Source organism: Hibiscus syriacus, unplaced genomic scaffold (assembly GCF_006381635.1).
Source record: "Hibiscus syriacus cultivar Baekdansim isolate YM2019G1 unplaced genomic scaffold, ASM638163v2 tig00110328_pilon, whole genome shotgun sequence".
Taxonomy (NCBI): Eukaryota; Viridiplantae; Streptophyta; class Magnoliopsida; order Malvales; family Malvaceae; genus Hibiscus; species Hibiscus syriacus.
In genome coordinates this window covers 4,176,008-4,248,096 of record NW_024062685.1, presented here as the reverse complement: position 1 = coordinate 4,248,096, position 72,089 = coordinate 4,176,008, and the positions used below count along the sequence as shown (strand labels likewise).

At 35.5% G+C, this 72,089-nt stretch overlaps 1 protein-coding gene and 1 long non-coding RNA gene across 4 annotated transcripts; both read right to left on the bottom strand.

The window, feature by feature from the left end:
- Positions 1 to 44,960: 44,960 nt before the first annotated feature.
- Positions 44,961 to 45,405, bottom strand: LOC120118776. Its single transcript, XR_005515784.1, has 2 exons — positions 45,310 to 45,405; positions 44,961 to 45,020 (listed from the first exon to the last, which is right to left on the bottom strand). It is a non-coding gene; the product is annotated as an uncharacterized LOC120118776 (long non-coding RNA).
- A 90-nt stretch (positions 45,406 to 45,495) lies between these two features.
- LOC120118509 (carboxypeptidase SOL1-like) lies at positions 45,496 to 70,639 on the bottom strand. Of its 3 annotated transcripts, none has more exons than XM_039138540.1 (13): positions 70,470 to 70,629; positions 70,158 to 70,227; positions 69,976 to 70,071; positions 69,758 to 69,788; positions 69,563 to 69,619; positions 68,700 to 68,795; positions 67,850 to 67,972; positions 66,699 to 66,803; positions 50,416 to 50,462; positions 49,677 to 49,802; positions 49,432 to 49,534; positions 46,147 to 46,209; positions 45,496 to 45,934 (listed from the first exon to the last, which is right to left on the bottom strand). In XM_039138540.1, exons 1-13 carry the CDS (start codon positions 70,561 to 70,563, stop codon positions 45,827 to 45,829), a joined length of 1,119 nt encoding a protein of 372 aa, XP_038994471.1. In that variant the 5' UTR covers positions 70,564 to 70,629; the 3' UTR covers positions 45,496 to 45,826. The 3 variants fall into 3 exon arrangements, with proteins under 3 accessions (XP_038994471.1, XP_038994470.1, XP_038994472.1); XM_039138539.1 differs by having other exon boundaries at positions 70,158 to 70,233; positions 70,470 to 70,624; XM_039138541.1 differs by lacking the exon at positions 49,677 to 49,802 and having other exon boundaries at positions 70,158 to 70,233; positions 70,470 to 70,639.
- Positions 70,640 to 72,089: the final 1,450 nt, after the last annotated feature.

Here is a 72,089-nt window from a genome sequence, read left to right as displayed (position 1 = left end):
ACCTTAGCTTAGTAACCCCAAACTTAAAACTCTTAATATCTCAGCTTGGAAAGAAGAAGAAAGAAATGAATTTTGGAAGAAAGAAGAGAAGTAATTGGTGAGGAGTTATGGGGGTGGTTCACTTATAAGATATAAAAAGGAATGGGTTTTCATCTTTTAGTTTTAACTATGGGCAAACTACATTATTAGTCCCCAACTTCTAAATCATAAAACTCTTATCACTTAACCACAAATTCCTTGGGCCTCAACTCAAGCCCACTAACACTAAACTTGGTCCAACTAATTCATAAAGTCTTTTGGGCTCAATTTTGGGTCTTGAGTTAACCCGAACTACTAACCCGAGATTTGGGGTGTTACATGGCTGACCATTAGTATACTCCATTTCGCAGATGAACAAATTTTCTATACTAACTTAAAGAGTGCAAGAGTTTTAGTCAAACAAAACAACTTTTGGATATGCAGATTGGAGAAATAGTTGCAAAGGCATGTTTAACTAACTATTTCAAGGGTAATTTTTTTATAGGAATAGGAGGTCTCATTAAAAACCCCTTTCATAATTGACCCTTACCAAAAGGAAAGGGACAACTAGTGGAAGGAGGAAAAGAGTACCTCATTTTATTGATAATTCAATAATACAACAGTAGACCTTTACAAGACATTAAAGAAGTCTGACCTCAAAAGATACAAGAATAACCTGAACAACAAAATACAATCAACCAATCCCCTCCTTAGCTAACTTATCAGCCTCTCAATTACAACCTCTAAAAATTAATTTCACTAACAATGCCTTAGATAGAACATAAGACTCAATCTCCTTAATTAAATTAGTAAAAAGCACAGGGGCGAGGTAAGGCAAATGGATCCAATCCACAGATGATTTATAATCACTTTCCAGAATCAACCTTCCCTTAGAAGGCCAGACTGATAAATAAAAAATTTGGGTAGCTTTTCTGATAGCCTTCAACTCTGCTAATGGGGGAGGACCAAGACCAACATTCTCTAAAAACGACGTAAGAATGGAGCCATATGAGTTTTTAAGAATGCCCTCTATACCACTTCCCAACCCATCTTTTCTTACAGCACCATCAAAGTTAAATTTGTAGAAATCAATAGGTGCAGGGAGCCATTTTTGTGCAACCCTATTCAAAACTTTGAGCAATTGATACCGTCCGCTAAAGAAGGATCATCCATTAACGAGTCCACCAAAATTGACGAATGAAGGTACTTGGCTAAAACCCAATTGGCTAATCTATATCTGACAATGAAGAAGAATGATGATCTGTCTAGTACCTTATTTTCAAAGACAATTGAATTCCTATGTTTCCATATTGACCAAAGGACCACACCTGGAATGAATTTACAAATCAAAGATTTCACAACCAAATCAGGCCAAGCACTAATGAGGGAAAGAATATCAAAAGGCAAAGCTATAGAAACATCCCAAATTCTGAGATCCCCCCAGCCACTGAGCAGAAGATAAACAAATGCTGGGCAGTTTCTTCACTCTGCTTGCACATCAGACAAAGCTCTCTATCTGATAAATTAACCTAGCTTTTGGTGAGTAGCTTGCCAAAGAAAAGTTTCAATTCTTGGAGGCATCAACCCCGACCACATACATCTCTTCCAAATAAGGTTCTTAACTTGATCAATACCTATAGTCTTTCTGCAGCTTTTGACTGAAAACAACCCATCGCCTTTCCCTGACCACGCAAAAAAATCATTCACTGTCTCTGTCAGCTGAATGCATTTCAATTTTATCATTAGTTCTAGCCATTGTTCCAATTCCCAATCAGACAAATTTCTTCTAGTTTTGAAGGTCCAAAACAAACCATTAGAGTCATGACAACCAAAGTCAACCACCTTACCAGATTGATTTGGAGACAATGCATAAATTCTAGGAAACTGATATTTTAAAGGGAGATTATCAAGCCAAACGTCATTCCAAAAGGAAATTGATTTGCCATTTCCCAATTGAAACCTAGAATGTGATCTTAACTTCTCACCGATCGAATCATTCTTCAAGAAGCTTTTAATTATTTCTTTCCAAATCCAAGAATCATGGGCATTATACACCCCATTAACTGACATTGACAGACAATCGATATTGTGTTTGCAGCAAATCAAATCCTTCCACAATGTGTTCTTTTCATTAGCAGATTTCCAAATCCATTTCCCTAGCAATGCCCAATTTATAAGATTTAAATCTGAAATCCCCAAACCTCCATTTCCAATCGGTTGGCACACCATTTTCCAATTCACCCAATGAATACAATTCTTCTCCGTACCATCCCCTCACAGGAATCTAGCCATCAACGAATTCAATTTCTGGCTAACTTTATTTGGCAATTTGAATATGGATAAAAAAATATCGGAAGAGATGACAATACTGATTTCAAAAACACCAATCTACCAGCCAAGGAAAGTATAGAGGCTTTCCAACCTGCCAATTTTTTTATTGAATCTCTGTATAATCGGATCCCACAGAACCTCTGAAATCTTCTTAGCTCCTAAAAGTAACCCTAAATATTTCATCAAGAGAGAACCCACAGAGCAACCTATGGATGAAGCCCAATCTTTCTGGATGTCTTATTCCATATTAATCCCATACAAATGACTTTTCTTAAGATTTAGATTGAGACCAGCCATCAAGCTGAAAATTCTCAAGACTCTTTTAACATTTCTGATTTGTCCCAAGGAAGCTCGAAAAAAGATTATTAGATCATCTGCGAGCTGAAGATGTGATAATTGGCAAGTATTTTTTGACCCTCCAATCTTGAAACCATAGCAAATGCCCATATTCACAGCTTTTTTCAGCATCAAATGAAGTAACTCCCTAACTAAATTCAACAAAATTGTGGAAATGCTGAATCCTTGTCTCAAACCTTTTGACATCAGAATCTCCTTTGTGGGTGTGCCATTCATAAGAACAGAAATAGATGCAGAGGATAAACAATAAGAAATCCACGAGTACCATCTCTCACCAAATCCCATCTCCTTCATTATTCTGAGAAGTATCGGTCATTCCACAGTGTCATAAGCTTTGCGAAAATATGCTTTAAAGATAACACCTTTTAGTACTTTTTTTCTCCAGTCATCAATACCCTCATTAGCAATAAAAGCTGTAACAGCCTCAATGCCGGGTTAGTGACTAAATTGTAAAACTTCAGAATTTGGTAATTAAAGCAGAATAATTGAATAGTATTGTAATTTGGTATAGGGTTAAATTGCAAGGAAGATGGAATTAAAGGATAGAATAGTCATTTGCATGGAAAAGAATTAAAGAAGAGATATTTATATATTAACTTCACGTGGAAGAGAAGAAAGAAAAACAAGGTTCCAGAGTTCACTTCTTATCTTCTTTCTCCACACGTGAAGAAGGAAAAACAAAGATTTAGAACGTAATCTCATTCTGGAACAATCGAAAGATTAGAATTGAGTCAAAGCAAGGCTAAGGTAAGTGCCCATACTGGATATAATTGTATGGAGATAAGACTTGCGATAAGTCTATCTCTTATAATTGAATTCCTGATTTCATATTCATGTACATGCATCCACATATATATATTGGATAAAATGATTTCATGTATAGTTCATTTATGCTTTACTATGATATTATATGAAAGAATGAAATTGTCAGAGGATCAATCCAGGTATGTGAAATAATGAAAGTGATCACATGTATGTATATGAAGTGAAATACATGTTTATATGAAAAGTGATGAGAATATATGAAAATGAGAAATGTATTCATATTTAAGCCCATGTGAGTTAATATGAGAGCTGTAGGTATAATTGGCATGCCAAGAGTCGAGGGTTCTACGTGGTCCTTCGGACATATATGTAATTCTGTGGAACATATATGTGGTACTTTGGTACACTTATTTAGTCCATTGTATTATGTATATGGTTCTTAAGGAGTGGTCTTTCGGGACATATACAGTGGTCCTTCGGGATATAGTGGTTCTTCGAAACAATCAGTGATCCTTCGGGACTTAGTGGTCCTTCGGGACAAATATTCAGTGCCCCTTAAGGGAATTATACGAGCTGTGGTGATAACATAGTGCACAACCTCACATACCTTTGTTCTCAATAATGTACATGAGCAATCCAAAGATAAATTAAAGAGAAATCAGCATAAAAATATATGTCTTATATGTGCATACTATCATCATATATGTTATAGTATAATAAATATATGCAAGTTAAGATGTCATGATCAATGGTAAGGATGCATGTTCATAAATTCATTGTTATACATGAGTATACATATATTTATGTTATGCCTCACTAAGTCTATGACTTAGCGTGTAAGTGATTTACACGTAGGTACCAAGAATCGAGCAGAACCGAAATAGGAGTGGCAATAACAGTAGCACTGCCAAAAGATCAGATCAGAAGTAACTGATAAAATATGCATTTTGTCGTGTATAGTATGTTGGCATGTAAGTAAAGTGTTAGTTATAAATGCTCTGATCGATTTTGGTTGTTTTGGTTATTTTATGTAAATAAATCGCTTTTATGTTAATGAAGGTTTTAAATTTTCCTTGAATTTTGTCAAGAGTCAAAGTTTTAAAAGTCAATGTGACACTTCAGACTCGTATTCGGGTCGGATACGGGTTGGGGGTGTTACATTTAATGGTATCAGAGCTACGGTTTAGTCGATTCTTGGCATAAACTGAAGTCTAAAGTGTCATATAAAGTATAAATGCCAACAAAATAGAGAAAACTTCTGATCTGATACAATAGTAAGTATGTTGTTTTGCTGATACAATGATATGTGTATGTTTTTATAGATGTCCGGACATGGTAGCTCTAGAAGTGAAGCGAAAGACGATAGGCCCGCTGAAAGCAGTAATTCACCTGCCCTGGCTAGGCAGAGTGAAGATCAGGCACCCTCTGGAGTGCCTGTAAGTGATCAAGATGTGTTCTTCAGAACACTGGACGCAGTATTGGCGCGTTTTCAACCTTCTGTTACTTCAACTCCGAGAATGAATGTTGCAAAAGAGTTGAAGGGTTTAGGACCACCAGAGTCTAGAGGTGAAGCCGAAGAAGGTCCTGTTGTTGCGAACCTTTGCTTAATGATGTAAAAATCATGCTTGAGGGACTTCATTGTTCCGATCTAGAGAAGCTGGATGGAATAGTCTCATTGCTCCGAGCGCAAGCAAGGATTTGGTGGACCAACGTTACCTTGAGAATGCCCAGTGATCAAGTAACTTGGTCTTTATTTTTAGAAGAATTTAAGCATAAATACATCGGAGATCAGTTCATTCGACAAATGAAGCAAGAGTTCATGAACCTGAAGCAATGGAATCGTACAGTGTATGAGTACAAATGTGAATTCAACAAGTTGAGCCGCTTCGCTACGGAATTAATTCCTACAGAGAATGATGTTTACGATTGGTTTGTTGAGGGATTTCGTCCTCGCCTGAAAGAGATGCTTATTGTGTTGAATTTGTCTTTGTTTCAAGAAGTGATAAACTGTGCTAAAGATCTTGAAAGAGCTCAAAATAAGAGGTTCAGAGATTCCCGAGTTCAGACTTCGAAAAGATCGGGCGCATCATCGAGTGCTACACAGTCAAAAAGGGGCAGAGATGTGAGTTCTCGACCCCAAGCGAGATCAGAGTCGATTACATATTCTGCAAGGAGATCAAATCAGTTGAGGGGTCGACAAACACAGTCAGTGGGATCTGGAGCTGGGAGATCTAACCCGAGCCAAGTCAGACAATGTCCACATTGTGGAAAGAATCACTCGGGGATATGCAGGATAATTTCTGGAGCCTGTTTTAAATGTTGGGACACCGGATATTTTATTCAGGATTGTCCCATGTTACCTGGTGAATATGCTCATCCAGAGAGGTCTGTTCGGCTACCCAGAGAGGAAGAAGTAGAGGCAGAGGAAGAAGTCAATTAGAGTTGTCAGCTCCGCAAGAAACACGTTCTACAACTCGTGTGTATAATCTCAGGACTAGCGAGGATAGAGATGACCCAGAGATAATAGCAGGTATCTTCCAATTATATTACAAGAATGTGTTTGTATTGATTGATTCGGGGGTCTACATGTTCTTATATTTACAGTAAGTTAGTGAAAGAATTGAATATTTCGTTAGAATCTACTAGCAGTGAGGTAATATTGACTAATCCGTTAGGACGCAGTGCTCGAGTCAATATGGTGTTTCGAAGGTGTCCCATACGAATTCAGGGAATTGAATTCCCTACTAATCTGATGGAATTACCTTTTGACGAATTCGAGGTGATACTGTAATTGACTGGTTATATCATTACTATGCTAATGTTGACTGTAGACTGAAAAGAGTAACGTTGAAAATTTCAGAAGGTATAGAAGTTATTGTATTTAGTGAAGGATGGAACCCGTTGGCTAATGTAATATCAGTGATATCTGCAAAAAAGTTATTGCTACAGGGATGTCAAGGGTTTATTGCAAGTGTGCTGGATGTGAGAGCAAAAGAGAGGGGAATTGAAGAAATTCCTATAGTCAGAGAGTTTTCTGACATTTTTCCTGCAGAGTTACCGAGTTTGCCTCCAGACAGATAAGTCGAATTTTATATTAAAGTCATGTCAGGGACTGTACCTATTGCCATGTCACCATACAGAATGGCCCAAAAGAATTATAAGAATTAAAGATTCAATTACAAGAATTATTGGACAAAGGGTTTATCAGACCGAGTGTTTTACCATGGGGAGCTCCAGTTTTGTTCGTAAAAAATAATGATGGATCCATACGTCTTTGCATTGATTATAGGCAACTCAATAAAGTGACCATCAAGAACAAGCATCCACTCTCCCGAATTGACGATTTATTTGATCAGTTAAAGGGAGCTTCAATGTTTTCAAAAATTGATTTACGTTCTGGTTATCATCAATTGAAGATTCAAGATAAAGATATTCTAAAGACGGCATTCAGAACGAGATATGGTCACTATGAGTTTATCGTAATGCTGTTTGGAGTTACGAATGCATTGGTTGCTTTCATGGATTTGATGAACCGAATATTCTAAGCCTATTTAGATCGATTCGTTGTGGTATTCATTGACGATATTTTAGTGTATTCGAAGTCGGAAGAAGAGCATAGTTCGTATTGGAAGATCGTTCTACAGACTTTGAGAGAAAAGAAGCTTTATGCCAAACTCTCTAAATGTGAATTTTGGTTGAAGGAAGTGACGTTCCTAGGACATGTGATTTCTGCGGAAGGAATTCGAGTGGATCCTCAAAAGATCAAAGTCATTTTAGAATGAAAAGTTCCAAAGAATGTATCAGAAGTCCGGAGTTTTCTAGGGTTAGCTGGCTATTACCGAAGGTTCGTTAAAAACTTTTCGATAATAGCATTACCCCTAACCAAGTTATTGAGGAAATAGGTAAAATTTGCTTGGACTCCAGAGTGCCATGAGAGTTTTGAAAAGCTAAAGAGGATTTTACAGAAGCTCCAATATTGATTCAACCCGAATCTGGAAAAAATTATGTAGTGTACAGTGATGCGTCTCATAACGGGTTGGGATGCGTGTTAATGTAAGAAGGCAAAGTGGTGGCATATGATTCGAGGCAACTAAAACCGTATGAGAAGAATTATCCAACGCATGATCTGGAGGTGGCTGCGGTAGTTTTCGCTCTTAAGATTTGGCGTCACTACTTGTATGGTGAACGATGTTATTTGTATACAAACCATAAGAGTTTGAAATACTTGATGACTCAAAAGAAGTTAAACTTAAGACATAGAAGATGGGTGGAATTCCTAAAAGATTATGATGTAGTGATTGATTTCCATCCGGGGAAAGTGAACGTGGTAGCGGATGCCTTAAGCCGAAAGACGTTTGCAGCCTTACGATCTTTGGATGCCAGACTATCGTTAAGAGGAGATGGTGCCATATGTGCAGAATTGACTCTCAAGCTATCATGGCTAGATCGAATTAAAGAATTGCAAGCTGGAGATGAAAAGTGTTTAAAGAAGTTACAACAGATAAGGAATGGAGAGGCCACGGATTATGTAATGAAAGCTGATGGGAACTTATATTATCAAGGGAGGTTGGTGATTCCAGATGATGATGAGTTAAAGAAAGACTTGTTAATGGAAGCTCATTGTAGTCCATTGACTATGCATCCGGGAGGAAATAAAATGTATATGGATCTCAAGAGTCGATATTGGTGGTCTGGAATAAAGAGAGACATTACGGAATTTGTATCCAAATGTCTGACGTATCAGCAAGTCAAAGCTGAACATCAGATTCCGTCAGAATTATTGCAACCAATGTATATTCCTTAGTGGAAATGAGAGAATGTGACAATGGATTTTGTAACGGGATTACCTTTGACACCAAATAAAAGAGATTCCATCTGGGTGATTGTAGATAGATTGACTAGGTCAGCTCATTTTATTCTGGTACGAGTTGATTTTACCATGGACAAGTATGCAGAGTTGTACATCAGGGAGATTATACGTCTACATGGAGTACCTGTTTCTATTGTTTTGGATCGAGATCCTAGATTTACTTCACGATTTTGGAAATCATTACATAATGCGTTGGGGACCAGGTTGAATTTCAGTACAACGTTTCATCCTCAAACCGATGGGAAATCGGAGAGAACAATCCAAATTTTTGAAGATATGTTGAGAGCTTGTGTTATAGAGTTTAAAGGATCATGGGAAAGGTAATTTCCTCTTGAGAAATTCGCGTACAACAATAGTTATCAATCAAGCATCAAAATGGCTCCCTATTAACCTCTTTATGGAAGAAAATTTCGTACGCCTTTAAATTAGTTCGAGCTTAGAGATAAAGTAATTCTTGGTCTGGAGTTGATCCAGTAAGTGGAAGAAAAAGTTCAAGTAATTCAAAGTAATCTCAAAGCAGCAGCTGATAAACAGAAATCATACGCGGATTTAAAGAGAAAAGAGATAGAATATCAAGTTGGAGATAAAGTGTTTCTCAAAGTATCTCTATGGAAGAAAGTTTTAAGGTTTAGACGTAAGGGAAAACTTAGTCCTAGATTCATTGGACAGTATAAGATCGTAAAGAGAGTTGGACCAGTGGTATATCAACTGGCGTTGCCACTTGATATGGAGAAAATTCACATTGTTTTTCATGTCTCAATGCTTCGGAAGTATCGATCTGATCCCTCCCACATCGTGACACCAGAAGAGGTTGAGGTTTAACCGGATTTGAAAAAGAATTAAAGAAGAGATTTATATATTAACTCCATGTGGAAGAGAAGAAAGAAAAACAAGGTTCCAAAGTTCTCTTCTTTCTCCACACGTGAAGAATGCAAAATAAAGATTTAGAACGTAATCGCATTCCGGAACAATCAAGAGATTAGAATTGAGTCAAAGCAAGGCTAAGGTGAGTGCCCATACTGGATAGAATTGTATGGAGATAAGACTTACGATAAGTCTATCTCTTATAGTTGAATTCCTGATTTCATATTCATATATGCATCCACATATATATATTGGATACAGTGATTTCATGTATAGTTCATTTATGCTTTACTATGATATTATATGAAAAAATGAAATTGTCAGAGGATCAATCCAGGTATGTGAAATAATAAAAGTGATCACATGTGTGTATATGAAGTGAAATACATGTTTATATGAAAAATGATGAGAAGAAATGAGAAATGTATTCATATTTAAGCCCATGTGAGTTAATATGAGAGCTGTAGGTATAATTGGCATGCCAAGAGTCGAGGGTTCTACGTGGTCCTTCGGGATATATATGTAATTTTATGGAACATATATGTTGTACTTTGGTACACTTATTTGGTCCATTGTATTATGTATATGGTTCTTAAGGAGTGGTCCTTCGGGACATATACAGTGGTCATTCGGGACATAGTGGTTCTTCGGAACAATCAGTGGTCTTTTGGGACAAATATTCAGTGCCCCTTGAGGGAATAATACGAGCTGTGGTGACAGTATAGTGCACAACCTCTATGTACTCACATACCTTTATTCTCAATAATGTACATGGGCAATCCAAAGATAAATTAAAGTGAAATCAGCATAAAAATATATGTCTTATATGTGCATACTATAATCATATATGTTATAGTATAATAAATATATGCAAGTTAAGATGTCATGATCAATGGAAATGATGCATGTTCATAAATTCATTGTTATACATGCGTATACATATATTTATATTATGCCTCACTAAGTATGACTTAGCGTGTAAGTGATTTACACGTAGGTACCAAGAATCGAGCAGAACCGAAATAAAAGTGGCAATAACAGCAGCACTGCCAGAAGATCAGATCAGAAGTAACTGATAAAGTATGTATTTTGTCGTGTATAGTATGTTGGCATGTAAGTAAAGTGTTAGTTATAAATGCTCTGATCGATTTTGGTTATTTTATGTAATTAAATCGCTTTTATGTTAATGAATGTTTTAAATTTTCCTTGAATTTTGTCAAGAGTCAAAGTTTGAAAAGTCAATGTGACACCTCAGACTCGTATTCGGGTTGGGGGTGTTACAAAAGCACAATCTAACAACTGTCTTCCTGGTATGAATGCGAACTGAGGTGAGCTAACAATATCATCAACACAGGAGATAAGTCTCTTTGACAAAAACTTAAGACAAAATTTTATACATATTTCCGACGATGTTGATGGGTCTGTAGTCATCCAAACACTCTGGATTTAACTTCTTTGGAATCAAAGTAATAAATGCATGATTGACTCTGTGCTTCTATTTCTTTTTCTGATAAAAATCATTAAAGAATTTCATCACCGACTCCTTCAGACTAGGCCATCATTTCTTGAAAAAACCCATAGTGAGTCTATCCGGACCAGGAGCCTTATTACTATCCGAGCTTGAGATTGAATCCCAAACTTCTTGTTCCGTAAACTTCACCTCGAGCCTCTCCTTTTGTTCATGTGATAGTTTGGAAAAACCAAGGTTCATATCCTCAACTTCCAGCGTTGCAACACTGTTAAATGCCTCCGTAAAAAAATATGCAACATGTTTCTTAATTTGATTAGGATCCGAGGTTGCCTTGCCTTCAATTTTTAGGGAGGTGATGGAATTAATTTTTTTCCTGCTCGATGCACAAAGGTAGAAGAACCTCATATTCTTATCTCCATCACTAATCCATTTTGCTCTTGATTTCTGGAACCAGATCCTCTCATCACTTATGTATAGCTTCCAAAGCTTAATTATGTACTGTGCCAACTGACTCCAATCTTGGGATGAAAGGCTACCATTTTGAAATTTTAATTCCATTTCAAGTATTTTGGCTTCTATCCCTGTATATTTGCTGCCAGACCATCTTTTAATCTCATTTTTACAAAATGTTTAATATGCCCCTGCGATTGTTCTCCCTCTTGAGGTTAGAAATGGTTGAACTAACCATGTCTTCAAATCCTTCTTCTTGTAACATATAATTGAAAAATCTGAATAGCTTAGGACCCCAATTCAATTGTTTTTCTTCTAAAAAAACTGGATTGTGATCCGAGAGAGACTTGGGAAGTAAAATTTGCACTACATTCGGAAAACAATTCAGAAATTCGCCATTAATTAAGAAACGGTCCAATCTGACCCAAGTTGGAGAATCCCTATTATTGTACTAAGTAAATCTGCCACCCACTAAAGGAAGGTCCATTAAATTTGTTTGTTGAACGAAATTCCTCATCATATCAATTGAGTGCCTATTATTTGAAGCGCCCATCTTCTCTTCCGGCTCTAAATGGGCATTGAAATCTCCCTCAATACACACTGGAATGCTAAGATGTATTATACAATCCAGTAACTCTTTGAAAAATACCTCTTTTTCTGCCTCTATAGATGAACCATACACATTTATTATTGCACACTCCAATCTCGACATTTTCAATGAACCAACAATTACAATAAATATGCTGTATATATGCTCTTGAGTAACTTGGAACAACTACTCATTCCACATACAAAGCAAGCCTCCTGTGGATCCCACAGCTGGAGAAAAAATTGAGCCTTTTAACCGAATCCCACCTATTTTTCTTCTTAACTCTTGCTGGAAATTTTCAAGCTTAGTCTCCTGTAACAACAAGAAAATTGGGCTACTCTTCTTCACAAGTCTGGCCACTTCTCTAACTTTTTCTTTCCGTCCTAAACCCCTAATGTTCCACGATAACAAACTAATAACTGACATATAATTTATCTGAAAATATTAAAACACCCAGCAGGAAAAAAAGAAAGTTAATTCTTCTTCGAAACCCTCATCTTCTCTAGTTTCTCAATTTCCTTCTTTATCAATCTTTGACCCCCTCTGAAAAAAAACCGCTTTTATGTTAATGGATGTTTTAAATTTTTCTTGAATTTTGTCAAGATTCAAAGTTTGAAAAGTCAATGTGACACCTCAGACTCGTATTCGGGTTGGGGGTGTTACAAAAGCACAATCTAACAACTGTCTTCCTGGTATGAATGCGAACTGAGGTGAGCTAACAATATCATCAACACAGGAGATAAGTCTCTTTGACAAAAACTTAAGACAAAATTTTATACATATTTCCGACGATGTTGATGGGTCTGTAGTCATCCAAACACTCTGGATTTAACTTCTTTGGAATCAAAGTAATAAATGCATGATTGACTCCGTGCTCCTATTTCTTTTTCTGATAAAAATCATTAAAGAATTTCATCACCGACTCCTTCAGACTAGGCCATCATTTCTTGAAAAAACCCATAGTGAGTCTATCCGGACCAGGAGCCTTATTACTATCCGAGCTTGAGATTGAATCCCAAACTTCTTGTTCCGTAAATTTCGCCTCGAGCCTCTCCCTTTGTTCATGTGATAGTTCGGAAAAACCAAGGTTCATATCCTCAACTTCCAGCGTTGCAACACTGTTAAATGCCTCCGTAAAAAAATATGCAACATGTTTCTTAATTTGATTAGGATCCGAGGTTGCCTTGCCTTCAATTTTCAGGGAGGTAATGGAATTAATTTTTTTCCTGATCGATGCACAAAGGTAGAAAAACCTCATATTCTTATCTCCATCACTAATCCAATTTACTCTTGATTTCTGGAACTAGATCCTCTCATCACTTCTGTATAGCTTCCAAAGCTTATTTATGTATTGTGCCAACTGACTCCAATCTTGGGATGAAAGGCTACCATTTTGAAATTTTAATTCCATTTCAAACATTTTGGCTTCTGTCTCCGAAATAGACTCAGAGATCCCTGTATATTTGCTGCCAGACCATCTTTTAATCTCATTTTTACAAAATGTTTAATATGCCCCTGTGATTGTTCTCCCTCTTGAGGTTAAAAATGGTTGAACTAACCATGTCTTCAAATACTTCTTCTTGTAACATATAATTGAAAAATCTGAATGGCTTAGGACCCCAACTCAATTATTTTTCTTCTAACAAAACTGGATTGTGATCCGAGAGAGACTTGGAAAGTAAAATTTGCACTACATTCGGAAAAAAATTCAGAAATTCACCATTAATTAGGAAACGGTCCAATCTGACCCAAGTTAGAGAATCCCTATTATTGTATTAAGTTAATCTGCCACCCACTAAAGGAAGGTCCATTAAATTTGTCTGTTGAACGAAATTCCTCATCAGTTCAATTGAGTGCCTATTATTTGAAGCGCCCATCTTCTCTTCTGGCTCTAAATGGGCATTGAAATCTCCCCCAATACATACTGGAATGTTAAGATGTATTATATAATCCAGTAACTCTTTGAAAAATACCTCTTTTTCTGCCTCTATAGATGAACCATACACATTTATTATTGCACACTCAAATCTTGACATTTTCAATGAACCAACAATTACAATAAATCTGCTGTATATATGCTCTTGAGTAACTTGGAACAACTACTCATTCCACATACAAAGCAAGCCTCCTGTGGATCCCACAGCTGGAGAAAAAATTGAGCCTTTTAACCGAATCCCACCTATTTTTCTTCTTAACTCTTGCTGGCAATTTTCAAGCTTAGTCTCCTGTAACAACAAGAAAATTGGGCTACTCTTCTTCACAAGTCTGGCCACTGCTCTAACTTTTTCTTTCCGTCCTAAACCCCTAATGTTACACGATAACAAACTGATAACTGACATATAATTTATCTGAAATTATTAAAACACCCAGCAGCAAAAAAAAAGAAAGTTAATTCTTCTTCGAAACCCTCATCTTCTCTAGTTTCTCAATTTCCTTCTTTATCAATCTTTGACCCCCTCTGAAAAAAACCGCTTTTATGTTAATGAATGTTTTAAATTTCCTTGAATTTTGTCAAGAGTCAAAGTTTGAAAAGTCAATGTGACACCTCAGACTCGTATTCGGGTTGGGGTGTTACAAAAGCACAATCTAACAACTGTCTTCCTGGTATGAATGCGAACTGAGATGAGCTAACAATATCAACACAGGAGATAAGTCTCTTTGACAAAACTTAAGACAAAATTTTATACATACTTCTGACGATGCTGATGGGTCTGTAGTCATCCAAACACTCTGGATTTAACTTCTTTGGAATCAAAGTAATAAATGCATGATTGACTCCGTGCTCCTATTTCTTTTTCTAATAAAAATCATTAAATAATTTCATCACCGACTCCTTCAGACTAGGCCAGCATTTCTTGAAAAACCCCATAGTGAGTCTATCCGGACCAGGAGCCTTATTACTATCTGAGCTTGAGATTGAATCCCAAACTTCTTGTTCCATAAATTTCACCTCAAGCCTCTCCCTTTGTTCATGTGATAGTTTGGAAAAACCAAGGTTCATATCCTCAACTTCCAGCGTTGCAACACTGTTAAATGCCTCTGTAAAAAAATCTGCAACATGTTTCTTAATTTGATTAGGATCCGAGGTTGCCTTGCCTTCAATTTTCAGGGAGGGATGGAATTAATTTTTTTCATGATCGATGCACAAAGGTAGAAGAACCTCATATTCTTATCTCCATCACTAATCCATTTTACTCTTGATTTCTGGAACCAGATCCTCTCATCACTTCTGTATAGCTTCCAAAGCTTATTTATGTATTGTGCCAACTGAATCCAATCTTGGGATGAAAGGCTACCATTTTGAAATTTTAATTCCATTTCAAGCATTTTGGCTTCTGTCTCCGAAATAGACTCAGAGATCCCTGTATATTTGCTGCCAGACCATCTTTTAATCTCATTTTTACAAAATGTTTAATATGCCCCTGTGATTGTTCTCCCTCTTGAGGTTAGAAATGGCTGAACTAACCATGTCTTCAATCCTTCTTCTTTTAACATATAATTGAAAAATCTGAATAGCTTAAGACCCTAATTCAATTATTTTTCTTCTAACAAAACTGGATTGTGATCCGAGAGAGACTTGGGAAGTAAAATTTGCACTACATTTGGAAAACAATCAGAAATTCGCCATTAATTAGGAAACGGTCCAATCTGACCCAAGTTGAAGAATCCTTATTATTAAACTAAGTAAATTTGCCACCCACTAAAGGAAGGTCCATTAAATTTATCTGTTGAACGAAATTCCTCATCAGTTCAATTGAGTGCCTATTATTTGAAGTGCCCATCTTCTCTTCTGGCTCTAAATGGGCATTGAAATCTCCCCCAATACACACTGGAATGTTAAGATGTATTATACAATCCAGTAACTCTCTGAAAAATACCTCTTTTTCTGCCTCTATAGATGAACCATACATATTTATTATTGCACACTCCAATCTCGACATTTTCAATGAACCAACAATTACAATAAATCTGTTGTATATATGCTCTTGAGTAACTTGGAACAACTACTCATTCCACATACAAAGCAAGCCTCCTGTGGATCCCACAGCTGGAGAAAAAATTGAGCCTTTTAACCGAATCCCACCTATTTTTCTTCTTAACTCTTACTGGCAATTTTCAAGCTTAGTCTCCTGTAACAACAAGAAAATTGGGCTACTCTTCTTCACAAGTCTGGCCAATGCTCTAACTTTTTCTTTCTGTCCTAAACCCCTAATATTCCACGATAACAAACTGATAACTGATATATAATTTATCTGAAATTATTAAAACACCCAGCAGCAAAAAAAAAGAAAGTTAATTCTTCTTCGAAACCCTCATCTTCTCTAGTTTCTCAATTTCCTTCTTTATCAATCTTTGACCCCCTCTGAAAAAAACCCGACCCCCTCTTAAAGAAACCCCCAATATATCACAGATCTCTCTAATAGCAACAACTTCCTCTATTGCATTTATGGAGGCAGTGGATGAACTGGTTGAATCACTAACTGTTGAGTTAATCGATTGACGGAATCGACCAAGAGGGGGTGAATTGGCAATTAAAAATTTGGTGGAAGCTTTTGTAGAAAATTGAAAGTAATTGCACAACGATTTAGAGTGGTTTGACTTTCTCAACCAAAGTCTACGTCCACTACGTTAGCTATCCACACTAAGGATTTTCCACAAATTCACTAATTTGTCTTTCTTTTAAGGATAAAGAGTAACCTTACAAACCCTCAAGAATTATACCCCAAATTCTTAAGAATACTCTCTCCCAAAGAGAACAATACAAATTTGCAAACTTACAAGGAAATCCTCACAAGGTAGATTGTTTGCACAATTATAGAACAAAGAAAAGAACACTCAAGAATGAATACAATTGAGTACAAGGAGTGTTCATGAAAACAAAATGAATATTGAATGAAAAATAGGCTTGAAATGCTTAAACTTGAGGTTTGATGCTTTCTCTTTGATTCTTTCTTGATTCTAGTTGCTTGTTGTTTCTTGTTTTTGATCAATGGCTTCTAAGCTTGTTTAAATACACCTTCAAATGATTCTGAACGTTGGGGATGATTAGTGGAGTCAATAGAGCCGTTTAAGTGTGAAAACAATTAATAAAATAAGTTGGGAGCGTCAGTGCATCGATGCATACCCTAGGTGCATCAGTGTAAAATTCAAATATTTTGACTGTTGGACTCTCAGTGCATCGGTGCACTAAGAGTGCATCGATGCATAAAATGCATTCGATGTTTTGAAATAGCTTGAGTGCATCGATGGATGGTCTTGTGCATTGATACATCAAATGCACTAAGTGCATCGATGCATGGTATGTGCATCGATGCATAAAATGCATTCGATGTTCAACTAATTCCATGGTGCATCGATGAATGGATTGGTGCATCAGTGCATCACTTTGAAAATTTGATTTTAGAATTGATTTTGGTTCAAAATACTTTGTAAAAATTGTTTCAAAAATAGTTTAAGTATAAAACAAAATTTTACAAATTTAGTAAGGTTTGAAATGATCTTGAAAGACTTGGAGTAATAATTTGATATTCGATTAATTGAATCGAATATATTTAGAAAATCATTTGTAAAATCTTAAAATTCATTTAAACTTAGTTTGTTATATCGAAATATCAAAATGCTTTCAACAATCTCCCCCTTTTTGATATAACAAAACTCTTGAGTAATTTTAAGATTTTCTTTGAAAAATAAGTTTTGAAATCAATTTTAAAATTACTCCCCCTTACTATAACACTTCTCCCCTTTAAAACTTTTAACACTTAACTCTTCTCCCCCTTTTTGTTAAATCAAAAAGACTAAAAAACTGAGTGAAAGAAGGCTTAAAAAATAGCCAATTGATTAAACATTTTAATTGAATATAGCTTAAGCTGCTAAGATCAAAGATCAAAAGAGATGTTAGCTATTAGTGTTCATAATCAATACTCAAATCAAATGTTAGCCAATTGGTCATAATGCAACTAAAATGTCAATAATGCAAAAATTAATAAACATGAAGCTCATAAAGATCAAACCAAATAAATAGAAAGTTCAAACATCCAACAATAGTTAAACAATTCAAAAACAACAAAATGTTTTAACAATCCAAGTTTTAAGTTTTAATCCCAAATACAATCAAAATAAAATAAGTCTAGTCATCCATAGAAGGATCGAGAGGCGGAGGAGGAAATCGGGCTTGTATCTCAAGAGAGAGAGCATCCATGCGTTCAAGCATCTCCCTTTGAAACTCCATCTGACGAGCTTCTAAAGTGTCTAAGCGTTGATTTAGTGCTTCGTGAGTAGTAGTCAAGTGGGATTCGATGGAAGCATACTGTAGATCAAATGTCTCCAAAAACGAACGAAAATATGGAGGCATTTGATCCTCTTGTGGAGCTAGTTCCGGTGCAGGCTCCTTATCGGGTATGTGATCATCGATGTCTTGCATAAGCTATTGAAATTCAGGATCATTGTCAGTAGCTGGAGCCAGAGGAGGAGGAGGAGCACGAGAAGAGTTAGGAGCAACTCGTGAGGAACTAGCTCCCAGAGTTTGCTTACCAGGTCTAAAACCCCATTGACCGGTTACCTCATCTTATTTTCAATATGTTTTCTTCAAGGATGTAAGATTGATTTGGTTTTGGAGTGGGATAGAATTGTCGAGATAGACATCTAGACCAAGTTTGATAAAGAGGTTACTAAGAAGACATCCATAAACTAATGTTTCGACATGTTTTGAAGGAACAATGTTTATGACATCAACTAGTTGACTGAAGATAATGTGGGGTAGATTGATTTTGATTTTATTCTTGAGACAGTGCATCCACCACAAATCCCTAATGCGAAGAGTGGAGTACCTACCTCCGGATGGTCTAAACCACCAAAAGATCATCAGATGAAGAAAACGATCGTGATGAGATCGTAGAGTACTAACACTAGCGTTTGGACCATAGGGATAATCTACAGTTTCATTCTCATTATATATCCCATCATCATCTAACCCAAAACGAAAAGCTATAGTCTCTGGGTCAATATTAATATATTGGCCTAAGAGATAAGATCTAATGGCTATAGTTCCACATTGAGTTTCGTTTTGAATACATACCGCATTGGAATAGAAAATGCGGACTAATTATTGATAGACGATAGGTTTGAGCTGAAACAATTTATCAAACTTCCAAGCTTTAAGAATCGGAAGGTATTCAAAGTTAATATCTATCATAGCTTGAAGAGAAGGAATACGCTCTTCCCGGATTCTATAAGTTTGAAAATAATTTCTGTACCTAGAGTACAATTAGTCTCTACGACACTCAGGCATGTTAAAACAAGATCCTAATAGAGATGTAGTAGAGGAGGAACGGGATTAGGAGGTTGGTTTGAACGAGAATGACTCGATGAAGTCCAAGGGCGTTTGGGATTAGACATGGTTTAGAGATCGAAAAAAGGAAAAAAATATATAACCTGCAAATTGAAAAACATGTATACACAATAATCAATCCCAAAACTCAATTGAGTCCGCAACAATCAAGGTTCTCTAAAACAATCCTAATGGGCAAAGTTTTGAAAACTATTTGAAAATATCATTGGAAATATTGCAATACATATAGTTTTCATAAAAACAATATAATGAAGTCAAAAACATCAATGATTTTCGAAAATAATTTTTTTTAAATTTCGAATTTCAAAGAAAATTTTGAAAAATTGTGGTTTTTTGATGAAATTTGTTGTAAAATCTAGTTTAGAATCATCATATAATCAATTCCCAATATAATGTTCATCCTAGAACTAATCAAAACTATCCCTAAGATTAAAAATTGATAAAATAGAGTTTTTAGAAAAGTTTACCTTGAAATTTTTGATTGAGAGGGATGTAATGATGTTTTGCACGAATTAATGATTGAAGCAGGATTAGAAGTTAAAAGCTTGAATATTCCGACCAAAAACGATGATTTTAGAGCAAGAAATGAGATTTTGAGAGAGAGAGAGACGAACGACGGGTGTATGTTTAGTTTTAAGGTTTTGAAAATAAAGGAAAAATAGGCATATAAACCCACAAACCCGACGGATGCATCGATGCATGACCTTGTGCATCGATGCACATTCAAGGCGTGCATCGGTGCATCAACATGATGAATCGATGCACATTCAAAGGGATGCATCGATGCACTGTTAAGTGTATCGATGCATGAAGCACAAAAATGTCAAAAATCCGTTTTAAATACTTAAAATGCTAAATTAATTAGCTCTAGTGGTTTTGGTAACTCATATATTGAAAATTAGTCATGTTAAATCAATCAAATTATTCTTTAAACTACATTTGAACATAAAATTAATTTTCACCAAATAACATAAACTCCCCTTAACTAATAGCATAGAATGCAATCAAAAATTGTTATTATAAGCATTTTTCATTTATTCTTAAAAGTGCTAAAATTATTTTAAACACTAAGTGAAGATAGGTTGGTTAAACCTAATTCTCTCCTAAGTGTCCAAAATCTTTCTTTGTCTAAAGACTTTGTAAAAATATCCGCTAATTGGTGTAAAGTATCAACAAATTCTAGAACTACATATTCCTTAGCAACATGGTCTCTAATGAAGTGATGTCTTATTTCAATATGCTTAGTTCTAGAGTGTTGGATGGGATTTTTAGTGAGACAAATAACACTAGTATTGTCACACTTGATAGGAATGGTACCTACTTCAATTCCATAATAAAAAATTTGTTGTTTTATCCATAAAACTTGTTCACAACAACTACCGGCTGAAATATATTCTTCTTCAGTTATAGATAATGCGACACAATTTTGTTTCTTTGAAAACCAAGAAATCAACATATTTTCAAGGTACCGGAGGTGCTTTTCCTATCTAATTTGCATCCTCCATAATCCGCATCAGAGAAGGCATGCAAGCTAAAGCTAGAGTCTCTGGGATACCAAAGTTGGTGGGTGTCGAATCCAACAAATAATAATACTTGCTTTTTAGAAATATAAATTGTAGTAGTGATAAGAAAGGTCGAATCCACAGGGATTGGGTAGACTTATTCTAATGAAAATTAAAGCAAAGAAAATGGGGTTTTGAAATTGATGAAAATAAAGACAAAAAGTAATTATAATAAACTAAGAATTTAGAGAAATTAATATTAAGGAAATATCCAACTAAAGGTATAATTTCAGAATTGGTTCAGAGAATTGATCATAGATGCAATGATAAAATCTTCTACTTTTCACTAAATTGGTTATGGTTATTGAGAAGCTCTAACAACCTGTCTCTCCTTAGTTTCTCGATAATCATGAGAAGCTCTTTGATTATTTCCCTAGTTAATGAACAACCCTAGACAAGCTCTTAAGATTCAATCCACCAACAGCATTAATCACTAGAGGGACCACCAATTCTAGCCAACAAATACGCAAGCTCGATTCATTTAGACTAGATTATATACCTTCATAACATAATCATAATCAACCATGTTACTTTACCACTAATATTAGAACATTTAAACAATTACGGATTTAAAGTTCTAAATGGCAATTTATCAACCTGATAATTGAACAACGGATCCTTTGCACAATCAATCAAGACAATAATTCTTAATAAAAACAGAAGATATATAAATAGCAAAGAAGTAAAAGAACAATGAAAATTATTTAGATCTCACAATCCTTGAAGAACCAAAACTTTAATTATCCTTTAGTTGGAACAAAAGTATTTAGCTACTCATAATTGAAAGAAAACTAAAAGAAAATAAAGATGAAAACTGATGTAAAACTTGATGTTCCACTAATGAAAGCCCTACCTCCCCTTTTATAAGGATTTTCCTATTATAGATAAGGAAGTTTCCCTTAAAGAAAATCCCATAAAAATAGGAGTTTTAAATGCCCTCATCTTTTTCTAAAGATAAGAATAAATCAAAAGAGTCTTCCAGCCGTCATTAAACTCTTTTTCCTTTGTAAATTCTGTAGCCCTAATTTAGGGTTACACGGACTAGTAAGGTGCACCCACGCCTTAACTGAAGACTTCTTATGCGGTAGTTTATGATGAGTAAGCCGTGCCCACGCCTTATGCGAAAACCTCTTCTGGTCTTGCCAACTTCTTGAATTCCGATTTTCCTCCTTAATTTGGGGATTTTATGAATATCATGCTAATCATTAGATTTTGAACTTGTTTTATCCAAATCTTCAACCTAATCCACAAAATACGAAATATAATCAAAATCCATGATTTAAGCAATTTTAGTTATTCAAATATGAGGAAAATATCATAGAATATATGTCTAATATGCATCTTATCAAATTCCCCCACACTTAAACCAATGCTTGTCCTCAAGCATACAATATTTCAAATTCATAACTCTTCTCAACATCAATCATTCTTCTTCCTTTGCTCATCCTTCCACAATCAAAATTGTCATACCTTAAAGAATCAAATCTAAACACAAGTAAGGAACGAGCAATTCGTAGAAGAAATTCTCATAAACCAAAACACTTGAATAATCACTCCATCAATCTTTTCGAAATCAAAATGCAGTGGGATCTAATACCCTCACATTGGATTCACTCAATACGCTCGAAGTGTTTAAGGGTGTCAATAAACTCTCAAGCCAAAACATAGAAAATTTATACCATAGGCTTGCTAACCTATCACATCCCCACCACTAGTCAATGAATTGAATGCATAAAAACCTCAGGGTCTTAAACATAGTGTAATGGGGCTTAGGTGAGGTTTGATAGAAAAATAATTTGAGTTGTTTTATTGAATGAGTCATACAAACTTGTCCACATGGAACTCAATCTTCAAATGTTCTCTTCAAGCCATATAACTTTTTTTTTCATTGCACAATCTCTCTTTCTTTATTTCCTTTGCACAATTTTTCTTTTTTTTTCTTTTCTCATTTTTTTCTTTTTTTTTTCACTGAAAGAGATTGTAACTCAAATCACTATATTCCAACATCTTTCGATCTTCTCAAGATAATTTGAATTCTCATGTGAAGAAGCTCATATAATCCTCCAATTCAAGGTTCAAAAGAGGGGAAATTAACAAAAAGGATTTAATATTTGCTTGTACCATGGTTAATTTCAAACAAAAAGGCTCAGGCTCAAAATTGGCTTTCTAAGGATGATAATCAGGGTAGGCTCTTTACGAAAGCTAAAAGTGATTTCACCTAAATGCCCTTATCGTTCTTGATGCATCCAATTCTAAAATATGGTCTTTGACATGTATAGCAAAGCAAGTTTTAGAAAAATTAACTATGTATGGCAATCACTCAATCCAGAAATGGAGCATGCTGAAAGTGAGTGCTCATTGGCCCAAAAACTCACAAAAAGGGTAAACATGTATCAAATCCCACACATTTTTCATTCAATCAATCATCAAGAGTAATCAACCAGTGTGTAGTAAATAAGAATTCAACTACTCAAGTTAATCCCCTATTATGCTTCAACTTAATTCGATAATTCAAAACAATCCAAATTATGTAAGGACAAACATCGAAAGAATCTGGAATTTTGAAGAGAAAAATCACAAACAAGAACTAAAGCATACTTGTTTTTTCGGAAAAAAATTGAAGCAAAATTATGTTCAAAGCAAAACCATGTATGAAATACTCTCCCCGCACTTAATCCATACATTGTCCTCAATGTATCAAAAGTAGATACTCAAAAACCATAAAAAGGGTAAGAGTAGAAAGCTCCCCTGAAAATATTGAGCATCAACCACGATATCTGTCACGAGATGGGAGTGAAGGCGCTGTGCGTCGGCTGGGTTGATTCTCGTACTGAGCGGAGATGTAGTTTAGGTGGAGCGGAGAGGACGGTTGGTGGCGCGCATTCTTCTGAAGGAGCACAAAAATAAAGAAAAGATGAGGCACATTTATATTTGAATCTTTTTTCCTGAACCAGAAGTGGTGTTGAGTTTAGCCGTGGGCACGTCTTATACAAAAACATCTTCTAGATAGTGAGAGACTTTAGGAATAATTCTGCTTTTGTAAGGCGTGCCCACGGGTTACAAAAATTCATCTTCTGACCTAAAGAGGAAAACAAGAATAATTGTACTCCGAAAAATCAAGGAAAAATAAAATAAAATAAAAAGAACGAAAATAGAAATAAAAAAAGAAAAAGAAAATTGGGTTGCCTCCCAAGAGCGCCTTTCTTTAACGTCTTTGGCTAGACGTTGTAGTTTCTCAATCATCCTAAGTTGGGTACTCCAAAATGGTTTGACCAACAGTATGCACCAGAGAACCTTCATAAAAAGGTTTGAAACGATGATCATCGACCTTAAATATTTGACCTCTATCCAAACCTTGTATTTCATCGATAGAGAATTTTTTTCCTCCACCCAATAGCTTCCTTGTACTCTCTAAGCATTTGAATCAACTTTTCTTCTTCAAAGCGAGAGAGTTTGTTGGTAATGATCACCGAAATAGTTTCCTCTTCTCCTAGATATACATGCTTCAGATGATTTGACAAAGGTTTCATTTTCAATTTTGGTGCCTGCACAAGAGAAAGAAGAAGCTTGGTGTGAGAAAGAGGTGACTCAATATAAGATACATCATACCTCATGGGTTTGAGTGATTCTAGTTCTTGGATTGTATCTTCCAAATCAAGATCCAATACTGACTCTTTCATGATTCCCTGCAATCCTTCAGGAGTGAAATTCATGTTGAGATCAACTTTCAACTTGTCATCATTATTTAAATCAAAAATTTCTGCGCTAAAGGGTCAATAACATCCATGACAAAAACAGAGGACACATCACCAGGACATCTCATGGCATCATAAATATTGAATTTAATAATTTCACCATCAAATTCCATGGTAAGTGTACCATCATCTACATCAATTTTTGTCCTAGTTGTTTTCAAAAATGGCCTTCCTAATAAAATTGATGTTGATTTAGAATAATCATATTCTTGCATATCAAGCACATAAAAATCTGCAGGAAAAACAAATTCATTAACTTGCACCAAAACAACCTCTTAAACTCCCTCAGGATATACATTAGATCTATAAGCAAGTTGAAGAATCACTCATGTTTCTTTCAAAGGACCAACATTCAGACATGAATAAATGGAAAGAGGCATAATATTTATTGAGGCTCCTAGATCTAACATTTCTCTCTCAATCCTAACATTACCGAGTTTACAAGGGATAGTAAACAAACCTGGACCTTTGCACTTGGGAGGTAGTTTTTTCTGGAGGACAGCTGAAACATTCTCCCCCATACTTACCTTTTCATTACCCTTGAGCTTTCTCTTATTGGTGCACAATTCTTTAAGAACTTTAGCATATCGAGGTGCTTGTTTAATTGCATCAAGTAAAGAAATATTTACCTCGATCTTGCAAAATGTCTCAAGAATTTCTTTCTCTTCTGCTTCTTTCTTGGATTTAGCGAATCTAGAAGGAAAAGGAGGTTCTATGACAAATTCCTTCGATTTTTCAATTTTGAGTCCTTTAGGTTGGTCTTTCTGAGTTTGAGGAGCAACAACTTCCTTTTCAGCTTTTTCCTCTAAGGCTCTCCCATGTGCCAATGAACTAGGTTCCTTCAACTCCTTTCCACTTCTCAATGTGATTGCACTAACGTTTTGTTTTGGATTAACAATGGTTTGTGAAGGTAACTTACCTTAAGATTCTAACTGATTCACGGATGATGCCAATTGACTCACTTGATTCTCCAAATTTTGTATGCTTGTTCTTGTCTCTTGCTGAAATTGTTGTGTATTGGTTGCAAGTGATTTGACAATTTCTTCTAGGGACATGCCCAGCTTTGAAGAAGACTGCTCAGGTGGAGAACGCTGGAATTGTGATGGTCTTAGTCCATAGCTAAGGTTAGGATGATCCATCCATCCTGAATTGTAGGTATTTAAGTAAGGATTATATTTCCTTTGTGGGGGATTGAGAAACCTTCCAACTGCATTAGCGTACTTATGAGAATCATCTTGAAGTGTAGGATACACGTCAGTTGGGTGACCGATCGCAGCACATATCCCACAAGCTTTCACTTGCTGCATTTTTCCTACAACTAGTTGTTGAACAAGGGAGGTGAGATACAATAATTGATGTTCAATGGAGGATGAACGTACCTCGTTCACCCTTCTTGAAGATGTGTCTTGCCTAAAGCCAAATTGTTGTGAATTGGAAGCCATGATGGAGATCAATTCCCTAGCATGATGAGGAGTCTTGTTCACTATGGCACCTCCACTGGCTGCATCCATCATCTTCCTTTCCGTGGGTATAAGTCCCTCATAGAAATATTGGATGAGAAGTTGCTCAGAAATCCCATGTTGAGGGCAGCTTGCACACAATCATTTGAATCGTTCCCAATACTCGTGAAGGGTCTCAGTATATTTTTTTTTGTTCCACATATCTCCCTTCGAATGCCAGCGGCTCTTGAAGCAGGGAAAAATTTATCAAGGAAAATCCTCACCATCTCGGCCCAAGTAGTTACAGAACCAGGGGGTAAATAGAAGAGCCAATCTTTAGCTCTATCGGTTAGCGAGAACGAAAAAGCGCGCAGTTTTACCTACTCTTCGGTCACTCCTTGCGGTCTCATACTTGAACATACCACATGAAATTCCTTCAAATGCTTATGAGGATCTTCATTCTCAAGTCCATGAAAAGTATGCAACAAATGAATCAAACCAGATTTTAATTCAAAAGCTACCTCCAAAGTTGGGTAGTCAATGCAGAGTGGTTGTTGATTCACATTTGGTGCAGCCAATTCTCTTAGAGTTCTTTCTTCGTTGGCCATTGTTCCTTCTACTTCAGAATCATTAGATGAATCAACCAAGTTGAGTGCAGATTTCGATTCAGAGGATGAAGAATAAGAAGCTTGTTTGTTGCGCAAGTTAGTTTCTTTTCTTAACCTGCGAGCGGTCTTCTCGATTTCAGGATCGTATTGGAGTTCACCTGCATGAGAAGAACGGGGCATCAAAATAAATCTAAATAACACCAATCCCCTACAACGGCGCCAAAAATTTGGTGGGTGTCGAATCCAACAAATAATAATACTTATTTTTTAGAAATATAAATTGTAGTAGTGATAAACAAGGTCTAATCCACAGGGATTGGGTAGACTTATTCTAATAAAAAATTAAAGCAAAGAAAATGGGGTTTTGAAATTGATGAAAATAAAGACAAAAAGCAATTATAATAAACTAAGAATTTAGAGAAATTAATATTAAGGAAATATCCAACTAAAGGTATAATTTCAAAATTGGTTCAGAGAATCGATCATAGATGCAATGATAAAATCTTCTACTTTTCACTAAATTGGTTATGGTTATTGAGAAGCTCTAACAACCTGTCTCTCCTTAGATTCTCGATAATCCAGAGAAGCTCTTTGATTATTTCCCTAGTTAATGAACAACAGACAAGCTCTTAAGATTTAATCCACCAACAACATTAATCACTAGAGGGACCACCAATTCTAGCCAACAAATACGTAAGCTCGATTCATTTAGACTATATTATATACCTTCATAACATAATCATAATCAACCATGTTACTTTACCATTAATATTAGAACATTTAAACAATTACGAATTTTAAGTTCTAAATGGCAATTTATCAACCTGATAATTGAACAACGGATCCTTTGCACAATCAATCAAGACAATAATTCTTAATAAAAACAGAAGATATATAAATAGCATAGAAGTAAAAGAACAATGAAAATTATTTAGAGCTCACAATCCTTGAAGAACCAAAACTTCAATTATCCTTCAGTTGGAACAAAAGTATTTAGCTACTCATAATTGAAAGAAAACTAAAAGAAAATAAAGATGAAAACTGATGTAAAACTTGATGTTCCACTAATGAAAACCCTAGCTCCCCTTTTATAAGGATTTTCCTATTATAGATAAGGAAGTGTAACACCCCCAACCCGTACCCGACCCGGATACGAGTCTGAGGTGTCACATTGACTTTTCAAACTTTGACTCTTGACAAAATTCAAAGAAAATTTAAATCTTTCATTAAAGTAAAAGCGGTTTAGTTACATAAATTGACCACAATACCCAAAATCAATCAGAGCATAACTAATTCAACCAATTAGTACATGCCAACTATACTCAAAATAACCAAAAACATTTAAATCATCTATTTTCTGATCTGAAATTTTGTAAGGGATGTGCTGACTTGTCTTACTCTTCTTCTCTTCTCTTCTCGCTTTTGTAACGTACGTGTGAAACAATCACACGCTAAGGGTCTATTTGTTTCCTGTAATTGGAATAACGGAATTGGTTTTCCCCGAATTCCTGTGTTTATTTCACGTAATTCGTTTTCCGGAAAATGTTTTCCCGTGTTTGTTTCACGTAATTCGTTTTCCGAAAAATATTTTCCAGTGTTTGTTTCACGTAATTGGTTTTCCTGAACATAATTCATTTTCCTAGTAATAAAATTTCCTTTTTGTTTTCTGGAAAATGACTTACGGATTCATTTTCCGTAAGTCATTTTTTTCTGTAAGTCATTTTCCGAACTTTTTCACTTCAAAGAATAAATACTCAAAATAATTTTATTTTATGAATTTAATATTAATAAAATATTTCAATATCATTTTCATCAAAATATTATTTATTAATTTATTAATATTTATAATAATATAATATTATATTTTTAATATTATATAAAATAATCAATTATATTATAATAATATAAGATATTATATTTTTATTTTAATAATATATAATAAAAAAATTTATATATTTAATTATGAATAATATTATTTATATATTTTAATAATATTTTAATAAAGATATTTAAAATATACTAATTAATATTTTTAAAATATAATATAACACTGTTACTTTAATAAATAATTTATAATATTTATAATATTTTTATTTCACTAAAATATACAAAAATAATAAAAATACTATTTAATAATAAATAAATTATTTTTAATAATAAAAAAGTTTTATGATAAATAATATTATTTATTGTATTTAATATTTGTAATAAATAATTTTAAAAAAACTCTTCAACTAGTGGAAAAAAGGTTTAAATAACATCTTCCAAACATCATAAAACGTTTTCCAGATGTTTTTCAGAAAAATGTAGTTCATTTTAATATTCCAGTAATTCATTTTCCAGTAATTCAAATTCCAGTAATTCATTTTTCGGAAAACCAATTACAATCAAACAAACAGACCCTAAGTCGATGACTTAGTGAGGCATAAAAAAACACATATAATGAAATTCATACCCACTAATCATGCATGACTGTTTTATGCTATCAAATCATATAGCTCATTTACATATACATCAACATATATATGCACTTGTACCATGTCACGAGAAACACATATATCATTATATCAAAACATACATATTTATGTACAATCATTTCTGTTATTATCAATTTGTACATTAGTCCTTATAATTTTATACTCTTATCCATAATATCCTTAATTATCACATCATAGCACATATATCAGTTCACAACGAAATAAACATATAATCATACCAAGTTTATTTATCTTATTATTTTTATTAGCCCATGAACACATATGAGAACTATAGATATGTGAGTCTATAGAGGTTGTGCACTAATGCTGTCACCACAACTCGTATAAATGCACCGAAGTGCCACGTAGAATTGCACCGTAGTGCCGTGTATAAATGCACGGAAGTGCCATATAATAATGTCCATAAGGACCACATATCATTCCTTAAGAATCATATACATATACTAGGGATCAAATATGTGTCTCACAAGACTTCACACATGTTCCAAAGAATATATATATGTCCCGAAGGACCGCGTAGACCCTCGACTCTTGGCATGCCAACTATACCCCTAGCTCTCATGACACATAACATGGGCATTATCATTTATGTCATTTCACATGTTCACATATTCATATTACCTGGGCACGTAGTCTCATAGTTTTTGAACATAGCTCGTTATCACATTTTTATATAATCACATAGTCACATAGTTCACTTACACGTAGATCATTTCCATATAATTCACATGTTACATATCTCAGGTTCTTGTATTCATATAACATATATTCACATAGATTACTTTCACATATACATGTTCTCATATAGTTTCTATCATTTCTCACACAATCACATTTATTCATGTATAGTATTTCATCTAAACCGTATAATAATGGCATATACTCATATCACCGAATAACTTCACCTGAATATATCTTTTGTTCATTTCAATGCTTAAATCATATAACACATAAGTTTTCCTTATGTCATTTATGCTACTTATTCATATAATCTTATGTTATCTCCTAGGTAAATGCTACCTAACTTATCTCATTTTCCATTTATACCAGTTTAATCTATTTATTTAGTTAAATTTTACTTAAATCCTATACCATAATTCTCTTTAAATATACTTCTTCTCTATAACACTTATCTTATAGTTTGGCATCATCATTTATACTCAATTCCCTTCACTAATATATTATTCTCATATTACTCTATAGTCTAATCTTATTTAACTTATCACCCTTCTCTTGTAGTCATATAAATCTATTATATTGATTCTTATAATTGATCACATTTACTATGTAACATATATGATCACCTATCATATAACCTATTTCACATTCTCATGTAATCATATAGATCATTCATATTAATTCCTATAACTTATCGCACTGCATGCATTCACACAAATCATTTAATACATACTATAACATATATATCACATATACCCAAATCAAACATATGCCTATGATCATACATTCAGGCCTTCTAATATAGGAAATAGACTTGTCGCAAGTCTTATTTCCGTTAAACATTATAAACTAACTTGTATACACTCACCTAGCCTCACTAGTCAATTCCAATCTCTTATCTTTCCCCTTGATCGATCTTACTTTTCAATGATTCTGGAACTTGATTAGGCTCTGAATCTACATAATTATACATTTTAAGACAATTATTAGATACCTACACCTTGTAATTTGATACTAGCAACTTAAACGAACTTATTAAACCAATATTCACAATTTTCCTTTAGGGGGAATCGGTTCCCTACTATGGGGGTATCGATTCCCTCATGACATTCTGGAAATTTTTGTTCGTTTGAAGGGGTATCGGTTCCACTTGAATGGGTACCGATTCCCCTTGCCCAGAAATCATATTTTTAGCTCGAAAATCACTTCATTTTCAGCTCAACACTTCATACTTCACCCCCCTTTAATATTCATAACTTTCATACACATACTTAAACTCATTTCTACTCCATAATCACTTCTTTAAACTCAAAATTCTATCATTTACATGGCATTCAAGAATCACACTAAATTTCCAACATGTTCTAAAACCCATTCTATCACTTCATATCTCTTAATTTAACCCTTGACAAGTCAAATTAAACTTTAAAATCTATTAACTCCTTCTATTTCAAAAATTCACTTAAAAACTCATTTTTCTTAATTTCTCATAACTTGCTAATCTTTGAGTTTTAAGCCACCTAAAGCTTTTCTTAATCTTTCTTAGCAGCCCAAGAATCAAAACAAGCTTTAAAACGAAAGAATTAACCAACTGAAGACCCACTTACCTTATACAAGGCTTCACGGTGGAGAGGAGGAAGAAGAAGACTGAAGAATACTCTGGAGAAATTATCTTCTTTCCCACGTTTTTATATCCCTTAAAAAGAGAATAAAAAATCTTCTCTTAGAAAAGACCATAATACCCTTGTTATTTCTAAACTTTACCATTAAATCCAACATCAACTTTCCTCAATTAAATTCATGAACTTTTAACTTATTTCGAAATCGAGCACATAATTTTTAAAATTTGCAATTTAGTCACTGACCCTGATTTAGGATATTACAGGAAGTTTCCCTTAAAGAAAATCCCACAAAAATAGGAGTTTTAAATGCCCTCATCTTTTTCTAAAGATAAGAATAAATCAAATGAGTCTTCCAGTCGTCATTAAACTCTTTTTCCTTTATAAATTTGTAGCCCTAATTTAGGGTTACACGGACTAGTAAGGCGCGCCCATGCCTTAACTAAAGACTTCTTCTGCAGTAGTTCAGGATGAGTAAGCTGTGCCCATGCCTTATGCGAAAACCTCTTCTGGTCTTGCCAACTTCTTGAATTCTGATTTTTCCTCCTTAATTTGGGGATTTTGTGAAGATCATGCTAATAATTAGATTTTGAACTTGTTTTATCCAAATCTTCAACCTAATCCACAAAATACGAAATATAATCAAAATCCATGATTTAAGCAATTTTAGTTATTCAAATATGAGGAAAATGTCATAGAATATATGTCTAATATGAATCTTATCAAAAGTCCTAAACTAGGAGTGTCCTTAAGGTATCTAAAGATCCTCTTAACAGCTAGTAAATATGATTCCTTAGGGCATGATGAAATCTAGCACATAAGCAAACACTAAACATAATGTCCGGTCTACTTGCAGTTTGATAAAGCAAAGAACCAATCATTTACCTATATAATTTAACATCTACACATTTACCTCCTTCATCTAAGTCAAGTTTTGTTGAAGAGCTCATTGGAGTGTCATGAGGTTTGCCATTTTCCAGTCCAAACTTCTTGAGCATATCTTTGACGTACTTAGCTTGATTGATGAAGATGCCATCTTTTGTTTGCTTGATTTGGAGTCCCAAAAAAAAATGAGAGCTCCCCTATCATGCTCATTTCGAATTCGCTTTGCATTAGCTTAGAAAATTCTTGGCAAAGAACATCATTAGTAGAACCAAATATTATATCATCAACATAAATTTGAACTACTAATAAATATTTACCTTTATGCTTTAAAAACCTTTTTCAATTAAAAAGTTTGACAATCTTTCATACCAAGCTCTAGGAGCTTGTTTTAAACCATAAAGTGCTTTTGTCAATTTAAGAACATGATCCGGAAATTTTGAATCTTCAAAACCTGGAGGTTGTTCCACATACACTTCTTCTTTTATAAAACCATTTAAAAATGCACTTTTAACATCCATTTGATATAATTTAAATTCATGAAAACATGCAAATGCTAATAACATTCTAATTGCTTCCATCCTAGCTACGGGAGCGTATGTTTCATCAAAGTCTATGCCCTCTTCTTGAGTATACCCTTGAGCAACAAGTCTAGCAAGTCTAGCCTTGTTTCTCACTATATTACCACTCTCATCAAGCTTATTCCTAAATACCCATCTAGTACCTACAGTAGATTTATTACTAGGCCTTTCAACTAATGTCCATACTTTACTTCTCTCAAATTGATTTAACTCTTCTTGCATAGCCATAATCCAATGTTCATCATTTAATGCTTCTTTAATATTATTAGGCTCTATGCATGAGATAAATGCAACATGATTACAAATATTTCTAAGAGAAGATCGAGTTGTTACTCCTTTGGATGGATCACCTATAATCTCACCATCCTTGACATAGTTATATTCCCTTGGGTAAGAGACTTCTCTTTCTTCAATGGTTGGATTCTCGAGAGGATCATGAGTTTCCTCATCTTCGTTTCTTCCTTTGATGATGGTTCTCCAACGTCATGTCTAACGTCATTTGTATTTATAATACCTACATCATCATTCAAACAAGAATCCTTCCTTGGAAGGAGATTATCATCGAAAACAACATGTATAGACTCTTCTACAATCAAAGTTCTTTTATTAAATACTCGATAAGCTTTAGAATTTAAGGAATAACCCATAAAAATTCCTTCATCACTTTTAGCATCAAATTTGCCAAGATTGTCTTTACCGTTGTTTAAAACAAAACACTTACATCCAAAAGGATGAAAATAACTAATGTTAGGCTTTTTATTTTTGAAAAGTTCATATGGAGTTTTCTTTAAAATAGGCCTAATCATCACTCGATTAATAACATAACAAGCGGTATTTGTGGCTTCCGCCCAAAAATACTTTGGCAAATTGTTTTCACAAAGCATGGTTCTAGCCATTTCTTCTAAAGCTCAATTTTTCCTCTCAACAACTCCATTTTGTTGAGGGGTTCTAGGTGCTAAAATATTATGGCTAATACCATTAGAATTACAAACCTTAGTAAATCCAAGATTTTCAAACTCAGTTCCATGATCACTCCTAACACTAGTTATAGAGTAACCTTTTTCGTTTTGGATTACTTTGAAAACGTGATGAAATTTTCTAACGCTTCATCTTTAGTACTTAAGAATAGAACCCAAGTATATCTATAATAGTCATCTACCAAAACAAATGCATATTGTTTTCCACCCAATCTAGTAGTTATAGATGGCCCAAAAAGATCTAAGTGGATCAATTGTAATACTCTACTAGTTGACACATCATTAATGGATTTAAAAGAAACTCGCTTTTGTTTTCCTTTAGCACAAGCATCATAGATTTTATCATTATCAAATTTTAGTTTAGGCAACCCTCGAACTAAATCACCTTGAATTAACCATTGCAAAACACTCATACTAGCATGTCCTAATCCCCTGTGCCATAACCAACTATCATGCTCATCCTTAGCAACTAGGCATAAATTAGTCACATTAATAGAATCTAAATGCACCATGTAAATGTTTCATATTCTATGACCAACAAGCATAATCTGATTAGATGCAATGTCAATAACTTTACAACCATTAGTTTCAAACATGACATTGAATCTTTTATCACAAAATTGACTAATACTCAAAAGATTATGCTTTAATCTATTCACATATAAAACATTTTTAATTTTTATGGAAGATGTGTTACCTATTGTACCTATACCTTCAATGTGACCTTTTGAATTATCACCAAAAGTCACTTCTCCTCCATTTTTGGCGTTAAGCTCTATGAACCAGTTTTTGTCCCCGGTCATATATCTCGAGCATCCACTATCAAGGTACCATGAATTTGAATTTGTTTCCCGTGCCTTGTAGGAATGCTCATTTCCCTACAAACATAGATTAATTTTTTATTCTTTTGGGACCATATGTTGTGACCGTCGGCGCACCCCATGGCGCATTGAAAACAAAACTCGACGGTCTTACCAGCGATCCATGTACGAAAAATCGAAATTGAGAGGAAGAGATACGAATACTTACAGTGGGTTCCTTGAAAATAACAAGAACAACAGTGAATACGGTGGTGTAGATCGATTCGAATCGAAAGCCTCCATGAAATCATGTGTTGGCCTCTACTCAGTTCACCCGATTGAGAGCAATATTTGTTTTCTCCAAAACTGTTTTGAGAGAAAATGGCTGAAGGGTTTGCGTGTTTGTTGCAAAAATGGCTGCTAGACCTAACACACCCTTTTATAGCCAAGTTACCCTAATCATATTAGGGTTTTATTATTTCAAATTAATTAAATCTGTATTTAATTAATTGGAATTTAATAATCCTCTTATATCCAAGTTACCCTAATCATATTGGGGATTTTATTATTTCAAATTAATTAAATCTATATTTAATTAATTAATTGAAATTAAATATTCGGGATTATTAAAACATATATTTTAGTAACGCACAATAAATTGTACATCTTTGCTCGTTTCAATCCTAGGGAATAACCTTGTAGGTTCTTGTCACGTTAGCAGTAATTATTAGAATAATTCTAATATTACATACAATGAGTGACATCTAGCAATATATCATTGTCACATAAGTTACAAGAAAATATGATTCGACATATCATCTTGGTGATTACTCTTTTATGTATTACATCCTTATGTCCTTTATATCTAGAATGTCACAAGTCTTGGAATAGTCACACTTGTATAGCCCATCTATTGTTTCTTGATATCTAGAGTAGACTTTAATTAACGAATAGTTTATGATATCTCATATCAACTTATTCGAGCATGGCCATGCATTTCTAGTCTTACTCAATCAAGTGGCCTATGATATATTTCCTATTATGTAGGAATGACAAATCCTATCTTAATCATACACACCCACTACATATATTGAGATATATTCAATAACAGTCTTTATAGAGCAACCATTTACAGAGCTTGTTTAGCTGCATCAAAACATACAACAATATATGTTGGGATAGTATTGATCTCAAGTCTGAGGATCATACATATAGTCATCACCATGAGCAATGTTATGACTGTCACATAATAATCCAAGACATATGCTCATGGTCGGTCAATCCAATACATTGTTCTCTAACAATATAATCATGTATCAATTCTGACATCTCTATGTCAATGACAACTCATTGTCATCAATCAATAACATGTTAGTCTTAAGCGTATTATTATTGTCCATGCCCATAATAATACTTGACTAGGGATCTTTTAATAATAACAATTATGTCATTATATGGACTTTATTATCTTCCTGTTTATGTTAAACACATATATATAAATGAAAATAATAGCGGCAATGTCTTTATTCAATAAAATCGGTAAATAAAATTATTATTACAATCATCATATTTCCTATTCTATGACCAACAAGCATAATCCGATTAGATGCAATGTCAATAACTTTACAACCATTAGTTTCAAACATGACATTGAATCCTTTATCACAAAATTGACTAATACTCAAAAGATTATGCTTTAATCCATTCACATATAAAACATTTTTAATTTGTATGGAAAAGTATTACCTATTTTACCTATACCTTCAATGTGACCTTTTGAATTATCACCAAAAGTCACTTCTCCTCCATTTTTGGCGTTAAGCTCTATGAACCGGTTTTTGTCCCCGGTCATGTGTCTCGAGCATCCACTATCAAGGTACCATGAATTTGAATTTGTTTCCCGTGCCTTATAGCAATGCTCATTTCCCTACAAACATAGATTAATTTTTTATTCTTTTGGGTCCATATTCATTAGTTTCCAAAATCCTAGTCCCCTTAGGTATCCATTTGTGTAGGATATCTTTATCTTTAGTAGTAATGAGTTCTTTAGGAACCCACATACTTCTATCGATTTTTCCATTAGAGGTTCTTTGGGAACCTCTATGATTGTAGTTTTTAAAACGTTGGATTTTGAATTTTCTCCTTTTTCAAAACGTTTTGTTCCAACTTTATCAAAAAAGTTTTAAGATCATCAATTTTCTTTTGATGATCATCATTGACCTTTGAAAGTAAATTTTGCAAATCCAAATTTTTCTTTTCAAACTCTTCTAGTTTGATTTGCAAATATTTTATTTTACTTTCAAGATCGTTGTTTGTTTTGGATATGAGTTTATTTTCATTTTTCAATTTTGAAACATCATTTTTATATTTTAAAAACAATTTCTCATAATCCGAAGCCAACCCATTATATTCCTCTAATAGCTCATCATAGGATAAATCATCAAAATCAGATGAGTTAGAGGTTACCTTAGAATCTTCCCCGAATGCCATCAAGTACAAGTTTGCTACTTCTTGTTCCTCTTCATCGGAACCTTCTTCATCACTCTATGTAGCCACATGAGCCTTGTGCTTATTCTTTGATTGACCTTTTCTCTTCAATTGTGGGCAATCATATTTGACATGCCTTGCATTCATAGCAAATGATCGGGTCCTTCTCTTTTGGTTCATTTTTTTAGGTCTTCATTTCATTTGAATTTTCTTCCTTGGAAAGGTCTCATCATTTTTCTGAACCGTTTGGCAAACAATGCCATTTCCTCGTCATCGTCATCTCAATTCGAATCACTCTCATCTTTTGTGGATTTGATAGCAACTCCAATTCTCCTTCTCCTTTGGTGTTTCGTCAATCTTATCGAGGTCCACCTCATCTTCAAGCATCATTTCATAAGTGAGGAGGGAACCGATTAGTTCTTCAAGAGTTAAGGACGTTAGGTCCTTAGACTCAATGATTGTCGTCTTCTTTGATTGCCATGATTTTGGAAGGGAGTAAACTAACTTCCTCACAAGCTTTTCATTTGAAATGATCTCTCCATATGATTTGAGACCATTAACAATCGTTGAGAATCTATCTGTCATAGCTTTGATATCTTCATTTGGTTTCATCCTGAAATTTTCATAGATATGCGTTAGAATACTAATTTTAGATTTTTTTTACCTCATCGGTACCTTCATGAGTGACTTGAAGCTTGTCCCATATTTCTTTGGCGGTTGTACAAGATGAAACTTTTTCATATTCATCTGGTCCAAGAGCACAAAATATGATATGAATGGCTTTAGAGTTGAGCTGGAACAATCTTGTCTCTCCTTCACTCCACATTCTTGGAAGAGGCTTGATATATCCGTCTTCTACAACATTCCATGCTCCCATGTCACTTGCTTGAATGAAGTACATCATCCTATTTTTCCAATAGGCATAGTTAGCCCCATTGAAGAAAGGAGGCTTGTTGAATCGAGACCGGAGTCGAAGTTTGAAGTGGAGGCCATTGATGACTTTGATTATCGATGTAACTCTTCCCGAATCGACTTAAGAGGCGATTAAACCTTCAAATGAGTTAGGCTCTGATACCAATTGTTGAGTTAATCGATTGACGGAATCGACCAAGAGGGGGTAAATTGGTAATTAAAAATTTGGTGGAAGCTTTTGCAGAAAATTGAAAGTAATTGCACAGCGATTTAGAGTGATTCAACTTTCTCAACCAAAGTCTACGTCCACTACCTTAGCTATCCACATTAAGGATTTTTCACAAATTCACTAATTTGTTTTTCTTTTGAGGACAAAAAGTAACCTTACAAACCCTCAAGAAGTATACACCAAATTCTTAAGAACACTCTCTCCCAAAGAGAACAATACAAATTTACAAACTTACAAGGAAATCCTCACAAGGTAGATTGTTTGCACAATTCTATAACAAAGAAAAGAACACTCAAGAATTAATACAATTGAGTACAAGGAGTGTTCTTGAAAGCAAAATGAATATTGAATGAAAAATAGGCTTGAAATGCTCAAACTTGAGGTTTGATGCTTTCTCTTTGATTCTTTCTTGATTCTAGTTGCTTGTTGTTTCTTATTTTTGATCAATGGCTTCTAAGCTTGTTTAAATACGCATTCAAATGATTCTGAACATTGAGGATGATTAGTGGAGTCAATAGAGCCGTTTAAGTGTGAAAACAATTAATAAAATCAGTTGGGAGCGCCAGTGCATCGATGCATACCCCAGGTGCATCGGTGCATCAGTGTAAAATTCAAATATTTTGACCGTTGGACTCTTAGTGCATCGATGCACTAAGAGTGCATCGATGCATAAAATGCATTCGTTGTTTTGAAATAGCCTGAGTGCATCGATGCATGGTCTTGTGCATCAAATGCACTAAGTGCATCGATGCATGGTATGTGCATCGATGCATAAAATGCATTCGATGTTCAATTAATTCCATGGTGCATCGATGCATGGATTGGTGCATCGGTGCATCACTTTGAAAATTTGATTTTAGGCTTGATTTTGGTTCAAAATACTTTGTGAAAATTATTTCAAAAATAGTTTAAGTATAAAACACAATTTTACACATTTAGTAAGGTTTGAAATGATCTTGAAAGACTTGGAGTAATAATTTGATATTCAATTAATTGAATCGAATATACTTTAGAAAATTATTTGTAAAATCTTAAAATTCATTTAAACTTAGTTTGTTATATCAAAATATCAAAATGTTTTCAACACTAACTAATTCCAGCGAATCACGAACCATCCTTCTCCGAACCCTTCTGTACACTGTTGTAAAAACTGATGTTAATCTCTGAAGATGCACTGCCTATACGACGAGGAGAGATTCTATTATTTCCGAAATGAGATACTGTTTTAGACTGAGATAACACTGGCCCGGGATTGTCTAAGGATGCTCTGTTGATTCTGTTGTTGTTATTACTGCCTCCTGCTTGATTTTTCCCACTGCTCGTTACTACACAATAAGGCACAGAGGCCCTTGTTCCAACTGTCTGATCACTCCCCGTACCCGGACTAATATGATTTTGGGTTGACTTCATCAGATTTTCCTGGATGGCATCCCTTGAGTTGTGAGAGTCTCTTTCCCCATTACTGACATTTAAACCCTCCCTTGGGGAATTAGCCCTTACTTTTAAATTGTAGACTTCGTTACTCGCCTCCCCTGAAATCCTTCTCGACTCTACCACGAAAATAATGTCTGTAGCATCAATACCTCATTGATGATTTTCCACCACATTTAAATCAGCATCATCACCCGACAAGCCTCTCTCAAACCACGAGTTGACCTTACTTTGAACATCCTCCGGGCTTGGGACACCTTCCGGATTGCCTTCGAGTCTCCAATCTAATTTTCCCCCACTCTCCGATGAACTGTCTTCCCAACTATCCTCCGAGGGGCTTGTATACCCCACTTTAATCTTAACCAGGAACGATCTTTTATTAGCAAATAGCCTGATTGTGTTAGGAACATCATACGGGCTTGCAACCCTCAATAAAAATTTAGCCACCGAGAGATCAGCTTTAGATGTTGTGTCCTTATGAATGCTTACCAGACGACCCCATCTATTCGCTAGGCTTGTGAAAATAGAATCATTCCAGCAAATGAGAGGGATACCATATAGATTAACGGAACAAAACGCCATAGGTAAACCATCCTCCATGAGCAGTTTCTCAATCCACACAAACCAATATGATAGCTCCACCTTCTTATTGCACCAAGTTTCTTCCGTTTCCTCTTTTGAATTGAAGCTAATGATGCAATTATTCCTGTCAAAACCCCATTTCCTCACAGTAACATCAATGTCATCATTATAGAGAGCTCTCTGAACAAACTCAAAATCAGTCTTCTTTTACTATACCCGTTAAAGAACTTTTTATCCACTCCTTGTCCTTCTCTGGAATGAAGAAATTCACCTGATTTTTTGGTTCCTTCATCGCAACCAACTTCTCGCCTACACTCGATTGGTTATTGTTACTAACAAGAGCTTCCCTGTAAGATCTACCATCATGAAACTTTTTGAAGAAATCCTCCTTCTGTACTTCTTTTCTGAAAGATCCTCCCATTTTGTTTTCCATTTGAACACCATTTTCTCCTCCCGGATGTCGTCGGTTTAACACCTTCGAGTACTTAGCTTTTCCTGCCGAGACTTTTCTTTCATCTATAATTGTGTTATTCAACTTACTGATCACATTCAACTGCTCTCCCTAACTCAAAAAATGAACAAAAGCAAACGTTGAATCCCTGTACCTCACTCTGTTATTAATTCGAGGAATGAAGACACTAATAACTTTCCCATGTTGATTACACAAATCCCTTAACTTGCCCCTTGTAGTTTTTCTACTCAGATTGTCGAAGAACACATACCAAGTTACTCCAGTGTGGAATGAACGGAGTCTTCTACTGGAATTAGATAGAGAAGTCATTTTGCCTGTAACTTTCTGTTGCCACTTTTTTGAAGCAGAATAACAGTCGATTGTTGCCCCTAGGACCTGTGAAGAAGCCCTTGAAGAGAACAGTATAGATCGCGGTAGAGAAAGAAAAATGCTAGACTCAAATTTAGAACTGAAAGCACTGTATAAAAGTCATATTTGTGACTAATAATAACTTAACTGAAAACTTACGATTAAGGTAATTGCTCGTGTCTCTTCATCCATCATTATGTTACCATATTGCAAATCATTGTGACAAAACCCGATCTCTTGACAGCCCTGTGTTAACTTTCTCAAGGATGCTGATTTCCTCCCCGATAATGTCCAAGCTAAATTCTTTAGCAGTCCTCAGGGAACATATCTTCTTTGCATGACTAAGCCAAGTCCTGTGCAGAAGCAAAATGGGATAAGATACTTTCAAATCAAAAGCACTAACATGACAAATGCATATTAGTACCTCAATCAAAATGGGATAAAATACTTTCAACTCAAAAGCACTAACATGAAATATGCATATTAGTACCTCAATCGCTCCCAGAGAAGTACATTCTTCGGACCAGGCATGTCAAGATTGTGGAACTCTCTCAATTTAGCTTATGTTGCAGGGTCACAGATCAGCTGCAGAAAGCGCATGGTAAATCCAAAAGAAAATGAGTTAAGTAAAAGTGGCAAGACAAGAAAAGAGATAAAAGTGATTGAAGCCTGAAACAAAACCACCAAAAATTCATTACTTAGATCAACTAGTTGATGCCAGCTAAAATCGATTATCAGAGCTGACCAAGTGGGAAAAAAAACTAAACAGATGGATAGTTGATGCAAAAGGAAAATTGCAAATCATTTACAAACAAAGGAAGAAGCAGAAGACCGACATGAAGTAACCATTAGATAGAACCAAGAACTTCCTTTCCTACATGTATTCGTTTGCATGACCCTGATCTAGTCGTCTTCTAATGGCTCTAGAACAATAATCAACTTTCGGAAAGCATTAAGCAAAGAAAGAATTGACTCCTAATGAAACATCAACTGTATATTGTAGTTAAGATGTGATTTTTCTAACACATACCATAATATTGCAAGAATTAGACATCAAAGACAAGTTTTGAAAGAAGAAAATTATATACCCTGGAATGAATTAACTCCTCGATCCTTCCATTTGGAAACCGGCCAAGAAGCCTAGGTCCTTGACCATGCTTGGACATGAACTCAAAGGTTCTAATCTCATCATCCCTATTGAAGAACACTTGGACACCTTCACCGTAAATCCGGACCAACACCTTGAGATGAAGATCTCCATGATTTGTAGGCCAGATTATCTGAAAAACTTCATTAGTCATTGCTCCCTTCAGTGGAACCACATCAAATTCTTCTACATTTTTTATCGTATCTCCCCATCCAGCTGCCACTTCTTTCAGATCTTTCTTCACTTCTTCTGGTGCACAACTTGGAATGAACCCGTTTTTCTTTATAGGCGCTTCTCTATTAGCAGAAAGAACTTGAGATTGACTACAATTAAACTGTTATCAAAACCCCACAAAAGATTATTTCTATGAGAGTAGACCCACAATACTGAACACGACATGATTACACTACAAAATCCAATCGGATGAACATAAGTCTATTTGAGAGAGAGCTTCATAAAATGGGACAGAAAACAATTTTATTCTTTGAAAAGAAGAAAAACGATTCCATGCATGTATCAGAAACACTGAAATCAAAGAACCCATTTGACGAAAACCTTCTAGATTTCGAGGAAACAAACAATGTACTGGGAAGTAGTTCATTTCAATCAACAACATGCGTGTAATAACAAGTCGGTAATCACACAACCCATTTCAGAAGGAAAAAATGCTGAGAAAACCAGCAAGGAACACTGAGTTCACACAGAAAGAAAAAATAACACTAGAAGAACTCACAAAAGCTGGAACTTATCTTCAACAAGAAAGAAAATTAGATGATTGCAGCACCTCCAAACTGAAACGGAATCGGAAGGGAAGCACAGGAAAACATGTAAAAATAACTTACTTGTTGAAAAACAATCAGTTTCTCTCAGAACTTGTAGCACTACAAGTGAGACTAAGAATCCGTATAGCAAACTTTTTCAAGTTAGGAGCCGAAGATTCATACATTGTCCACCAATCAGTTATAAAAAAATGTAAAATGAACATGAAGCATAAACTATTGAGAGAAATTAATATATTTAGAACTTAAAATATAAAGTAGCATTTTTTTACCTGGTGATTTTTGTTTTCCTTTGCCTAACAGCCAAGCTAATACCAATGAGACCTTCTGCCCTTCGGTATTTAACTAACTCGCTGAAATCTTGTCTTGAGTTCTTGGTCGCGAACAAGCCTCACATGCTTCATAAAAACCGTTTTCAACTTCTTCACTAAGCACAACCACCAACTTCATCATAAAGATCCCCGGTTCAAGAAATGCCCGCAGCATGCAAAGGTTATGTAGTTGACATTCCCACCTATGATCTATAATTTCAAAAGCTTTCTTGTAATCATCCTCTCGATTCGGGAAAATCATGAATCGCCTCCTTAGCTCTATCCATTGCCTCATAGATGTATCCATGGCTGGATTTTTTTCTCCATAACTAGTCTAAGAACTTTCACTAAGGGCCGTCAACTTGAGAGAATAAAGTACATTCCTCCAAACGTTTCTTGCAAAAGTAAGACTTTATTTTCTTACTCGTGGGTTCTTTAGACCACTTGCTCGCTTCCCACTTGAGAATCACCATCTTCCTCAAATTGTTTTTTTGTTTGTGGATCTGGAGCAAGAGTGATGTAGCAAATCTTGTGATGGTCGTCTATGCAAGTTTCTTTGGTTTGTGAACTTTCTCATCAAGTTCACCAAACCAACATGACTATATATATCCATTTGAGTAAATGGCCTTTTTTAAAAGCATTTTGAACCCTAGGAATGTGTTTGCCAATATCCTCCAACATCAAGTTAGGCAGTGTGCAGCACATGGTGTCCAATAAAGATGTGGTCTTAGCTTCCAACTACTTCCCTACAAAGTTAGAGGAATAAGATGAGTAGATGACATTAGACAAAAGATTATCAAAAGACTAAAGTTGCAACTCAACTCTTACCTGCCTTCACATAAGCTGATGCATTATCAGTCACCACCTGCACCACATTCTCTTCACCAACTTCCTCCACCATTTTATCAAGAACATGAAACAACAAATCAGCATCCTTTGAAACATCAGATACATCAAGTGACTTCACGAAAACCGAACCCTTTGGGAGTTTACCAGGAGTGATATCTTTTTGAACAACGGAATCACGCCATCCATCGATAGTATTGAACAACCTTTTTCTGCCCATTCTTCTTATTTTCCACAATTTGGTTTTGAACTTCCTCTACTTCCTTGTTAAGTATAGGAACTCTTAACTCGTACATACTTGGTGCTTTCATCCCGGGGCCAAACTGTCCGATTGCTTCGATCATTATTTGAAAACTCATATGTTGCGGCATTAAAAGAAATGCCTACATAAAAAATATATTTCCATCAGCATAAACAAAAAAAAAGACTTCCAACACTTAAAACTAAAAAACATTAAATATTTAATTATTTATAATACTTGCATCGTAAAACCACCTCCCAATCTCATGACAAACTTTATCCCTAAGGTCCTTTCGACACGTTTCATTGATGGTTTGTTGTCTCCCTTCCTTCCTAGCTTTGATTGCTTCTTGAGGATTAGGAGTGAAGTACATGTCCATAGGACCTTTTTGCCTTGGTTTTTTGGGTGGGGGCATCTTGCTACTACGGCCGCCTATTTCAACAACATCTTCTTCTTCACCATCGTATTCATCATCTTGTTGTTGGTGCATCCATTTTTTTTGCTTGCATATGTTGTTCTGCCTTGCCGTTTGTTTCTTCATCATGAACACATTTAATTCTTCCCGCACATGCTCCGGACAGTTTGGACATTTACGAGCATCCTTAAAACCACCAATCATATGCAGTTTGATCCGAAACACACCTCCCTTAAATGTTTGTCCATAAAAAGAGCATGTAAAGCTGATTTTATTATTCGGATCTTGTATTATATTTCTAATCGGGTCTTCTGACCCGTTCTTTGGAGAACCTGCGTTACCCGCCGTTGAAGTCATTCTATAAAAGATAAATTAAACATAAAGTCAAACTAAAATAACAAGTCAAACTAAAATAACAGAAAGCAATACCAGTAATCCATATACAAAGTTACAAACTATACCAGTAAGGCAGTAACAACTATAAAACGTTTAACAAGCATTTTGCTTGTCTTAGTCTACATGTAAAATTCAGCAATACTAAGTACTTAAAGAAGGAGAAAGCAATAAGCTATAAGAAGAACATATCTATAAATTATAAAACACAATTTTGCAATAAACTATAATATATAAACAACAAAATTACGTACCGGTTGATGAAGTGCAGCAGCAGCGTGACTCGAGTGAGATGAGAGGAAGATGATGATCAAAACTTGAGCTGTGACTCGTGAGTCAGGAGTCGTGAGCGTGAGGCGAGATACGAAGCATGGATATGGATGTAGAACGCTAAGCATATCAATTTCCACTTTCCTAAAGTGATTGGTGCAAACTGCAAAGTAATTAGTGGTTTAATAACCAAAACAGGTTGGCAAATAAAGGAAAACAGAATTATGAAGCATATCCTCAAGGTATTCCAGGTTTCTAGTGCTCAAAATTCTGCAGAAATTGCATCCTGAACTGAGAAAAAGAGAACTTCACAGATTCCAAAATGCTCTCTAATATCCTATAACAGGTAAAATATAAGCATATTAAATTTTCCATTCTAAGGAGAAATGATGGATTCTCGGTGATCATAGTATATACAAATTCAAAGCGACTCCGACAAGTCAATTGCAATCTTTTAATGCCGCTGAATAAATTGATACACTTCAAATCAGAATCCTTGCACTAAGATTTGTGTGAAAATAATACCGTGTAATTTATTTCCTTGATTGTGATCAACCCAGACAATGGCCTTCCCCTATCTGAAGAAAAGACCCTTCCATGAACTCCTGTCTGAAAATAGACATGTCACATAGATCAATAATTAGTAGACAGGAAACTGTAAAAATATTCCACTTCCTTGAATGTTTAAGATTCTTATCCGCAAATCCTCCAACACAGTAAGTAATTTTAGAAAAATATTTTTTATACAAAAAAGAAGCAGAAAGAATATGAAATCTATTTCAATTTTCAATAGACATTTTTAAAGCGAAACTGCAGTCTACCTTTACAAGGCTTGCAATAAGATTTAGCATGCTCATTTTGTTGTACTCCCAAATGGTAGGAAGCTGCACATTACAATCAGAAAAGAAGATGAGAGAAGGCAACAAAATGTAGTAAAAACAAGAATGAATACTATCTAAATTAACTGTTCAAACCAAGCCGAAAGCTAAATAAGATAAAGTAATGCTGCCAAAACCTAAGAACTATCTACACTATATGATACAAAGCTAACAAGGTTCATATATTTAAGAGAGAAAATAAAATGGAGGAAAGACCATGCATATGTAAAAATTTATTTAAAGCATCTGCAGAATAGGGAAATGATAACTGCTGTATCAACACTGATTCTTGCTAATTAGTTTATTGACAATTTTTTTTTATAGGAATAGATGGCCTCATTAAAAACCTCCCTCTTAGAGGTCCTTTACCGTAGGGTAAGAACCAACTAGCGGAAGGAGGAAAAGAGTGCCAGACTTTATTGCTTGCAAAAGAATTACATAAGACTTAAAAACAGTCCTACGAGATACATAAAACTTAAACACACTGCAAAAAATCCTAACTGCTGAACTCCCCAACTCGCTGAAACAACAATTACCATCACCCAATCCCCTCCTTTGCTAGAGTATCAGCCTCGCAATTACAGCACCTCGGAATCCACCTCACAAAAATCTCATACACAGAAATTGTAGATGCTATCTCCTTAACTAAATTAGAAAGAAAAGAAGGGGCAGTGACTTGATCTTTCAACCATTCCACTGCTAGTTTACAATCAGATTCTACAATTAGTCTTCCCTTCGATGCCCATTCTGAAGAGACAAAGATGTCTATTCCTTTCTTGATGGCTTTCAACTCTGCTACGATGATAGGAGTAGGACCAACATTTTCTGAAAAAGACATCAGCTTTGTCCGATTCCAGTCTCTGAGAATACCCCCAATTCCAGCAATTCTCCCAACAGTACAAACAGCTCCATCCACATTCATTTTATAAAAATCAGTTGTTGGAGGACTCCAACAAACCACCGGCATGTTCAAATCATTAATAACCGAAAAATTGTCTGCCAATGAAGGATCACCAATTAACAAATCCACCTGAATATAGCGATAAGGAAACTTTGCTAGAAACCATTTCGCTAACCTGAGCCGAACCGTGAGAAACAGAGCAAATCTGTCCAGCTTTCCACCATCAAAGATGATTTCATTTCTAAATTTCCATAAAGACCAAAGGATTGCCGTTGGAATGAACTTCCACATGGCAGAATAATGCATCAAATCTGTCCAAGAGCTAAGAAGGGAGGGAGGATCGGAAGGTAAAACTAACGAAATACCCCAAAAGCCGATAATTTTGTTCCACAATTCCCACAAAACTTGACAGGAAATTAAAAGATGTTGAACAGATTCTTCACAGAGGTTGCAGAGAGGGCAAAGAATATCATCCCCTAAGGGAACCCCCCGTTTCGTCAATTCCACTCTCACCGGTACTTTTTTATGGGAAACTTGCCATAGGAAAGCCTCAACTCTAGGAGGAACTAAACCCATCCAACTAAATTTGTTCCACATGAATGAATCTTCATTAGAATAGGAAAAAGACTTCCTACAAGCTTTAACCGAAAACAGCTCATCCCCCACTCCATCCCATAACAAACAGTCCTCCAAAGATTCGGTTAATTTAATGTCTTTGAGTCTATCCAAAAGCTCCACCAACTGAACCACTTCCCAGTCACAGAGATTCCTCCTCGTTTTAATATTCCACTCCCATCTATTCGAATCGAAGATCCCAAAATCAGCAGCCAAGCCCCGTTGAATTGTAGAAAGAGCAAATATCCTAGGGAAAAGGATTTTCAAAGGAAAATCCCCTAACCAAGTATCATTCCAAAACGAGATCGATTTACCATTCCCTACCTGTAACTTCGCATGGGCTCTAAGGCAACCTCCAACAAAATCATCTTTGGTGAAGTTATTAACAATTCCCCTCCAAATCCAAGAGTCCTTGTGGGAGAAGACCTTGGTAATATCCATGGAATTACAACTAACATCGTGTTTGGAACATATGAAACTCTTCCACATGGAATTTTTCTCATTAGCAAACTTCCACACCCACTTTCCCAACAAGGCTCGATTAGAATATCTCAAGTCGGCAACTCCCAAACCTCCACAACTCAAAGGATTGCAAATCTTATCCCAAGTTACCCAGTGCATTTTCTCCTTCTCAACCCCCTCACCCCATAAAAAAGCCGCCATCAAAGAATTTAACTTCTTGCATATAGTAGAAGGCATCTTGAATAAAGATAGAAAGAATACAGGTAAAGAAGACAAAACCGATTTAATAAGCACCAATCTACCTGCCAATGACAAGGAGGGACCTTGACTAGACACAAAAAAGACCAAAACACCTAATTAAATTCCATAGAGCTATTTTGGCAATATAATTTCTGATATTCATCAGTATCAGCATAAATGGGATTCCATATTTGACAACATCAAGATAAATAAAAGAACCCATAAGGCACCAAACCAAAGAAAACTAGATTACATAAACTAGGAGGAAACCACATTAAATTCGCTACAACTAAAGCAAACTTATGAAAAACGAATTTGTTTTAAAACATTCTTTACCACATTAAAAAAGCCTGCTCCACAAATTGCATCAAAACACTGTCAAAAGAACCAATTGCTTGGTTTTAAGAGAAGCATGGGGCAAACCGTTAAAGTAAAATTCAACATCTCAATGCCTAAGGTTCTAACTAAGAACAATCACTCCAGACAGCTGTGAGGAACACCTCTATGACCAGAAATTTGAATTTTATGAAAAACCACAAAAGAGGCATTCCTGATTTTGTCTGATAAGAAGAGGCACTTTCTTGTGAAGTTGTGAAGTTAATAAAAAAATAACAAGTTAAGAAGCAAAGAGTAATAGGTGAAAAGTAAGACTCCTATCCATCTTTCCATTACTTGCTTTTATGAGAAAAATAAGAAAAGTAGAGGTAGTCCACCTTTCAAAACTAAAGAATACAATTCAAGCTAAGCATAAAGAGTGCTAGACTGATTCCACTCCCCATTCAGTTGGGTCTTGGGATTTTTTTTTGGGGTGTGTGGGGGGGGAGGTTTAACAAATTAGATAAAAGCTTATTGTCATTCCCTAAAAACCAGTTCTAATCAACATTCAATGTTTTTTCTCCAAAAGAAAAGAAAAGTTCTTCCAGAACTGGTATATAACATAATTATATAGAGATACTACGATGCAAGTCCTTAATATTATCAAGTGAAAGATGACTCAGACAAAGTCTAACCTCCATGGCATTAGGCCATTTGTTATCAGTAATCTCCAAGGTCAACTCAAAACAGCCACCATATATGTAGTTCCAGTCTTGCATGCCACCATATACGGGGTACCTGCATTAAGTTGAACACTTGCTGAATGGTAAATAACAGAATAAGTTATGAAAAATGGGCATATATTGCAGACTACAAAAAAGATGGAGAAAACTTGCATGGTAATCAAATTATAATCATAACCAGCAAACAAGTTGCTTACCAAGCTGCTCCATTTGTAATTCCTCCCTCAAATTCCTTGCTCAAAGACATGTTATAGTGAGATTTGCTATATATGCTTGCCAAGAACCGGAATGTTCCATCATCAGGACATGCATAATAATGCTTCCTGATTTAACACATATGAATATGAGAAACTACATCCAGCATTGCATTCAAAAGATTCAGTTTGCAGTAATATAGCAAAAGAAACCAATTTTATGTTGTTCATAAGGTGTAGAAATATAGAAGAGTTGCGTTACTAACAGCAACATTGTGACAAGTGAAACTCATTATGAATTAAACAAAATATATGGGGATTCATAAAACTACAACCATTCATTATTGCAGACATAATCATGGTGAAATCAACCAGGAAGTTATTAAAAATTCTGTTGCAACTTAATTGAATAAAATATATGCCGACATCGAAAATAAAAAGAACTGAAGTGAAACAAAAGCCTGAAAACCACAACATGGAAATACGCAATCCATGATAATTTAACAGGTGAGCCTCAAATAACCAAATCAAGAAAATTAAATTGCTGGCTTAAAAAGGATTTGGACATGTATGACTGGAACAAGGAATAAAGTCTGAAGCCTAGCATGCCTATATATAACACCTGATAATCTAACATGCCTAGACACAATATCTTCAAATAGCAGACGGAAGCTGTAAGGAACTTGAATGATTATGTAGGTGCAACTTTGCAACTTTAAAGCTGATAATGAAGAAGAATCACCTTTTATCCAGACTGCCGTCCCACGGATAGTTTGCAACAAGTGCACCCTGTCAACAATAAATTGGTAATAAGGGCTTTCTCACTATGTTTCTCATGTATATTTTCTAACTAAGAACAAATTAATAGCCACATTCTAACAACATCATATATTTGAAGTAATGAGACAACTTAATATGTACAACACTAGGGGTGCGTTTGGTTCACAGAATGTAAGATTACCTTTGGGAAAAAGATTACCGGCATGTAACATTTCTCTGGGAATGTTGTATTACCCTGTTTGGTTTGCTTAGCGGGAACATAAGATTGCAGTGTTTGGCTGGAAGAATATAAGATTACTTGAATGTATATTTTACCAAATTATCCTTGTAATATATATTTTTTAACAAGTAAAACTTTAATATTAAATTATAAAAATCTGAATGAAAATTTATAAAAATATTTTAATCATTACACTATCTAAGTTTAAAGAAAAAAAATACATTTAACATATAATTAATATAATTATTAACTTATAATTTTAAATAATTTTCATAAGTATCATATTTATTTATATAAAATATAATATAACATAAAAAAGGAAGACATGTCTCTTTGAAAGTCTGTTGTTGCAATATCAGAATCAAAATATGAGTGAGAGAGAGAAAAACGTAGAGAGAGATTTCGAAAGCAAAGTCAGTTTCCGATGAGGTTTGGGATACCCTCGTCATTCTTTAAGGGAAATTTTCTTTGTCCATGGTCCTATTATGAGAATTTTTATTCCCAAAGAAACAAGAAATCCAAAATACAAGTTTTCCACTTTTGCTTTTGTTCATTTTAAGAGTGAGGTTGGTTTGAAGAGGGTTGTTGAAGCCTTAAACGGTGTATTGATAGACGGGAAGAAGATTACAATTAGTCCTGCAAGATACAAGGAATCTCGATCAAGGGTAGTGGGGATGAACATGTTCTCAAAGAAGGTTTCCAGTCAGGATATTGCAGAGACATCAAAGTCCAAAGAGGTAGATAACTCTAACAGAAGTATAAGAGATGCCAGAACTTACAAAGATGCTTTGATGTCAAATAGAAGTGCTATGGGAATAGGGAACTGTTATCAGATGATTTTCACAGGGGGAAAGTCAAGAAAAACATTTTAGAAATGTATATTCCATCGGAAAGTTCAAGTTGGGTTAAAAGGTCATTAACCGGGATTGTTAAACACTCATTACAGATTGAGTTGATTAGGAAGGCCTTAGTAAACGATGGTTTTGACGTTCAAATTGCTCAATGGGGCCATGTTTGGAACTCTTGCGTTATAGTGTTTAACTCAACCGAGGAGATGATGGACATATGGATGAGAGGAAAGAGGAAATGAATCCATGGTTTGACCAACTGGAACCATTATTGAATGATGAGGGTGTCCCAATGGCCTTCTATCTGGTGGAATTAATTGGGGTCCCTTTGTTATGCTGGAATGAATCTTTCTTCGAGCAAGTAGTTGGGAGATGGGGAACACTGGTTGACATACACGATGCTACTAGAAAAAGAGAAGATCTCACAATGGCAAGATTTTTAATGAGGGTGGCAAGTCCTTTTGATGTTCCGGATGTGATCACTCTTGGCTCATATGGAAGATCCTTTAAAGTCAGTATCAAGATTGGATCGGAAAGCGAGTTTTCAAGTTCCTTTTTCAGTGATGTTCCGGTGGAAGGTTCCGATGGAGGTTTTTTTGAAGAGATGAAGTCTGCTGATAAAGAAGATAGCCTACTGTCAGAAAGAGAGAAAGATGCAGCATGTGCAGCAGTAGAAAATCGACTGAGAGTTGACAATTGGTTCGACCAGGGAGTTTTTTCTGGATTTGAAGTAGGGAAGGAACAACAGTCTTCAAGATTTTCCTTACTAAGAAAAGTCATTAATTGTGGGTTGTCAGAAAGTCATAACATTGGGAGTATAAATGTGGGGGAGTTTGCTGGTTTAGGCATTAGAAATTCAAATTTTTCGGCTGATGGATCACAGGCTCAATCTGAGGATTTTGGGTAGCCTGGGCTAAGAGATTTCAAGGTTATTCTTATTGGACCAGCTTTCCAAATCAACAAGTTTGGGGAAATGGTTCAAAATCATAATTCAACATAAAATGGCAGCAGAATTAACGAAGTTATGGAGAATAGCCAACATGAAGAACATTTCGATGGTGCTGGAAAAGAAGTTATTGAAGCAGAGTTAAGGCTGGTTAAATCTAGCACTTTTGATTCAGGAATTAACTCAAAGGGTATAAAGTTAAATCGTTCCAAAAGGCTATTAAAAACATTGATCTGCAAGAAACTAGAAGTATGTGTAGTTATAAAAGGGTATATAAGAGGTCGAGGAACATGATACATTGGCATGGGAATATACTGAATTTCATACCTGAATCTGAGGAAATCATAGTTAGTCAGAGAGGGATACAAGCGGATCTTAATACTACTCAACAGATTTGTTCTACTGCAGACTTCATTGTCATTGGGAAAAAGTATTCTATTAATGTTGGAGGTTCGTCGAACGAAATTGTGGATACGAAGATTGAAGGATGGTTTTCAGAAGGAGACTGCTCTAGTCTCAAATCTGGTTTGTTGATCAGAAAAGCCAAAAAAAATTTGACAAGGGAAGCACTTGAACATGTGAGCATTGAAACAACCTTCTCTCCAGCATTTACCGACTTTTTGGAAGATGCTTTAGCTACATGGGAGGTTAGTAAGCTTTTGGGGGTGTCTTTCATGGAAGTAAAAGAAGCCTTTTTGGAAAAAATCATGAGCTTGGAGAGAGTATCGAATGGGGTCATTCAAGGCGAGCTTGGAGGTGGTGATTAGTTCGAATGGAGACATTTAAGGGGATCTTCATAAATTTACAATGATGAAAACAAAATTAATCATCTGCTCATGGAATGTTAGGGGTTTGGGTAAAAAAGAAAAACAGAGGGTTGTTCAAAATTTATGTTCTAAAATATATCCTACTTTTCTATGGTTGCAAGAAACAAAGACAGAGAAGTTTCAAAGGTCTTTTTTTAGGAGTGGGTTGAACAAACTCAGAGGTGTCATTGAATCTCCTTCGATCAGATCCTCAAGGGGTTTATTGTGTTGTTGGGATGATAATATTTTTGAATTGGAAAATCAACATGTAAGCAGCAAATTTATAGCCATTATGGGTAAATTTCGAGCTAATAATTCCAGTTGTGGTTTCATCAATGTTTATGGTCCATCAGTGGAGGAGGAAAAGACAAGTTTTTTTTTTAGAACTAAACTGTACTTAAGTGGTCAAAATTGTCCTGTTTGTGTAGGAGGGGACTTCAATGCTTATTTGTATGAAGAAGAAAATATTGGCAGAGCGCAGAACAGAAATTCAATGACTATTTTCAGTCAGTTTATTCTACAATCTGGTCTTATTAATCTACCTATGATTGGAGGCAGATTTACTTGGTGTAATAACCAAGATAATCCAACCTTTGTAAGACTGGATCGATTTCTTGTTGATAGTCAGTTTTTGGTTGCATTCCCCGACATAGTTCAGTCTATTCTTCCAAGGTTTGTGTCAAATCACAATGCTATAACTCTTGAGAATAGGGGTGTAGATTGGGGTAAAAAACCTTTCAAATTATTCAATTACTTGATGGATGAGGAAGGTTTTGAGGATTTGATTAAGTCTTCTGTTCAAAATAGTAAGAAAATCAAAGGAAAGTGGGTGCTTTTAATATTCTGAAGAATGCCAAATGTTCAATCAAGAAGTGGGCTGGGAAGAGAGATCAATATCCAAGAGCATTGATTTCCGAATTAGAAGAGAAAATTCATAAGTTAGAGATCATCCAACAACAGCAGCAAGGTGTTATAGATAGAGAAGTTTTAGCAAAATTGAACACTCATAGAGCAGAATTGTGGAGATTGTATAAAATTCAGGAGCAGGTCGGTTTCCAGTATTTTAGATCAAGGTGGATAAAAGATGGGGACTGTAATACAAGATACATCCATACTTGTGCTACAGTAAGAAAAAATCTAAATGCATTGAATGCACTGAACATTATGGGAAAGACTATTCAAGATCCGAATGTAATAAAGGCTACAACAAGGGAGTATTTCTTCAAAATTTACAACCCTGGAAATTGATGATATAAGGCTGGAATTTAACAGAATTACTTTGGACCAGAGTCGGCTGTTAGAGAGAATTTTCTGAGGATGAGATTTGGGAAACCTTGAAGTCTTGTGACAGTAATAAAATCCTGGGGCCGGATGGTTTAAATTTGGGTTTTTCAAGAGGTTTTGGCCTGTTCTTAAGGAGGATATTATGAGATTTTTTCGTAATTTCTATTTGGGGAAAGAGTGGGAACATGGTGTAAACCATACTTTTATCACTCTTACTCCAAAAATTTCGAATGCTAGTGGCCTTGAAGATTATAGACCTATAAGTTTAGTAGGTGGGTTATATAAGATTTTGTCTAAGTGCCTATCAAGGAGGTTAAGGAGTTGCATTTCAGACATTATCAGTCCTTCTCAATTTGCTTTCATCCCCGGTCGAAAAATTTTGGATTGTTCTTTAATTGCTAATGAGGGAATTGATTTTTTGAGGAAGAATGGTTTAAAGGGATGTGTTTTTAAAGTTGATTTTAAGAAGGCATATGACACAATTGACTGGCCTATTTTATTCAAAGTAATGAGGAAAATGGGCTTCGGTTCTACATGGATTGGCTGGATCTCCAAATGTGTCACAACCTCTGTTTCAGTTTTGGTCAATGGGGTTCCTTCAGAGGAATTCCCAATGGCAAAGGGTATTCGTCAAGGTTGTTCCTTGTCTCCTCTGTTATTCAACATAGTAGGGGAACTTCTTAATCTTATGATCCTTTAAGTTGTTTCAGAAGGTTTTTTTTCGGGTATGGTTATTAGCAGGGAGAAGGGGACTTTCAAACTATCTCACCTTCAATTTGTTGATGACCTTATAATATTCTGTGGTGCATCTAAGAAGCAGGTTATGAATGTGAAGAGAGTTCTTCGGGTCTTCGAAGTTATGTCTGGTCTCCAGTTGAACTTAAAAAAGTCTAAACTATTTAGGGTTAATTCGAATGAATAGGAAGTAAGAGAATGGGCAGAGGTTGTTGGATGTTCAGTTGGTAGCTTTCCTTCAGAGTACTTGGGACTTCTTCTGGGAGCACAAAGAAATTCTTCTATTCTGTGGGATCCAGTGGTTCACAGTTTCAACAAGAAGTTGGCGAGTTGGAAGGCATCCTCACTTTCCTTGGCATGGAGGTTGGTATTAATTAAGTCAGTTTTATGCTCGCTTCCTACATATTATTTTTCATTGTTTAAAGTTCCGGCTTCGGTTTACAAGTCACTTAATTCAATCATGTCCAATATTTTATGGGGAGGAAATGGAAAAAACAAGATTCATTGGGTGGGTTGGTCCATTGTGTGCAAACTGAAATTCGAAGGTGGGTTGGGGGTTCCAAATATCAACATGGTAAATAGAGTTCTTTTAGAAAAATGGTCTTGGAGGTTTGCAAATGAAAGGAATGTGGATTGGAGGAAATTGATTTGTTCTAAATACAATTTAGACTCAACATTACCGCTATTTGACAGTAAGGTTACGCCAAAATTTTCTTGGATATGGAAATCCTTGGTGAACAATCATTTCAAAAAAGACCCTATTGGCTGCAAAATCAGAAGCAATTACAGTTTTCAAGTAGGTGATGGGAGTATCATTCGTTTTTGGCAAGATGTTTGGGCTATGGATCATCCATTAATGATCATTTTTCCAAGATTGTTTTCCATTTCCATAAACAAGACTGGAAAATTATCTGAGTTTGGTGCATTCAGTTCAAGCTACTGGTTTTGGGATATACACTTGAGAAGGGAATTGAATGATTGGGAATATGAGCAGTGGTCTAATTTGATGACAATCATTTCAAATTTTTCCCTTTCAGTTGATTCATCTGATATGTTAGTCTGGAAAGGCACTGGAGACGGGATATTTACTGTCAAATCTTGTGTTAGTCAATGTAATTCAGGGACATCAAGTTCGACAAAGGTTAATTTCTGGAAGAATGTCATTTGGAAGGGATTGCTGCCTCCAAGAGTGGAGACATTTGTATGGCAAGCTATTCTACAGAAGTTGGCAGTGAAGTCAGTTCTGGTTAAAAGATGAAGGGTAAATATGACTTTTTGTGTCCTTTATGTAAACAGAGTGATGAGACACCCTCAAATTTATTTTTTAATTGTTCGGTGGCTTGGACTATTTGGAATAAATTCATGAAGTTCTAGAAGATTCAGTCTGTCTTTCATGTTGATGCAAAAATATTTCTTCTAGCATGGGCTGATTTGAGGATTAATTCAACCATATGGTCATTTATTCCAGGGGTTGTCCTATGGACCATTTGGAAATTCATGAATTATATTGTGTTTGAAGGAGGGAAGGTAGATCAAGCTGAACTTTTCTTTTTAGCTAGGTTCAGGCTGGCTTCATGGTATTTAGCTAAGTACAAACAAGTTTCGATCTCCAAGGATTTGCTTATTTCGGATCCTTCATTAGGGGATTCTTGTTCTCCTTACTCTAAACCGATTAAAACTGTGTTTAATTGGTCCCCTCCTCCAAAGGGCTTCATCAAACTAAACGTCGATGCTGCTACTACCGCTGATTGGAAGAGAAGTGGGTTAGGTGGTGTTTTGAAAGATGACTCCGGGTTGATCATATGATCTTATAAGGAGGCTGCAGGTCCAGAGCCTCCTACTTTGATGGAATTGAAAGCTATCCTTAAGGGCTTATCTTTCTTTCAAACTATTCGACACAGGTTCAACGAACGCCTAATCATTGAAAGTGATTGCAGGGTGGCAGTTGACTGGTTAAGGATTTCATTTCATGTCCTGATGTTTATGCTTACATTGTTAAAGATATTATTGAAAATCTTAGTGTGTTTGAAGGTATTATTAGATGGGTTAATAGGGTAGCTAATTTAGAGGTTGATGCCCTAGCTAAAGCTGGAATTGATTGATCATTATGTTGTATTTAAGGTTGTAACTATTTAGGTTTTGATCTCCTTAACGAAGCTATAGGGCATTGTATTCAGATGTTCTAATCTTATTATTAATGAATTCCAAGGCACTATTTTCCTCCTTCCGCTAATTAAGGAACTTTTTCCAAGTTCCATTAATCATGAAGGTGGTTTTTAATGAAGCCTATTGTTCCTATCAAAAAAAATATATATAACATGAAAAATAATATTGTGATCTCGTGTGGTAAAATATATTATTTTTAATGTATAAGATCTATTTTTTAATAACTCAAAATTAAATATTATAAAATAATATATTTGGCCTAAATATTAAAAATATAAAATAGCTTTAACTACTCAAATTTAGTAATATTATTTGAAATTAAATATTATTTTAAATAATTACATTTTTACAAAACTAATATTTTCACCTCATAAAATTATAAAATAATTAATATCCTAAATATTAAAAATTATAAAATAGTTTTAACTACTCAAATTTAGTAATATTTTATTAAATTGAACTATTTGTATATTATTGTTATTAAGTTTATAATTTTGAGTAAAGCACGAAAAATAAGAATTGAGAAGGATTCATATGAAAAATTTATTATTTCGGGGGTATTTATGTCCAAAGTGATGTGAATTGTTCATTACCTAAGAATTTGGAGGTAATGACATTCCCGCCGTTTTAACCCCAAAAAAACTACTATTGGTAATAAGTTATTACCTGGTAATGATCTTTTTCGTGAACCAAACATGAGAATACCATTCCGGAAAAGATCATTCCCCTTGGTAATGATCTTTTCCGTGAACCAAATGCCCCCTAGAAGGTAAAAGCATTTACTAGATCTTTTTTTTTTTTTTGATAAAATAAGGCCTCATTAAAAACCTCCTTCTTATCCTACATGTTACAAACATAACATGAAGGACATTGGAAGGAGGAAAAGGGTGCCTCTAACTTTTATTAATTAGAACAATAATACACCTCCACACCTCAACAGCTAACAACTTCTTACAAAACAGAAAACCATAAATCAGAAAACAAAACATACCCTGAAACTCCCTAAATAAGAACTACCAAGGCATAACACCTTAACCATTACACAAACCTAAAGGTCATCCTATACCAGCTTTAGCTAATTCATCCGCTTCCCAATTTGCTGCTCTCGAGATGAGCCTTGTGATAATACCCTTCCTCTCCAAAGTAGAAGTTATATCCCTTACCAATGAATGAAACAAAGTAGTACTAAGGTTCGTATTATTAATCCACTTCAGAGCATTAGAAGAATCCGATTCCAAAATGATCCTCTGATTTGAAAAGAAATAAGCTTCAACTTCCTCAATAAGAATCAACCCTCTCTTGATCGCCAAAAGCTCTGCAAGTAAGGGAGGACCTCCCCCTACCGTCTCTGAAAATGACCCAAGCACCATCCCACTGCCATCTCTAATCAAGCCACCTATTCCACCCTTATCCCAACCTTTGACCATTGCACCATCAACATTAACTTTTAAGAACCCTATCGGAGGAGGACTCCACCTAGAAGAAGGAAGATACCTCTTATTCAGATTGACATGTTGATCTGCTAGTTTTAAATCCCCCATCAAGGAATCGAAATGAAAATGAACATCCTTAACTGATGTTTCAAACCAAGAAACAGTTCTGAAACGTGAAATGAAGAACAACAACGCTGAATCTACCTTCCCATTCTGAAAGCCCGCCATCTAAATTTTATGATAACAAAACTTATACAATTAAAGTCCACACTCACTAAGCCACTGTTTGGTTGATACTTTTGCTATTTTCTTTTTTCTTTTTATGCCAAAAGAAGAATAAAAAATGAATAGAAAGCAGTAACCAAATTGAAAAAAGCATCAGTAAAAGTGTTAATGAGCAGCAGAAAAATGGGAGCGAGAGTTAGCGAGAGAGTGTGAGATTTCAAAATGTAAGTTTTCTGTGGGCAAAGCCAGTGAAGTCCAAGGAGGATGTTCATGGTCTGCGTTCGTTGATAATCTCAATAGGAGAGTGCATCGAAGTGCATTATGGAAATGTTTTAGTTACCATGGCAAAGTAATTAAGGTGTTCATCCCATTTATTAACAAAAGACCGAAGTATAAGGTGAGTAGTTTTGTATTTGTTCATTTTGGAAGTAAGGAGGATCTGTACAATGCAGTGGAAAAGATGAACAATGTTATGGTGGATGGGAGGAGAATAGTGGTGTCAGTAGCGAAATATGATAAGGTATCTGGGTGGAGGAGTAAGTTAGGTGCTAGAGGGGAAGGTGCAAAAAGTGTTGAAGCAGGAGGGGTGAAGGGTAGAAGGCAATCATCTTCAGTGGAAGTGGTGGGGAAGGCGGAACTGCTGAATAGGATTCTTGATGGTAGGACGTATAAAGAAACGGTAGTTGGGGTGAACAAAGATCAAGAGGGTGTTAAAGAGAACATCCATACAAATTTGAAGGAGGTTAGAAAGCCTTTGGAAGTTTTTATTCCAGTGGAGGAAAGGGCATGGTTGAAATCATCCCTGACTGGTATTTGTAAGGCACTTTTCGAAGTGGAGTTTGTGCAAAAGGCCATTTGGAATGAGGGCTTCAAAGCTAAGGTGATAAGGTGGGGTTTTGCTAAGAACGCTTGCCTGGTAGTTTTCTCGTCGGAGAAGGAGATGAGTAATGCGATGGAAGATAGGTGGGAAGCTTTGTCCTTCTGGTTTGAAAGACTGGAACCTGTTTCGGATGATAGGATTATTCCCTTAGCCTATTGTGCGATCTCCATGATAGGAGTTCCTCTAAACTGTTGGTCAGTTCCTTTCTTTACCAATTTGGCATCCAGATGGGGCAAGTTAGTGAAGATTAAGGAAGAAACTGCTCAAAGAGTGGATTGTAGAGTGGCACAGATGCTTCTCAGGGTCCAGAGTTCATTTGATATTCTAGAACATATCATTATTAATACGTATGGGAGGAAGTTCTTGATTAAAATGAAGGTTGAATGCTGTGAGGAATTTTTTCCTGAGTTAACAGACATGGTGGAAGATGATGTTTCTGAAGAAGATCCATGGAAAGAGAACTCCTCGGATTGGAGCCAGGAAAATGTTCAAACAAGACAAGTAGAGCAGGCGGGATTACAGGATATGTTAGAATCCCAAAATAAGGTGGAGGCATGGGTTCAAGGTTCCTAGCTAGGCAAGAATGCAAATTTCGAGTGTTTGAATTTGAACAAAGGTTCAAAAAATATGTCTTTAGTTGACTTTTGTGAGGAATTGACAGCTGCAGGAGCTGTCTCCACCCATCAGATTGTATCAGGAAATTTAAATGAAGGTACAGTAGTTGGGAAAAGTATGGGAGGTGATTTTTTAGAGCTTGACAAGGTTGACCGGGATAATGGGCTGCAAGGAGGCCTGGAAATTATGGGGAAGAGTGGGCTGGATACAGAGGGTTTGAGATTAAGCACAGTTTGTCAAGTCCCAACAACAAATAATATTGTTGAACAGTTTCGGCCTACTGGTCAGTCAGGGACTGTTCTCTCGCCCCAACCCAGAAATTCGACGAAGACTGTTTCAGTTAGTAAATCAGAAAGAGGATTATGTAACCGTGTTTACTCGAGATCAAGGATGGGGGAGCTAAGAGTTGTGCAGGTACAAGTTTAGACTTTGTATGTCAATATGAGGTTGAGGGAGGGGCAGAGGCATTAGAATGCTGAAATGTGAGCAAATTGTTGGGAGTTACATTCAGAGGGGGGCGAAAGGCATTTATGAAAAGGGCAATTTCCTCGGTTAAGGAGAGAGAGTTGAACGGGGGAAGTTAAGGGCTGAAGTCTAATAGGGTTTTTGATTGAGAAAGATGATTAATTGAGAAAGATGATTAATTGGAAAATAATATTTTTGAATATTAGGGGTTTGGGTAGGAGGGTAAAAGCTAGAGTTGTTAGGAAATTTGTTGATGAGAAGAAACCTTTAATTTTATTTGTTCAAGAATCGAAATTGGAAGTTGTGAGTCATTCTTTACTGAGGAAAATGGGAGGAAAATTGCTGACTGGTTCGTTAGTTTCACCGGCTGAAGGTTCTGCTAGAGGTATAATAACATTATGGAATGAGCAAGAGTTTGTTGTGCAGCAAGAAATTATACAGCAGAGATTCACGGCAATAATGGGTACTTTTGAAGGTATCTCAGAGCTTTGCTATTTAATAAATGTATATGGTCCAAGTGTGGAGTCAGAAAAAGAGCAGTTCTTTAGAGAGCTTTTGACTTTTATAGAGACTGTGAATGGCCCTGTGTGTGTAGGAGGGGATTTTAATGCAGTGTTGGCTCAGGAGGAGAAATTAGGTGGTGCTGTAAATTCAATTTCATTGGGTATTTCAGTGAGTTTGTGTATAAAGCAAAATTGGTAGATTTACCGTTGTCTAGAGGTCGTTTTACTTGGTGCAGTAACAAGGAAGACCCTACGTATGTCAGATTGGATCGTTTTCTGGTTGATCAGAGGTTCCTATCATTGTTTCCCAAGATTACTCAAATCTTGCAGTCTAGGTCTGTTTCGGACCATAACATGATTCTGCTGGAAAACTATGAAATTAACTGGGGACCTAATCCATTCAGGTTGTTCAATTATGTATTGGAGGAGACTGGTTTTAGTGAGATGATGGAGGAGGAATTGAAGAATCTTCGAAAACATGGAAAGAACAATACTATTTCTAATTTCTAATCTGTTGAAGGGTGTTAAGGGGGCGGTCAAAAGATGGTCTAGAAAAAGTTATCTTGACATTCCTGCAAAAATTAACAGACTTGAGAATGATATTCAGGTGATAGAATTAGATTTGCATCAAGGTAGTTCATTGGTATCTATGAAGCTCTTAGTGGAAGCGAAGAAAGAATTATGGGATTTATACAAGAAAGAAGAATCAATTTGGCTCCAGAAATCAAGAATGAATTGGAGCTTGGAAGGAGATAAGAATACAAGAATTTTCCACCAAAGTGCAGGAGCTAGAGGAAGGATGAACAGGATTAAGAACCTAAAAGTGAACAGTGATGTTATTTCAGATCCTATTTTAATCAAGAACTCAATGGAGGATTTCTTCAAAGGGGTGTTTAACGAAAAGGATACCTTGGTTGTAGAAGATTTGGATTTGGAGTTTTTAAAACTCTCAATAGATCAAAACAGGGCTCTTGAAAATACATTTTCTAAAGATGAAATATGGGATGCAATTGCCAATTCGGATAGCAACAAAGCACCTGGCCCTGATGGTTTGAATTTGGGGTTTTTAAAGAAATTTTGGGGTAATCTGAAAGATGACTTGGTGGTGTTTTTTAGGGAGTTTCACCAAGGGACGAAATGAGACTCGGAGGTGAATCATTCTTTTATTTCTCTTATTCCTAAGAGGGTGAATCCGGAGGGGCTACAAGATTTTAGGCCAATTAGCCTTGGAGGGTTATATAAAATCCTATCTAAGGTACTAGCTAGGAGATTGAGTCTTTGCATTAATGAAATAATAAGTCCCTCACAAATTGCGTTTATTCCGGGGAGACAAATTATGGATTGTTCGTTTATTGCAAGTGAGGGTATTGATTATTGGAGGAAAAAGGGTTTGAAGGGGGTTGTGTTTAAAGTAGATTTTAAAAGAGCATATGACTCGGTAGATTGGTCTATTTTGATGAAAATAATGTGTAAAATGGGGTTTGGGGTTAAGTGGTCTTATTGGATTAACCAATGTGTGTCAACAGCAACAATTTCAGTTTTAGTTAATGGGACACCTACTGAAAAATTTCAAACGTTAAGAGGACTTCGACAGGGCTGCTCGTTATCTCCAATGCTGTTTAATTTGGTTGGAGAGTTGCTACATTTGATGCTGGCTAAAGCAGTGGAAAAAGGACTTTTCGCGCTTCGAGTTAGGAAATCAGGAGAGGTTATTTATGCTGTCACATTTGCAATTTGCGGATGACCTCATTATCTTTAGCAAGGCTTTTGTCTAAGACTTGAAGAATGTTAGAAGGGTGTTGCTAATCTTTGAATTGTTTACGGGTTTGCAATTGAATTTATCTAAGAGTAAAATCTATGGTATTAATGTGGAACCGGACGTGTTAGTAGGCTGGGCTACGGAAATCGGTTGTTCAGTGGGTGTTTTTCCAACAGAATACTTAGGTTTACCGTTGGGGTTCAAGAGGAATTCTGCAGCCTTATAGGAGCCAATTGTTCAAAGATTTCACTCAAAATTGGCTGGTTGGAAGGTTAATTCCCTATCTCTAGCTGGAAGGGCAGTTTTGGTGAAGTCAGTCTTGTGTTCTCTTCCCCCATATTTCCTCTCTTTTTAGAATTCCAGTGGGTGTGGTTAAGAAATTGAATTCCATTATGGTTGTCTTCCTTTGGGGGGTTCGTCTGAGAAGAGGAATATTCATTGGGTGGATTGGGAATTCCGAATTTGGTTCTCCTAAATAGAGCTCTTTTGGGTAAATGGGTATGGAAATTTGTTACGGAGAAGGAATTATGGTGGAAAAGGTGGTATGTTGCGTGTAATTCGTGTTTGATTGTGAACTCATTGTCTTCTCTGGCATCTTGGATTTGGAAGGGAATTTTAAACAATTTCTTTTATTCTGATGATTTCGGGGACTATCTGAGCCTCTGAGGAAGAATTTGTGTTTGAAGATGGGGAACGGAAAATCAGTGCAATTTTGGAAGGATTCATGGTTGGGTTTGATTCCTTTAAAAGATAGGTTCCCTAGAATATTTGCTCTATCAACAAATAAAGAGGGTAAAGTTGCAGAGTTTAGAGAAAATTCTCCTTCAGGGTGCTGCTGGGATATAAGATTGAGAAGGAATTTGGTGGACTGGGAGGTGGAACAGTGGTTGCAGCTTATGTCCTTGTTGAATACTACATCTCTATCATCCTTGCAAGAAGACTGATGGGTTTGGACAAGAAATGGGGAGGGCTGTTTTTTAGCTAAATCTTGTGTCAAGTGCTATTTTGATTGGGTTGGCAATGAGGAAGATGAAGGCATTTGGGACATCATTATATGGGCAGGGGTTGCTCCTCCAAGGGTGGAAACTTTTGTCTGGCAGGCTGCTCACCAGAGAGTGGCAGTTAGAGAGGAATTGATAAAGCGAGGAGTAACAGGGATTGAAGACTCTTCTTGTCCGTTGTGTAGTAAGTGTGTGGTGTCGGTTTCTCACCTATTTGTACATTGCGAGGTTGTAAGGATTTGTGGAGTAGATTCTTGTCATCTTGGAATGTTTCTCTTGTTGCTCCTCGGACACTGTTGTATTTCATAATTGTTTGGGATCTTTTTTTGCTCCTCGGACACTGCTATATTTCATAATTGTTTGGGATGATTTAGTACCGAACTCCAAAATTTGGAAATTCATCCCTAGGGCGGTGTTGTGGTCGATTTGGAAGTGCAAAAAGGAAAGATAGATGGTCCGCTATTGTTCTTCCTTGTTCGTTTTAGAATTGCATCATGGTTTGTTTCGAGATTTAGAGATGTTCAGATTCACTTCAGTTCTCTTGTGGGTGATGTGAGACTAGCTGATTTGGAGGTAAGAAGGAAGAAGGGTAGTATTTCTTCCTCCTACTGGGTTCCTCCACCCTCGGGTTTTGTTAAGCTAAATGTTGATGGTGCGATGTCTAAGGAGTGGGATAAAGGAGGCATAGGTGACTTGATAAGGGATTCTAAAGGGCTACAGCATGGTTTGTTTTTTGAGAGGATTGGTGGGGGTCCTTTTATTCTTGCAGAATTGTTGGCTATCAAAAGAGGGCTATTGTTTATGGAGGAGATAGCTTTGGCTTCATTTCCAAGGGTCATCATCGAATCGGATTCACTAACTGCTCTGAAATGGATTAAAAATCCGGCTTTATGTACTCCTATGTTCCACTCTTTGGTGAAAGATGTTGCTGCCTTAGTGGAGAGTAGATATGTTATTGTTAGGCATATTTTAAGAGCTGCTAATTGTGAAGCGGATATATTAGCTAAAGAAGGTATAGGTTGATTATGAGGGTATGGGTTAGGTGGTTCTACTATTGAGTTGGTTATTTATGTTCTTTGTGGGGTTTTTAAGTCTTATGTTGTAACAGAAGCTTATTAGGATATGGCTTTATTTTATTCTGATATTAATAAATTACTAGGCACTCTTTTCCTCCTTCCAATGCCCTTCATGTTATTGTTGTAACATGGAGGTTAAGAAGGGGGTTTTTAATGAGGCCTACCCTATTTCTATAAAAAAAAAAAAGCATCAGTAAATCAGAGCTTAAATCAAAGATTAAAGGATGAGAACAGGCATATGTGTACCAAACAATAAAACATTCATGGTCCATTGTATGTACATGAAGGGATAGCAGGCTTTAGTTTTCCATATCTTTGGTTTGCCGGAGTATATAGTTAAAATTTTCTTATTGCCCTTACTTTGGCCACCTAACACAGGATTCTACAGTTGAATATATACCCGTACATTTGTCTTACTTGAACACGGGTTAAGTGTCAGACTCAGACATGGGTTATATCCAACACAGGTATGTTCAATTTCTTTTTCAAGTTTTTCCATGTGTTTGGAGGTAATATCCAACACAGGTATGTTCAATTTCCTTTTTAAGTTTTTCCATGTCTTTGGAGGTAATATCCCTGCACTTATGTCTGAAAGATGACGATATTGGGTAAGGGTACTTCAAGAAGAAAAAAAAAGAGTCAGATCAGTATAGAAGTACGTTGCATGCAACGTTATCATGAACTGCAGAACAGAGGCTTTACTCTTTACGCATTCACTGCCAACTAACTAGCACTTATTTATCTCACAAAGCAATTCATACATACATATTGAGAGCCATGTATAACTTAACAGTATGTCAGACAACGGTACGTAAGAAAAATGAAGAGTTTGATCAATATCGAGGTACATTACATACAACATTATCTTGACCTGCAAAACGAAATCCTAAATTTTAATGCATTCACTTCCAACTAGCACTTAATTTATCTTCAAAGCAACTCATACATATACAAAAACATGTAGATACATATAACTTCACTAGAATTAAAAGATAGAGTCAGGTGACAAAAGCATCTTTGCATACTCAAAATAAAGGAAAATAGAAATGATGCCAGGAAAAATTAATGGTGAAAGGAAGCACCTTTTCCGTATCATTTTTTATTTAGCTCTTCTATGCCTATCATGTTTATCTTCAAATACAGTGTTTTACCACCTTTTGTCAAGAACTTAAAGCAATCTAAAAGTTTTGACAAAGAAGAAGTAACAGCTACTGTCAAAATCCAATAACAAAAGAACTCAGATTACTAAATACAAAACAAGAGAAGCAAGAACAAAATATTACCCCATGCAAACTTGCAGATGCTGTAAAATGTATCTCTCTCAACCAACTCATAATTGCTTTTGTTTCAGGTTGTCGTGCATCCTCATCATTGTTCCAGGGGAAAAACTGGCAGATTTTATTAACAGTGGTCATTTAATATGGCGAAAAGGAGTAAATCCACTAAAATCTAGGACTAAAAAGAAACTAAAAGCAACACACAATGATTATGAAACTAAAATAAGAGTGCACACATAATGACAGGATCCAATAGAATTCTAAAGCTTAAAAATGAATCCTTATTTGGGATCATTTTCAACAATTTGGATGAAAAATACAAGTAGAAAACATATCCCTTTCTGATATTATTAGCCAAACTAAATATATGATAGCTATAATACGCCATTCACAACTTTTATTACCATGAAAAATAAATTAAAACCGACCCTAAGAATTATGATCTCAAATCAACCTATAATTGCAAGTTTTTAACTCTGCCAATCAGTCCACTTTATCAAGAAGTGCTTTCAACTCTGCCAATCAGTCCACTATATCAAGAAGTGCTTTCACTTTTTAGATTCTTCTATAACAATAAATAATCATAGAAATGTGAACACTGGTCCCAACCTTTAATAATAAAACTTAATCTGAAATTTTTATTAAAGTCTACAAGTCGGAACATCAATAAATATTAAAGCACAAAGGTTTTCCATGATTAAACAAAACAGACATATAACTTATATTGTGTATAAAGGTCATAAGGAGCAAATGGAAATTTTGTGTTGTATTGTTAAAAGGAGTTTTTACATGTCATTTATTATTATGTCAAGTTGACTAGAAAATGTTAGGTAGTGAATGGACTTTCAATCATCTCATTCACCATTGTGTAGCGTTCCTAATTTAGTCTGCATCCCACCTTCCTACAAGATGTTACGAAACTATAATAAATCCTACAAATTAGAATATCAATCCAGATTTGGGAAGAGCATAATCCTTAACACCAATGATTCAATTAGGATTTTTTTAAGTTGAACTTGTTCGTTAAGTTACGGAAAACCAAAATACACTCTTCAACATTAGATACATACAGTCTCAAAATATCCATTTGCTTCTGATTTGTAAGGTTCAACTTGAAATCAAATGTCTCAAACTAAAAGCAACATTGCAAGAGTTACCTGATCAGGAAAATCTCGATTTAGATCAATATCATTTGCATTACCACGTCTCTTAAGAGAAAATCCGTCAGGATTCATTGATGGAAGTATGTGAAGGTGAACCTTGTCAACGATCAAGTTAACCTGTACTAACAAAAAATACTACAGGTTAGAAATTTTTTAAAATACAGAATATGATGAGGGTAAAAAATACAGCAACACGTGTTCCACAATTCTGAAAGATGAATGTGACATGCATGCATAACCAGACAAAAGTAAACAGACAGCTTACCTAATCGACGTGAGTCATCTAATAATTTCATCAAAGTAATACTTGTAAATTGAGGAAGATCAACCTTTTTACTGAAGAATGAATGAAAAATCAACTGGATTTTTAACTGAGAAAATGCGATCATATGAATAGTAGGCTGGGCCCTACCAATCACTCACATGATTGCATATGCATCCTTTTATGGATAAGGTGAGTATGGATATAACAGCAACCTTTTTTAAAGATTAACTGTGTCAAATGCATCAGAATAAATTACCGAATGCAGATACAAAACATTTTATAGCTGTTCAGACGTACAATTCAGTTCTCAAGCCAACCACTTGTTCCAATGACCATGGAATGAGGGGAATGTCTCTAAAATGTCTCAGAAACGACTTGAAAATATAAAAGTATATTCAAATAATATTATGCTTTAACAAATCACCCACGAGCAAGGCATGATTATAGGTGAGAAAACCACAGTGCAACCCAGGAAATATTAAGGAAAAAAACTGAAAAATGCACATAATACTATTCACAACATCATACAAGAAAAAAGAAGAAATACACTCACATGAAGTAAAAGGAATAGAAAAATACCAATGGATCTCTCATATAGTTGTCACATATCCAATTCGCAAGAAGTATAAGAAGTTCACGACCAACAGGTTCATCACCATGAACATTACCAACAAACTGCAATTTCAAGCAAATCAGGATTTGATTTTTACCCATAGAATAACAGTTCCTTAAATAGAAGTTAATTAACTACATTTTGAACAAAAACTGAGCCTTTATGATGCAAAAGAAAGGAAAACAACTCTAAGTCTCCAATCACTGTTGACAGAAAATACAAAGAACATTCATCATGATGACAAGATGGGAAAGGAATTGTCATGGAAATTCACCTTCTCAGTCATTGTCATAAAAATAGGTGAAATATTTGATAAAGGACAGGTTACGTTTTAATAAAAATGAACAAGAAAAAGTTGTTGAAGGGGAGAAAAAAAGGTGTTTATCAGAGAATGTGAAATCTGGAAACAGAGGTCTACACTTGTGGTGCTCATTTTTTAAAACCTTTACTGTTGAAACTTTCTTCAACCATTATTCAACTTCAAATTAGGTTCCAGATTGCTACATCCAATACTTTTCCTCCTGAAAGCACATAAGACAGCACAGTCCACGAGAAGATTTACTGTAATTGAGTAATTCTCTATTGATGCTACTACATTGATTCCTTTCTAACACCAGGTTGCTACATATATGATTCCCCCAATAAAAGCTTTTAATGTTTCAACATTTCAAATTTCCTTTTCCTTCTCCATTTTTATTTTATTAGTTTTTTCCATTCAATTTCTAAATTTTTAACCATGTGTTAAGGGAATCATTTGTAAAACAATCATGATTTCACATAAGTTCTTAGCCATGTACCTTTATAGGTAATAAAGCATTAAATCATTTACCTTGAACGCAGGTTCAGGCTCTTCCTTGCCTGGTTTGTCAGAGATCTCTATCACCAACTAAACAAAGAGAATCATAAAACACTAGGATGAAATTGAGAATAATCCACACAATCACAAATGGTTCAAAACAGTATAACAAAAATCATTAGGACATGTATATACAGAAAAGGAAGCAAGTTGAAACAAAACTATTACCAGGGGGAAACCTTGCACGCTCTTTCCAATACTGATGCCGATATTGAAAATGCCCTCAAAGAGAGTAATAAATTACCAATGAGTATATAACCTCCATGGAAAGATCATAAAAATTCCTACTTGAACATTAAACCACTTCATTCGTTCCTACTTGATTTCATCATAAAAATTGGGAAAAATCATAAGCGAGAAAAAGGAGAAAAAATAAAAATAACCACCTGTATACTCTAGAAATGTGACTACATCTTCGCCCAAATTCCTTCACCGCCTTCTCTAATTCAGAATTAGTCATGTAGCCACGAGTAATATCAGTTCTGTAATTAAAGAACTCCTCCAATTATTCACAAAACCCAAAAATTTAACCAGCTTTCATTTTAAAAAAAGGAAATGAAAAAAAAACCTCGGGTGGCGAGCTTGGTTGTCCTCGAACAAGTGCCTTGCAAGAACGACATAACCATGATTTGGAAACCCTAAATCTAGAAGCGAGAGAGAAACAGCCAGACGAAAATCAATCATTTGTAAATTAATCACCGAATTGCAACAAAACATCCCGGTCAAACCAAAGAAAAACTCAAAGATCATTGGACTTCCTTTTTTATTAACATAAATTTATTAACGTGTATATGCAAAACATATCAAACAGTAAAGAAAATTAGGAATCGCAATTCACAACTGTTAAGCTGTAAACTGAAGCAGAGTGAGAAAAGAGGACCCGAAGCTGAAGATAAAGGATTGATGCGATCTCCGCCTCTGGCGATTACGTTGCGAAGAAATAATGAGAAAATGATACAAAATTTGATATTCATTTTTCACCCCAATAATATGAACTAATTCGGTACGCTTAGTCTTCGATCGTTTCTTTTTAACGATCTTCGGAGTTCAGAGATAAAAACGAGGAGTGATGAAGGAAAGTTGACAGTTCATGGATTTGGGCTTCACCCATTGATAGTTATAAATGAATCCATCACTTGTTCCTAATTTAGTTTAATCCATCACGAGGGCTTCGTCAAGGTGATATTGTTTGTGATGTGCATGCAGAGGTTGGGGCATGCAATAGTTGGAGCGGTAAACAATGGTAGGTGGAAACCTATTCACTTACGTCATAATGGGCCTGCTCTCTCCCATCTATTCTTCGCAGATTACTTGGTACTCCTTGCCGAGATTTCTATCGAGCAATGTAATGTTATACGAGGTATTTTGGAGTTATTCTGCAATTTCTCGGGTCAAAAAATAAATATCCAGAAAACTACTATTTATTACTCAAAGAATATGAATTTGGATTTGAAGAATTCAATTAGTGCTTCTTTTGGCTTTCAAGAAGTTCAAAATTTGGGCAAGTATTTGGGAGTCCCTCTGTTACATTATCGGATTACGAAATCTTCGTATAGTTATATTGTTTCAAGAGTCCGTGACAAGCTCACAGGGTGGAAGGAAAAATCTTTGTCTTGGCTGGGAGAATCATTTTGGCAAAAGTAGTACTTTCGGCAATTCCTTCTTATTCAATGCAATAAACGATGCTTCCAAAAGGGATATGTGAAGAGATAGAACGGTTAATTCGAGGTTTTATTTGGGGTAGTGCCGAGAATAGAGGTAGAGTACTTTTTGTTCATTGGGAAAACATTTGCAAACCAACAATTAACGATGGTCTGGGTCTACGGAAATTAAGCGTTCAGAATGAAGTTTTTCTCATGAAACTAACTTACAAATTGGTGGTTAATTTCGATCAGTTGTGGGCTAGAGTGTTACGCTCTAAATATAAATGGGTGGAATTGATCCCCGAATCCATTAATTGCACGAGAAGCTCGCATGTTTGGAAGGGTATTTCTCAAGTATGGAATGAGGTGCGGCTAAGTTTTGTTTGGAATATTGGTAATGGTTGTAATGTAGATTTTTGGAGGGAGGATTGGCTTAGCGACGTGGGACCTTTGGCAAGATTTGTTGTTAATATAGTAGAGCGAGATAATCTTCCACGACAGTCGGTTTCTTCTATGGTGGATCATAATGGTCAATGGCGTTGGGAATTATTCATTGATAAACTATCGAACACCATTCTGCAACGTCTGGAATTTTAAATGCCGATACGCATAAAGTGTGGGAGATGATATCAAAGTATCGTGGACTGCAGCAGATTAAAATTTTCTTATAGTTGCTAGCGAATGATCGGCTGCTTACTAATTCAGAGCGAGTACGACAAGATATGGCCACAACTAGCAACTGTGGAATTTGTGGACAGACGGGTGAAACATCGGACCATCTTTTCCGCCAATATCACATAGCTATGGCTATTTGGTCATCATTAGTTAAAACTGAAAAGTTAGAGGATTTTTATACA

Excerpts from the sequence above, each read along its gene's own strand:
- LOC120118509 (XM_039138539.1), bottom strand. The coding sequence starts at position 70,563 with ATGAATATCAAATTTTGTATCATTTTCTCATTATTTCTTCGCAACGTA. Across the intron at positions 70,072-70,157 it reads AACCAAGCTCGCCACCCGAG|AACTGATATTACTCGTGGCT; the intron begins GTTTTTTTTTCA and ends CTTTAATTACAG. Across the intron at positions 69,789-69,975 it reads CACATTTCTAGAGTATACAG|TATTGGAAAGAGCGTGCAAG; the intron begins GTGGTTATTTTT and ends TATCGGCATCAG.